Genomic DNA, 72,089 nt, shown 5'->3' on the forward strand with positions numbered 1-72,089 from the left:
ATCCAGTCTAAACTAAAACACCAGCACAGGGTGTAATTAGTTGGTAATTAATTGCAGTAGGATAGTAATCAGCTGATTTCTTTCCATGTAGCTGTACATTTTGAAGATTAAAAGACATCTAGCGTAGGTGTAAAAGGTCGGTGAGGTCGCTGAGTATTTTAATAAAGCTCTGCCACCTTCCTCATGATTAACACATCTGGTTAGGACGTTTTGCCAAGTAATTTCCAGAGGACACGTACAGAGTAACTCATTACGCAAACTTGTTTTCTTTAGCAGAGGAGCTGTTTCATTAGCACTTGTGTGGAGTTCTGTGCTGGAAGAGTGGGAAGCTTCGGGATGATTACTTACCGAAGCAGAAAATTAGTCTGTTTGTCCTGTAATCCCAAAATCCCAAATGCGTCTGGATTTGGAGGAGGCATTTATATTCGTGTTTCAGCAGTTTTTAAGGAAAAAAAATTATCTGTTTACAATAATATCACTTAAAGGCCAGCTAAACCCAAAATTAAACCTAAGGCTATGTACACATGTGCAATAATTGTTGTTGGAAAGAATCTTTCTTGATCCTTTCTAACGAAAAAGGACTGCACGATGCATGAACCAGTGCTGTACATACGGCACCAGTTCTGCTCTATGGAGAGGGTAAGGGGGAGAATGACGGAGCGGCACCCAGCTGTGCTCTCTCCCCTTCACTTCCATTACGATCGGTCATCATCCATTGTCCATGGATCCATTGTGACGGTTGTTGAGCACTGTACACACACAAGATTCTCAACTGATATCACCCCTGAGCCGAATATTGGACGAGAACCATTGCACGTGTGTGCCTAGCCTAATAGCAATCAGGCTGATAAGTGAAGACAAAGTGTTTGGTATATAGGAGCATAGTGGTGGACAGTATTTATGTTTATAGTTGAAATATGTTGGCAAACTGCATTACAGTTATTTCTTCTCATCTCTAAATTTAGTCGGTGGAGGGTCAATTCGATGTGACCATGTAACACCCAACTGGAATGGAATAATAAAAGCCGGGCAATATATCCCAGACTCACTGCAAACCAATAGAGTCCATGTGTCTGCATAAAGAGTTAGGACTTGTAGTCACAACAAGTCAGTGGTGAACAATAGAAATCTGTTAATGGGAAACTAAAAGGCACCATTGGTCCTGGCTGTGCAGATAGGTGTACAGCTATAGCCAAGCCCTGCTACACAATGGAGTTTTTGAATCTGAAAAGTTCACTTCCAAAAGTAATATTTCAAATTTACACTAAACAGCATGGTTGCTTTTGCAAGTTTGGGTTTAACTTGGCTTTAAAGCTTTGACTTGGTATTTTTTTTAATCTTGCAGCCTTTGCATGACAGAGCTCAGACTTGGGAAGGGCAAAGCAACTCAAGTGCAGTACAGAATTAGCAAAATCAATTTCAACTTTAGTTAGACCTCTGTTAAAGCTGAATTAAACTTACAAAAATGCAAGCAGGGAAGTTCTTTATTGTGGAAAAGAGAGGAAAGTTCCTTAGGCAAAAAAAAAACAAAAAACAACGGTACCTGCCTGTTCGCAATCTTCTTTATAACATACAATCCTGGCATGCCCGGCTGGTGGGGATGAATTACCTCCCACATATCATTCCGGCCTGGCCAACCAAAGTGGACGAAGATCCCAAAAGAGAAAACAGGTGAGTTTCTAAATATTTGCAATGAGGCAAAAAGGTTTATTTTATTGTAGAAAAGATATTGTCTATCCCTACTGCAATAAAGAACTGGCCTGCGAGCCCTTTTTTTCACATTTGGTTTCACATGCACCAACTGCCCTCTTGAATTTACATTTGCAGAAATATTTGGTAAAATCAGTCTGTGTGTTTAAACATTTTACTTTAATGTAAAGCCCTTAATTTACATAAACGTTTCCCTATACAGTATGCAGCCTGTAATTAGCTTCCTCCACTTTCTATGGGCAGCGTATTAATGAAGATAGATGTCCACTTAAGAAGTAATGACCGGCTTGGGTGCACAGGCTTGGCTGCAGCCTGTCCCCGATGCTGGTTACAAAATGCTGACAGCTATGTAATTACCAAACCTTTTATATAGTTTGATAATGTCTTCCTAAAATATTATCAGTGACACGGCTGGTTTTTATAACACTGGTCAGCATTCCGGAGAACAAAAGAGCAAATGGTGTGCAGACAATTGAGAGAACAAATATTGTTGTCACCACCAGAGCAGCAAATGCTGAGAATTTAACTTCAACTAGAAGATCTCAGCTTGCCCTCGGCCCTTCATATATAATCTGTCTACAACCTTGTATCCAAGGAAACTGGAGCCATTAGTACTTTGTGAGTGAAGTACGGATTCATGGAATTCTTATTTCTATTCGTTTCTGAGAGCATGGAAATCATGGGGGAAGGAGGGCCCTTTGCGCTTCTGTTCGGAAGTCCCTGTCCTGTAAATCTTCAGCATTACACCTCATTGCACACTGGTCATTCACACAAGTTTCCAAGGAGATTGTTTGTATTCTGAGATGGCTAAAGAAAATCAAGAAACAAAATGGGCGATTGGATCTGCTTCTGGGGTGTTAGGTGTCTTTATATTGTGGATCTTCATCATTTGCGTAATGTAACACATGGTTCTTGGCTTGGATGCCACAAGCAAATATAACATGTGAACCTGGGTTAATGTTGATTTTCAGGCACAAAACGCACTCTTGCCATTTAAACCCACTGCAACTAACAAAATGTAGAACTAGTACAACTATACAACTAGTAAAAAATCTAAATGCCATTTTTAATCAGCTTGTCCCTTGATGCTCCAGCTTTGGGTCTTGTTCTTTTTTTGGGTTGTTCTTTCTTGGCTTTTACAAGTGGGGAAGATGAAAAATATCTGAGACTGTCCAACATGACCGAATGTGACAGTGGTCTTCCACTGAGGAAATGGCCCTGTCAAAAGACCTTGATGATAGATTTAGGTAAGTATGTCTTGCAAAGGTACCCCAAAAAACATGTGTAATGGGTTAGAGAAATGTCTGGTCTAATAAGTTTATATTTTTGTTGCAACATTTGAAAGGTAGGGTCAAAATTTAGCATCAACATCATGAAAGCGGGGGGCAATGCACGAATGGTTGGATTTTCATAGAAGAATATTGTTAATAATATTGTTAGTCTGTGCAAAAAGGTTACCCTTGAAATTTAACTCAGTAGGCTACAAATAGAGAAAGAGGAGATTTTTTCTTAAATAACATTTTCAAAAAATTCTTATACCTCTTTCTTTATTATAGGCTTGTTCCGGATTGAATGTGAAGCAAAACCTCTTTGTTTCCATATGAAAAGCTTTTATATTTACTGAGAAGGAAAAACTCAAATCTCAATTATTTCAATAAATTTTAAGGTTGTCCCACAACTTTGTCTAAGTTTTTAATTTTGTGTATTTGAGTTTGACACCCCTGTGTAGAGGATATATTCTTGGAACACTTTAGGCTCTTTAATAACGACTGAGCCAAATTTAAATGCAACAGTCTATTTTAATATTTTTGCTGACCATGTACATCCCTTTGTCGCACAGCCATGTCACAAAGAGTCCATTGCAATCAAATATCCAAATCCTAATCCAATGGAGCACCTTTGGGATGTAGCTGATGATTGGCATCATGGATGTGCAGCTAATAAATCTGTAGCAGTGTGATGCCAACATGTCAATACGCACCAAAAGCCCTGAGGAACGTTTCCAACACCTTGCTGAATTTATATTTGTGAAATCAGTTCTGAAGGCAAAAGGGGGCCCAACCTGGTACTACCAATGTGTGTCTAAACAAGTGGCTGATGAGTAGCTTTTAAATTTCAAACATATTTAAATTTAATGAAACCAAAAGTATTATAATTTTAATTATTACCATAAAATGTAGCACCAATCATAATGTTCTTCTGATAACTGGATTCTGACCTGTCTCTGTGGGTATGCTATTGCATTTATTGGTGTTAATAAATAAGTTTTACTTTTGTTTATGTTGCTTCTAAGATGGCTTATCCTTGCTAAGTTGCTACAGAAAGCTGTCACGTTTCAGTAGGCTGGAAATCTTTGTTTATATAGAGCTGCACACCATCAGCTCCTGGAACTCATCAGGACTTATGTATGCATATTGCAGTGTTTTACTTTTCTGGGATGTGATGCCATTATAAGAATTCCATAGACATATTCCAACTCTGAGCTATTCCTCCTCCAACACATGGGTTAGTTAAGTAATTTGCTCCACCAGTGGCTTATTTTGAAACTAAAACCCACATGAAAGCAAAGCGATAACTTTGCAGTTAAGCTCTATAAGTGGAATTAATTATCATAGCTGTGGTTTCTTGTCATCTGATGCTCATCTTTTTACATATGCCAGTCGGTATCAGCTTTCCGTGCGTTGTTTTATTACTAGGTTGTGTTTATCGTGTAGCACTTGTGAGCCAGTGCCTAGGGCAGGATTTACAATTTACAAACTGTGACAACTGGTTCTTATTTTATATCCCTGTTCTGTCCACATCCACTTGTCGATACATCTAGTAAGAGAAATGAGAAGAGGTAGTGGTGCTTGGATACTGAGAGGAGTCCGAAGGCCATTTATGGTTAAAAATCGTAAAATATCTCTTTATCTTGCTTTTAGGGGTGTAAGAAAAATGATGATGCTGTGTAGTATTGGGATATTAAGACATATGATCCTATAAAAAAAACAACAAAAAAACTCTATAATGATATGTTTTCCTTCTTCCACCACCATAAAATAATCCATTTTTTTTCAAATGTGGTTTGTCCAGCCTATGTTCACTATATTTAATTTGAGAAAAATAACACCAGGATGCCCCTGACTCATTATTTCCAATAAACACATTTGTTTCCTAAGCATCCAGCAGTCTGGTGATGTCACTCTTGCTAAAAACATATTGGGTTATTAGAAGACTTGGCTGACCCAACTTTCCATTAGCTGAAGGAGGAGTGGAAGAAGCCCCAAGCCATCAATATGCATCAATGCACTGAGTGCATTCCAAGCTAGAACATGGCACGAAAACATTAATTCCTGCCTGCTGAAAATGATGCATCTGGTTGGCATAAAAGGAAACAAAGTGGCAACCCATGATTCCCCTGCACATGTACAGTCCTTTGGGTTGGGTTTTGTTCAAGGAGTTGTCTAAGCTGTCCACCATCGATTTGTGCCCAGGTTTCCTTCGCTGCCTATGTGGAGTCCATTGGGTTGGGTTGTGACCAAGGAGTTGTCTCAGCTGTCCAACATCAGTTGTGCCCAGGAATCCTTCCCTGCCCATGTACAGTCTGTTGGGTTAAGTTTTTACCAAGGGGTTGTCTCAACTGTCCAACATCAATTTGTGTCCATGTTTCCTTCCCTGCCTATGTAGAGTCCATTGGGTTGGGTTTCGACCAAGCAGTTGTCTCAGCTGTCCAACATCAAATAGTGCCCAAGACTCCTTATCTACCCATCTACAGTCCGTTGGGTTGGGTTTTTACCAAGAGGTCGTCTCAACTGTCCAACATCAATTTGTTTCCAGGAATCCTTCCCTGCCCCTGTACAGTTCGTTAGTTTGGGTTTGACCAAGAGGTTGTCTCAACTGTCCAACATCATTTTGTGCACAACTTGATCAAATGCATTTTAATGTGGAGTGGTTGTTTAGAGCATTTTGGAGATAATATAATATATTTTATAAACCATAATGGACAGCTGCCCATATGGTTTTCAATTTTTTTTAACTGCTATGTAATAAATGTCTTGATGTTTATGATGCTAAAATAATTCCAAATTATTTACTTTCCACTATTTTATAAAAATGGATGTATGCATTTAAATTAAAAATATATAAGTAAATAAAATGCAAAACAAACAGGAATAAAAAAATGATCTCAACTCTCAAATGAGCATGGAAAAATATTTCTGAATTTTTAGTCTTTAAATTGGGTTGCTCAACTTCTACGAACCACTTTAATTACTACTCTGCCAGCAAATTAAACGATAACTGGAAACTGGAAAGCTTTCATTGGGAAGACATGATTTATTAGTTCAGATTAAACAATCCCAGATTACTGCAATATTTATCTTGCTATGTTAAATTACTGTGTATACACTGTGGTATAACTTCTCATTTTAAACAAGAAATCTAATTTGCATCAAAATATCTAGGGTTTGAATAAACAGTTTACCAGAAACAAAGAACATAATTACAGGTTTCATATAAAAGTTTAATTAAATGTTTAATTAAAACAAAGTCAGGGACACTTCTTTATTTGACACACAACTTCCTCTTTTATTTCATCTCAGCTATAGTCTTGTTTCAGAAGACCTGGCGTGTTGGCATCACAAATAAAGGAACACATATAAAGAGTCTGTATTGTGTACATTTCCTTCCTAATGTTTACATTATCAATATTCTATCCTAATATTTATATCCTGCCCATGTTCACTGATCATTGTCTGCTTCCTCCTATTTCACAACAATCCCGACAGATCCCTTTAGAGCAATGTTTCTCAAGCAGGGTTCCTCAAGACGTTTCTGGGGGTTCCTGGAGCAATGAGCAGTTTGGGTATCACAGGTCAGTTTATTGGACGCCAATGATCTTTTTGGCTGTCTGTAAGGGTGACATTCCTCCCACTGGCCTGCAATGTAAGAGGCATTCTTCCATTTAAGAAAAATGCTAATGTACTGTGAGCTGTGGATACAATAACAATAGAAAGCATAAAAAGGGTTCCTCTATGGTAAAAAGGTAGAGAAAGGATTGCTTTTTCTGTTCTGGCCTACAATGTAAATAAGTGAATTATTTGTATAATAAAATGCTAATGTTCTCTTCTTCCTAGAAATGTTTATATGGACTCTGTCCATTAACCAGGACTTTCACTATTTGGCTAGGTTTGTCACATGCCTACCAGTCTACCAGATAGCTTCAGACAGGGTGAGGTTGTGATGAGGTTAACGATTTCTCGTGCTTGTAAACCGCACCTTGGGTTGAGAAGCTTCATGTAGCATCTCACTTCTGGCTGCCCAAAGAAAATTTATTGGTAATGACCAGTACAGTATTGCCAGTGCCTTCCACTGTCAAATATCGAAACACTGGTTTATTAGGATCCAGCACTGTGGTTGGGACAGCTGAGCAGCTTGCAAGGTGCCAACTGCCTTGGAAGGTCTGTTTCCATGGGCCATCTCAATCTACCCTTACCTTAGTGTCGGCACCATTCCACGTTTCCACCCCTTATCCAGGTTCCCTTTATCCAATATGAAATTTCACCAGACTGTTAGCCTATGTGGAAGGACCTGTTTGTGCTAAGCTTGAACCATTCCCATCAAGATCAGGTCCATTTAATATATGAATCAATATTAAAACGAAAGCGTGACACCCGATGTCCCCACTTTAGATAATCCTGAAAGGCTGGACAATGCAAGAGAAGAAAAGAAACTAACCACACACCATTCTAATTCTACAAATCCAACTGATGCTTTGTATTTTTTGACTATTCTGCCAACCTGCCACCCGAACCTTACAATAAACCATTAGTCTCTGGTATTTGCCTTTAAATCAGTTTGCAGTTCATGTCCTCTTACATTTCTTAACCTTTTACATGAATTAACCCATACCCACCTTCCATGCTCCTCCTCTGAGCTACTAATTACCTGCTCACTCATAACCTCTTCCCATACATGACTTCGAGACTTCTCTAGGGTTGCCCCCACTTTCTGGAAATTCCTTCACTTTTCCTATTAGGCTTATTCCTATCTTTATTACATTTAAACAAGCTTCCAAAACCCACCCATCGTCCATTAATCACTAAGAAGACACTATTAAATGACAAGCACCCTTAATGTAACCTTGATTGGACAGCTTGTTTGTAAGAATAATTGCACAGGCTTCTCTTCTCCTCCTGTGTCATATTGTATTTAATGCAAGCACATGTATGCACGTTTGTCATCTACAGCTCCCTTTTTATTGTACAATGTTGAAATATATGTAGACATCATGTTTGGTAGGTACACCTTAATCATGAGGCCTAGCACAACATTTATCAATTCTGTTGCAACAGGAGCACTGAGAAAGATTTACAACAAGGTTACAGCTTGAGTCATAGGAGATGATTTACCAAAGGAATGTAGGTTGTTCACTTACCAGGGTGAATTATCACCTTGCTAGGGATGAATCACTGAGCTTAGTGAATGCGGTGATTTTTCACTTTGCAAAAAATATCCAATTTTGTGCAAGGAAATCTGAAAAGGGTACATGATTGGATAATTGAAGTCAGCTGAGCTTTATTTTATTACTAAGTTTAGTGAAACATTTCTTGCAAGGGATATTTCACTTTGAACAGCCTATATTCCTTTAGTAAATCAACTTCGTAATGTCTTCCTTAGCTGCTGAATTAGTGCACCGCGACACAATAAAACCTGTATTTGACTACTTCTTAATTGTGTGTCTGTTTAGTATGAAATTCTCTTTCATCTTCACTGTTAAATCTGTTTAAGATCAGTTGCAGTTGGCTGCCCAGTATAATAGGCGCAGGAGATGCAACAGTTGAGTACAGTTTTCATGACTATCTTGATTATTGCCCCCTTGCTATCTAATGATGTTGTAGGGCATTAGAGAATAGATACATAGCAAACTTTTTTTACTGAACTTCTATTGGTATTTTATGGAAGAATAATTTGTAACAACCAGTGAATAAAATTCTTGTTAAAAGAAACTGGATGATGGCTTCTGGTAACTCAACAAAGTGTTATGGTGTGTGACTTACCATTCAACGGCTCTAAATGCATCACGCCTGATTTACAGAATCCATTCAACTCTAAGATCCTAAGAGCTCCTCATCTTCAAGGAAAAAGCTCTGATTAAGTTTGTAGCTGATAGTCCATGTTGTTTTACCACCGCCAGTCTGTAGCCATCTCTACATGTGTGTCAGAAGGCTCAGGAACAAAGTTTGGTTCTTGTTCTATAACTCTATATCCTTAAAGAGTACCTAAACTAAAAAGTGCCAAAAAAAACTTACGGTACCTTTAATCCCACAGGGCAGTCTAATCCATCTGGGTGTCCTACCGCATTGACCCGGCATCCATCCCCCAGCCGGTGTCCTGGGAGCTGCCTCTTCAGCTTTTCTTCCAGGTTCTTCTTCCTACGTCACCCAACACAGGCGCGAGAACAGGTGACGTAGGTTGGAAAAAAAACTTGCCAATCTCACTGCGCATGCATGAGATCGGCAAATGTTTTCTTTGCACAAAAAGGCTCCTTCTGCACATGCCTGAGATGCTCGGACATGCGCCGAAGGTGCACCTGAGAGCCTCCTGAGATGCGTGACGTAGGTATCCCGGAAGGCTTTGCGCTCCCATTCATTCAAAAAGGTGTTGCACTTAAAAAAAAAAACAAACAGAATTTTTACCTTACATAAAGGAGTTGTCTACCCTTTTGTGTAAAGTGAAATTTCAGAGTTTAGGTACGCTTTAAGCTAACAGAAGTTATCTTAAACATTAACTGTTGCATGTTATCCAAAAGGTAAGGCTTTTATCTTGTGACTTACTTCGCTGTATCTTCTCAGAATTCAATATTTGATCTTGCATATATTTTATTTCTATCTATTGCTAGGAAGACACTGGCAAGCACTGAATCAAAATCTGCCAATCTACATCCAATCTTCTGTGTGTTGTAGCATAAGCAAGTCTGATACATTTCTAAATGTAACCTATAAACATTATGGCCTCAATTTAGGATGCTGATAGGGTTGCTGTTATGGAAATGAGTGAATATTGCAAACCATAAATGAAAATGACTTGTCTATAATTGTTTCAATTGAAGATCATTGACAAGGGAGTCATTGGGAAACCATGGAGTGTTTGTGCCGCCATTACAGCATCTTGATGTATAGGAATTATCAGAAGGAATGCTTCTGTTCAGTGGCAGACATAGAGAACAGTGCAAAATTGCCTAGTGTCCCCCCGACAAAACTCTGCCCTAATCTCTAACTTTATCTCTTCCTCTCTTTTCTTCTCTCTTTTTTTTCTTCTTGTTTCTTTAACCCCCCCCACACCACCACCCATTTTTCCCCACTTTTTCTTCAACCTACAGGTGTCACAGTGCCTCAGAAGTTAGCACTTTGGTCTTTGCTAGGTCCCAGGTTCTAATCTCGGCCAGGGACCTTTTGCATGTTTTCTCCTTGTTTGCATGAGTTTCCTCCAGGTTCCCCCGGTTTCCTCCCACATTCCAAAAACATGCAGTTAGGTTAGTTGGCTTCCCCCAAAATTGGCCTTAGACTGTAGTAAAGACATATGACTATGGTAGGGACATTAGATTGTGAGCCCCTTTGAGGGACAGATAGTGATATGATTATGGACTTGGGAAGCGCTGCATAATATGTCGACGCTATATCAAGATAATAATAAATAATAAGCCCCCCAATCTTTATCTTTCCTTCTGTCTTTTTTGCCATTCCTCTTACTCTACCTCTCTCCTACTACCACCCGCATATCACCCCTCTTTTTATCTCTCACTACCTTTTATTCTTCTTTTTACCCTTCCTCGCTCTCATTTGCAGGTTTGCATGTGCAGGGCTTCTAGGGCATGCAGTCTTTAGCCAGCAGGGGCCCCAGCACAGTCCTTGTCTGCAAGCTGTTAACCGAGGACAGGCGGGAAGCGTGGGAGCTGCTGCAAGGGCCCCTGCTGGCTGAGAACTGACTGGGGGCCCTTATGCAGCTGCACCATGTCCACCCCTGCTCATGTTGTTTCATGTTGAGAGCAAGGAGCTAAAAGTACCAAAATGGGAAAAAAAGAGACTTTAATTTTTTCATTCGTTTGCTTATGACTGTTGTAGCCATTAGGACATTTTTTTTTGTTATATTATGTTGAAATTATGCTGTGAGATTATTTTTGGTGTAATAGGGAAATGATACAATACTAAAACCAAGGTTAAAGTAACGTCCACAATATCTAAAAAAAGATTCATGCTCATTCTTGTCCAAATACAAGATAAATCTACCAAATGATATAACTAGTTTCTTTTTCACTCCCGCAAGGCTCCCTGAAACCATGGGAATAATTGCTACTTGATTGTTCTTGATAACATATTTTCTCAATTTTCTGACTTTCCCATAAAAACTGCTATGTCAGCAACATTATTTGTCATAACGACACACATCATTTGCTTGCTAATATCGCACTTAGCAAAAAAGTCAATCAAAGCTGAGAATTGCCATTATCCTTAATAATTTCATGTCTGCAGAATTTTAAGTTTCCATTGAGGTTCCCTTTGCAATTCCCAGACAACCACATCTAATTATCTGCTTACCACATTTGTGTCTCCTATTAGTTGGCACTTACACACAGGCTGATTGGATGAATATGTTTACACCAGCACAACCCAGTGAGTAGTATTTTGCTATATACATACAAACAGATTAACCATAGCTTACAGTCATTCCAATTTTGCCTAAATAATAGCAATTCTTGGAGTGGAGTTGCTCTCACAGCTGCAAGCCCATTGATGTGGAACACAAATATCCCAAATTATATAGCCAAGCTCTGCTTTGTAAACTTCCAAATGGATATTACTGTTTCCAGCCTGGTTGGTAAGGTTTAATTCTCTTTTCTGGATGTCAGTGTACTGGGAGGTATTCATTAAAGGGAATTTTATTCCTTTTCTGTATAAAATTTCTATCGATTTAATAGTAAACCTTAGGCGACCGGCTCAAATTTTAGTACAGATTTGGCTGTTAAAATGAAAGCGGGAAAGACACTGCATGAAGAATACTCTTCTCTACATGGCATATCAGGGAAATAACTGCAGCTTCAGACATTGACGGCTAAAACAGCTGTATGGCTGGGGGGATTCCAAGAAGAAGAATGAGCTAACGGCACAGAAAAAAAGTAGACTGTGGTCATTTTAAGCTTTGTTTCTCTTTGAAGTGTTTAAAAATTACAATATCCGATAGTAAATCAGCCTTAATGTAAAGAATATGTTCAGACTGGTAATAAATGATGTATTACTGCTATGACATATATGTAAGAAATAGGTAAAAGCCTTTTAATGGTTGATGGGTTTGTGCCAAATATAAGGTTTGCTAATGCCCTGAATATACTGAATGATCAGGTTTTTCCATCAATAGATTGTATTTCTTCCTTGATGACACGGGCATATTCCAAGAAGCCAATACAAGGATTTATCAGGCTTAAATTGTGAAAGAGTGGTTTAGGGTGCATGTGAAATCATTTTCACATAGATTGGTCATCACAGAGTCCAGACCTAAATCCCATTGAGAATCTTTGTGCTGGAGAAGACTTTACATAGCTGTCTGACTTTCCCATCATCAATACACAATCTTGGCAAACAATGAATGCAGCTCTGGATTGACATAAATGTGACATTGCATAAGCTTATCAAAACAACACCATGGTGAATACATGCCATATTCAAAGTGCTTCAACAAAATAGTATGTGACTTTTATTTATTTTGTATGTATTATGCATGGACCCAAATTATCCCACTTCTGGTCCCATATCCCTCATTTTTCCCCTAATCAATGTCATTCATTGACACCTAATACGTTTTAATAAAACAAATGTACTATTTTCTTGGTTATAAAGCAAGGGTAATGTGACAACTAGTATACTGTAATCTTCTACAAAGCAAAACCAGACAAAGTTGGAAAGGACCAGCACTCAACTTTGTATTCCAGTGCACAATGTCTAACACTGGGAGAATAAGCAAAATGACAAACTCATCAGGGTGGTAAAGGTTCTTCATTCTCCAGATAACAGCTGGGTAAGGGGGTTGTAAATAGTCCACAAGTAGAGAAAAGTAAGATCTTAGCTCTATACTATGTTGTAGGTGTACCCTATTTCCAGCCACAGTGTTTTTTTTGCTTAGTATAGGAGAATTATTGTCACATTTTTTGGCACATCTATTATAAGTACTGAAATCTGTGTTCACTTTAGTTTATTGTAATCTTCAAAGTAAAACTCAGACTAGCTTGAAAAAAACCAGCACTGAATTTTGTACTTCAATGCACAGTGCTGACAATTTAACAATGGGAACCAAGAAGAAAGAATAGAGCAGGGGTGTCAAACTCAGGCCCGCAGGCCAAATCTGGCCCGCACTGTTATTATATTTGGCCGGCAAAAAAATACCAAATGTCCACTAGAGCTGGCCCACCAGTAGACAGTGCATGCATCAGTAATACTACAAATCCCAGAAGGTTCTTCTGGCGGATCAATCAGGACCTACAAGTGTCCCTCCTCTGTTGACATTTTTCAATAATGGGCCCCTGACTTTGTCAAAATTTTTCACTTTGGCCCACTGTTTGAGTTTGACATCCCTGGAACAGAGTAAGTAGAATGATGAACTTATCAGAATAGTAAAGCTCCTTGATTTCCCAATGTAAACAGCCTGCAAGTGGAAAAAAGTAAAGTCTTGGCTATGCTATATTGTAGAGTTGCCCTAGCTCCAATCACAATTTTTTCGCCATGCAAAACATTTTGCATAGCGTATGGCATGGGGTAGAACCATTGCTGGCTGTATCCTTGTTTGGATAGACTTTTAAATCACAAGAAGCACAATATGGGACTTTAATGGCCATCCGTTAAAGTCCCGATTATGCTTCTTGTGATTCAAACTTTATATTAGGGATGGTGGCAGTGTTATATTTGCTATGAAATCAGGCAATATAAATAAGTTTGGATAGAGTTTTCTTACTTTTTCTTTTGTCACAAGGACAGAAAATTAACCAAAGGAAACACATAAAGCATAGATAAAGCAGAGGTCCACTTCAAGCCCAGAGCAGCATAGTTAGCGGTGTCGTCAGTGCCAGAATTCTCAGTAACTCAGGAGCAGAAACAATAAATGTGCCCCAAAGAAGAACAGCTTACATTCCTACTCTCATTATCCTTTACTGCACTAGAAAACATCAAAGGCTGCATCTGATTGGTTGCTTTGGCTAATAAGAGCTGTTCTTTCTTCAAACATTTGCATGAACCCGAATGTGTCTGTAATAGTTCATTATTTTTTTTTTTCTTCCACAAAGTAATTCTGTTCGCATTGTAAAATTCCTCTGAAGACTTCCAAGCCTTTTTTTCCACTATTCTTCTGAGATAAATGTTCTTGTTAATCCTGAAAATAAGATTATTTTCTGTATCTAGGAGCTAAGAAAGAAACATAAGCTTGAAATAAAAGTTTACAAGAAAACTTTGTGTACGCAGCTCCTGCACTTGGTCTGCACAGAGCTCACTGCAGGAAAGACTTGGAAAGTAAGGTTTGGGATGGTGCCAAACCCCAGAGTGAAAGATAAAGGAATAACAAAGTGCTTGTGCTGGCTGCGATTCAGAGCTGGGACCAGGGATTTCATGGTGAGCGTGCAACAACTAAATTAGGGCCCCTGGGTAATAGAGATTTGAAGTCACAGTCACTTAAGGTCTCCATTCATCCATGAAATGTGAGCAAGGAGGGGGGGGATGTTGTGAGGCCTGAGCGCTGATGGGCTTTACATGTCAACCGGTGGATTAAATAATTGTACATGTACCAGTTATTAAACAGAGTAGAAGATGTTTTATCTTTCAAATTGCAGAGATTAAATAAGGACTAGTTTATAATGTGCTGCCCTTAGATGGCTAGATCAGAGTGAGAATTCTTCCAGAGCTTGGGACCACTGGGACTCCCTCCAATATATCTTCCCATTTTTTTTCGGTTTAAATGCTATGCTTTGAAATGAAGTTTTTTGTTATTTAAATCAACCTGTCATTGGGTCCTTAGGGCAAAGTGACAGGTTCTCTTAGTAGCTAACTCTTGCTGATGAAAGCATGACCAAGGACGTTTGAAAAAAGCACTGGGTGTTAACTGCACACTTTTTTAATTCTTTAAACCATTAAAATGAGTAAAAAAATCAGAAAACACAACATCACTGTGTGATGGCGGTTCCTCCACTTTGCTTTTCTCAGGTGGGCATTTAAGGGGTACAAGATGAAATTTTCTTCACAAAAGCATTTAGATCAGCTCCAACTATTGCATAGTTACATTGCAAATTGAAAGTACATTAAGTTCAAAAACTATGCAAATAACAAACTAGCAAATTCTAGATTCAATTCTTTAGAAATAGTTGATCCAGAGGAAGGCAAAAAACCTTTAAAGCCTGGTTCAATTTGCTCCACCAGGGAAAAAAATGAGCCCTTGGAGGTTCTCGTGATCAACAGTCTAATGTTTTTATTTCAGGTTTACCATCCTAACACTACCTGGAAGGTAACTTTATATAATGATATCTATGTCAGTTGTTTCTAGGTAAAAGACTGCTGTTACCCTGTTTCCCTGTGGACCCCTGAAAATGTTCAATTTGAGGATGTGGGATTCCCCAAAAAAATGATTTTATGTTTGGAAACTTTTATAGTATTGATACAATTATCCTCAAACCTTGCAAAATGTTCCCCTGAAGAAACAAAGGAAAAAAATCTGTGAAACGCGTTGGTACTGAGAATGTAATAGGAAATAACAGAAAAGATTGCCTTGCAATATGAATAGTCAGGAATCAGACTGTTGCAAATGTAAATATAAATTTTGATGCTTTGTTTTTGATAATTTGGTCATTTTAATTGTTTAAAAAGAGTGTGTGCCATTAAAAGCCTGTGCTTTTTTCTATTGGCCCTCGGTCATGAATTATTGTATACTTATGATGGGAATGTGGCACTACATCACTCCTTTTCATATTTGCTTGAATAAAGAGCCTGTGTAAGCTGTATTTTGGTCTTTATCAGAGCTTAGATATATTTAGTTCTGAATGGACACGGTGAATCTGAGCAGGAGTTCCCCATAAAAAGCACCATGCATTGCCTTCCATAGTTTTCTATGGCCAACCTGTAATTGGAGAACCTTTTGGGTCCCCCTATCCTCCCACAGCTCATAATGTTGCTGTTATATTTACAAAGCAATATCTGGGTTTAAAGATGTCAAAAGTTTCTACTAAGTGAAATATTTACATTTACAAAATTGTTTGTACAAAACATACACACAACAAGGTTTTTAAATCAGATACATATTGATAAGATTATCACTATCATGCTGATGATCATAAAAATACAAAGCCTGAATACTACCTTTCCTGGTTAAAAACAATGTTTTGTCAAAGAACTTCTGAAATACTGGCCCAGGTATTCATAGATACTTAGAATATATTGGATAAGTTATTGAACCCACCTGCCTAATATTGTGTAGGTTTCCCTATTAGAGTCTGTTTATTAAAGCTCTCCAAGACTGAGGAAGATAGACTATCATGGGGGAACCTGGGTGATCCAGCAAATTTGCATGGATTTCTTAAAATCCATTCCTATTATTTGTCAAATGTTTTCAATCCTGGACAAAATCTATTCCAGATTCTCCCTTGATACTACTCCAGTCTTGGAGAGCTTTAATAAATCTCGGAATCCACAAGGTCTCTCTATGGTATCCTATGGTTCTTCTCATCGTGCACCCTGCTCGAACCTCAGTCTACACACTTGGCCATCCAAAACAATATTTATCAGATCAGGCCACCTTCTTCCACAGCCTTATGGTCCAGATTTGATGCTCACAAGCCCGTAATGGACACTTTCTTCAGCGGACAGGGTTGACATGGGTAATCAGACTGGCCTGCATCTACGTAATCCAATATGCAATGAGCTCTGGTGCGCCATGTGATCTGGCACCTTCCTACCATGGCCACCTTGACCAATTTCAGCATCATTAGCTGTTCTATAGGATTGGACCAGACTGACCAGCTTCCTTTCTTACACATAGATGTCACCAAACAATGGGTACCCTTCAACCCATTTCTAGTTCACCAGTTGTCCTTCCTTGGGCTACTTTCAGTAGATAATACTCACTGCATCCCAGAAACCCCACAAGACTTGACATTTTTGAAGATGCTATGACCTCCATCATCTACCCATCACAATTTTGCTGTTAAAGTCAATCAGCCCCTTACATTTGTCCATTTTTTCGTTTCCAACTCATTTGCTTAAATGTTTTTTCAATTTTCAATCCCTTGTCATGGCCCATTGTACCCAGATCATCAATGGCATTCACATCACCAATCAATAGTTTTTTAATTTAATATAAATATTTTAGTTTATGGCTGGATGTCCAAATATATAAAATATTTATACCATAAACTGCTAAAAGTTTTTATCAATATTATATATTTCATTGGAGTTATACATTATGTTATTTCATTCTTGAGCACAGATGGTAAAATTCATGGTGCTAATGTATGCAAAAATATGTTATGAACATTGTTTCAGAAATAACTACAGTAACTGCAACTAATTAAAGCACTTGTGTGTAGAAAGTTTAGTAGAATTTAAATTAGGAGCTTCCTCTTTCTTTTATCATTTTATCATTGATAAAAGAAAATTCTAAAATTCATGGTGAATTGTGGAGCCTTTGCGGTTCTACAGAGAGCGTCCTGTATAACATTGCACTGGACAGGAGGAACCAATCACATCTTCTTTTTTTTTTTTTTTTTTTAGGGATTTGCTTGTTTTGTAATCCCCAAGCAAACAATATGTTCATAAACATTTATAATAGACATTGATGAACCAATTTATTTTCCTTGTCCGTTGGGGATGCAGAATTTGCCAGATTTGTTTTTGGTGGCAAATCTTGTTATATACTTGCAGCATACATTTCTATAACATTTATAAACTGATAGATTTAGTATTTTATTTAACTTTTATTTTTCAATCTCTCGTTTTTTATGTGCTAAAATATAAAAGGGACATAAAGTTTCTAGTATTAGATAAAGAAAGTACCTACAAATTCTGATGTGTCAACAAATGTCATAGATGAATATTTATTACAGAGAATTTCCTGGCAAACTGGAATTTCCTTGTCTTTCATCTCCTCTTAATATAAATTTGACTCCACCCTAGGCAACTGAAGAGATTATTTGAATTATTCAAACGGTGTTTAAATATTCAGATTTTCTCACCTTGTACTGCTGTGTGACCACAAAAAAAAAAGTGTGAGTCCCGTTGTTGGGTAAAGGAGGGAGGGACGAGGAATCCCTTGATTATAAAAAAAGGGAAATCCAAAAAATAAAAGAAGAGAAACCTAAAGACTGCCATTGCTGATCTCTTCTTCTGGAAATGCTAGTGACCTGACCTACGACAAGCATATAGCTAAGGATTTCTGGATTTCCACTGGCTTTCTGATTTGTATACTTATTTTGGGTCAGTGGTTGGAACCAATAAGTCAACGTAACACTCAGGCATTTAGCATGTTCGGTATACTGACGTGGCTTCCACAATGTCAATCAACAAAAATAAAGACTGGATCATCAATACACTCACTGGTACCTTTGTATATCACTTCTCAAGTGTTTAACAGCTTATCCAGAGACTGGGAAATCCATTTATTTTTCCCAGGATCTATAGAAAAAAAGATTAGAAATAGTAATCAACTGTTAATTTATAAAGTGATTTTACGCTAAATAAAAATGAAACATTTTATTCTATAATTTGGACAATAAAGTGACGGTAAAAATTATAGAAAAATTTTAAAAAAATTAATAATAAAAAATAATATTAATAAAAAAATTAATAATAAAAAATAATTTAATAAAAAATTAATATTTTTAGTAGCATATTTTATAAAACACTGAAAAAAGTAACAAGGGATAAAATAAAAAAAAAGTAACAGCAGAAAAATTTGCTAGGATGTGAAGCGAATGAAGGAATTACTTGGGGCTATTTAGAGTTAGCTATGAGCAAAAAGGATTAAATAGGAAGAAATGAATTTTCTTTTTTTAGGTAATGTTCTTAACACAATTTATTTCATATTAATACATAACAGTGAAGCAGTAATTCCGGGGAACTAATTTGCAGTATATTCGTAGATTGTTAGCATGCTTCACTTTATGTTTTTATTGGCTTTGCCAGCTGGTGGTATGGATCATTTACTGCTAATTAAGGATATAATAAATACCTAAATGTCTAAAGACAGGCTATATGTTCACTTTAATTAAAGCCCAATTGTACCCCTGCTCTATTATCACCACCAAAAGACTGCAGAGATGGACCTGTCTACTGCAATCCGTATGTAATCTGAGGTCTCTATGCAGCAATCTGACATGCCCCTTGCTGAAGGAAAGCATGCGCATTGAGCTGCACATAAGCGTACAATTCCAGCAAACCTGGCTGCTGTTATGCAAATAATTTCCATGGGCAGCACAGGTGTTATATTATTCTGACCTGACCAATCAAGATAATTGATTGGGGTGACTGGTAGGGATGAGCGAGGGAAATTTTAAAATTCTATATCAAGGCGAATCGGGACGCTCTTGCTTACGGAACATGTAAGCAAGAACGGCCTGTGTAAATTCGGCTGTCGGGATCTAAATGTATGGAACCTGCAAGAGTAATCAGGGGAGCAGAGCAGACAGCTCGGCTCCCCTGATTGCTCTTGCAGCCCTGTAGTATGTGTTCTTGGATACAGATTCTCTATCCAAGAACACAGAAGTTCAGCGGCTGTGCTCATCATGAATGAATGCAGCCGTGGGAATCATCCTGTGATGATTTCCACGGCTGCATTTATTGATGAGCACAGCCGTGGGACTCACACTAACATTCTACTAACATTCATGAATGTAGCCGTGGGAATGCTCCTGTCCACGATCCCCGGGCACTAGAAGTGTCCGCAGTACTCCTCCTGTAATGATTTCCTCGATCTTACGATGGGTCCACAAACTGAGTTCGCCAAAATTTTACGGACCTATCAGAAATTCAAGGAACTTCCGATGGGCCCACTCTTATTTTGCAAATAATTCTTTGGTGGTCCACGGTTCTGGACGGTCTGTCCCCCTGAGAGGTAGGGAGAAGGACCCCGCTGGGGGGGAGCCACCGACCATGTCTCCTGTATGGAATTGCTGGCTCAGGACGGTGGGCGGGTTGTCTCTCTGAACACAACCTGCCCAGACTCAGACCTTCAATAGGAGAGTGGGTTGGTTCTGGTATCATGACGTCACTATGGGGGAAGTTTCTTCCACTTTGAGTGACACATAAGCAGGAGTGTAGTGAGGTGGGTATGGATAGTACCATGCTCCCACTTCTTTTTTTACGACTACACCCCTGGTGTAAATCCTAGGGGTTTTGTGTTGGTGCTAGGACCATTTTTTCAGATACCCAATCATGGGCATACCAGCCCCTTCTCTTCCTTGACACTTATGCTACCTTTGCCTTTAATGGGTAGAACTCCCTCATGTCAACAGATCAGGTAAATAAGAAAAATTCTCCAGGTTCTTCCATATATTAACAAACTTAAGAAGTGTAACAGCTAAATTTTTGTTGGTAAGTTGGTTGGGTTGGAAATTTATATTTATTGTATACATAAATACATTTTTACAGTTCTGTATAATTGCATTGGTTCAACTTTAAGGTTCTGTCCTCCTCCTGTATCACTGTCTGTATCTGTCTATCGTTTGCAAGTCTATTTAATGTACAGCGCTGTGTAATATGTTGGCGCTATATAAATCCTGTTTATTATTAATATTATTATATAATTAATTAATTAATTATATTATAATATTAGTGTTCAAAAAATTTCCCTTATATACAGTAAAATGTAAATCTTCTTTATTGCTTACATAAACTCTTAACACAAGAACAACTTTCCCGAAATACTTAAAAAGATACCAGTAAGAAGATAAACAAACTGTAAAATGATACACTTAGAAGAAAGTAAGAAGAGGGATTTGTAATCCAAACAAGATGAAACTGTCTAAGAGTGGAAAATCCACTTTACTATTCTCTTTAATTAGCGCACCACAAGGAGTCATTGTTTCCGCTCTTTGTTGGGAGTATGATCCCCAAATGAATCGCCCCCACAGTAATGGTCATCGGAATCCTGGCCCAGGTGTAGGACGAGGGAGTTGCAACATTTCCGGAAAGTAAAAGTTTTTAAATGATAAACCCTGACTCAGTGTTGTCAATCTGTACACACCTGATTTTGCTTAGTAGGTGTATTATACTACAGGGAAGGAGCCGTGACGTGGGCAGTGACTCAGCATAGCCTGCAGATTTAGAAGGAAATCATCTGAGAACGTAAAAAGGGATTTCAGATCACATGACGGAGAGTCAGGAAATGACCAGATATGGACTGATGATCATGGTTAGGCAGTAACATATCCCAGCTGACACAGAACACGCAGGTATGGTAAATTCAGATAGACGTTGACACATTAACATTTTCTTGGAAAGTGATTATAGTACAGCTGCTAAAAAACTTGTTCATCAAAGGTTTCTACACCCACCAGTGCAATAGTAAAAGTGCTATGGGCAAAAAAACTAAACAGGTCTAAAATTTTTTTTTTGCAACTAAGAAGATCAATATAAAAAGCCTTCGGGAATAAACACGTCCAAACAGTACAAATATGAATCAGCAAATGCACATTTAAAGGGGAAATAAAAAAATATAATATACGAGCTACTAGAATGATTGTATACACTGACCCTGATTTATTAAAGACCGGAGAATATAAACCAGTAGTGCACCCGCCAGAGCTGTGAACCATATCTCCCATACAGATTGAAGACTCGGTGGGCAGGTTGTGTCTCTGAAATCAGACCTACGATGGGAGAGTGGGCAGGTTCTGGCATCATGACGTATACCTGGCTCATCCAGAGTCCATGCATTTAGTGGTCTGAAGGTCCGAAAAGCGAGCACTGATAAAGACTATCATCTGGTTGATTCAGCAAAGCATACTTACAAACTAATAGCAAATTATTTTTAAGAAATCCATTCTAGGTTTTCTGGATCACCCAGGTTCATCTATTATAGTGTATCTTCTCCATCTGTTTTAAAGATGTTTTTTTTGAGGGCCTCAAACAAGACAAACATTTTAAAAACACAAGTAATTACCTTCATACATTGTACAATATCCATATTCAAATGCACTGATCTCTAGAAAAGGTAATCTAAGAGAGCAAGAACAACATGTATACATATATATCTTGTAATAAAACTCAGTTCCAATTGGTTTAAAAAGTCTGCACCATATATTGTTCATGAAAAAGCCATAAATAACAAGACATGGCTTGACACGTTTCGCAGTAAAAAAAAAATGCTTCATCAGAATTATATTTGAGTTCATATATAAGTAATGCACATGGCAATACATCAAGAACAAGAATGGTGTTGAGGCATTCATAAAGCTAATGGCAGCTACAGGTAAGTATAGATTAGCTGGAAGGTGAATATGAATAAAAAACAAGAAAATTTTAATTCCACATAAGCTTAAGCATTTAAAACTGAACACAGGAGTTAGAAATTGCTGCTTAGTAAATCAGCCCTGTAATGAATTAGAAGGTTGGATTAGGTAAAGTGGGCTGTATATCCAACGTTGTGCATTATTCATCATTTATCATACCACCGCTTTCTTCAGTTAACAACAAAACTTTCACTTTAATTGTTGGAAACACAAAGTGCTAACGTTAGGTTTCTGTGTGTGTGAGCCTTACATTTTAACGTGGCAGAATATATTATTTCCAAGCAGCTTACATAGCACCCCCACCAATCACCGCTTTGTGCCTTTTCTGCTGCATTTATATAATTAGAACGTCTTGTTAGTAAAGTATGGATTATTTTCTTCAGATCTGAAGCAGGTTGAGAGTATGAATGTGGGTCAACCAATATGATAAAATACCTGAAATTACAGTTTTCATCCCACTTTATATTGTAATTTCATTCATCCTGATATACTCATGGCTTTCTGCTGTTTGTGTGTGTTTTGAAAAGTATATGCTGATAATATAAAGGATTGGCATTTATCATTTCATTTTGTGATTAATATTTTCTACTTTTATTTCTAAAGTCATTATCTGAAACTTTTCTAGAGCTGCCCCGACTCTTTGGAATGGTCTTCCTCATTCTATTCGGCTTGCTCCGACTTTCTGCACCTTTAAAAGAGCTCTTAAAACCCATCTTTTCAAACTTGCCTACCCGTCTTCCTCTGTCTCCTAAAACCCTTACTACTTCCCACCATTCCATATCCCCCCTCCTATTGTGTGATACTTCCCCACCTCTTAGATTGTAAGCTCTTCTGGGCAGGGTCCTCTCCTCCTCCTGTGTCACTGTCTGTATCTGTCTGTCATTTGCAACCCTTATTTAATGTACAGCGCTGTGTAGTATGTTGGTGCTATATTATTACTGTTTAATAATAATAAATTAATAAAAATTAAACACTAAATAAACAGTTAAATATATTTTAATAGGAGTTGTACACAGCCCTGCCAAACAGCACAATCAGGTTGGTAACAGAACTGTACAGCAATTAATCAAAACGGCTGGGTCATTTCCTCGCCTCCAGCAAAGACTTGGAAAATAGTAGCACACTAATGAGCTCATCTTTCTTCTCCTGTCATCATGCTGTTCCTTGGCAAATTTTTTATGTCCAAATGGATCAATTTGCAAACACATAATTTAGATTACTGTAATACAGAAAGAAAAAAAAATCTATTGAAAACTTCAGAACCTGTTCAGGGTTCATTCGGGGCCTATTCACATCATTATTATTTTTATTAATATTAATATTATTATTCAATAGGATTTTTATAGCGCCAACATATTACGCAGGGCATCATGTGCATTAGGCAGCCCTGCAAGGTAAAGCAATACATTCTAAAATGTACGCCTGTGTATTTAGCATGATCAATTAATGCTGAATGTTTTAAATATTATTATTAATATCAATAATAATAATGATATTAATAATGATAATAATAATAATAATGAATAGGATTTATATAGCACCAACATATTAGGCAGCTCTGTACATTAAATAGGGGTTGCAAAAGACAGACAGATGCAGACACACAGGAGGAGGAGAGGACCCTGGCCAGAAGAGCTTACAATCTAAGAGCAATATATATTTATATACCTATAGACTAACAATGCCTCAGCTGATGTGGCCGCTTGTATTTACTCCCTACAGCACTATGTTTTTCCCTTTTTAGATATATTGATTAGCTGGACATCTAATGCTTCCATTGTTAGCTTTATATCAGAATGGATTTTCTTTTGGAAAGAAAAGATATTTTCCAGTGTTTTTCCAATGCTTCCCCAGAAACTAAACAATATGTACTTTTATTTACAGCTGCACTATAAAATGGAAATAAATATGTCTAAGGCGAGAATTTTTCATGTAAGAATAGTTGAGTTTAAAGCATTTTATTTGGAAGCAAGAAAGTAACTGGAGGGCAGAGGAAGTTGTTCAGGCACAGTCTCGTATAATCCTAAATATACAACACTATAGTAGTAATAGTTCTGGTGCTTTATAAATCACATTTAATGGTAATAATATTAGTTAAAGAGTACAATGTATAATAAATGAGATGAAGAAGGGGGATAGATATGTTTTAACTTCAGCAAAATACACACCTTTGTTAAACACATTTCTTGCAACTTATTTCATGCACAGAGATTTGCATACAGCATTTATATTAAAAACATCTGCAGCTGAGCTTCATCAATTATTATTATCATATATTTATATAGCTGTAATATATTGCACAGCACTTTCAGTCCATAGCCTTGTAACTTTAGCTGGGTTTAGAGTGGTGATTCTCTTCCTAACATGGGGAACCTTTGACTCTAAGGCCTTCAGAGAACCCCAGCTATAATTCCTATATCCACAGCTCACAGTTTATTACTGGGCTGGTCAGTGGGATTAATATCTCTTACATTGCAGGCCAGTGGGAAGAATGTCTTACAATAGCCAAATCAATCATTGGTGTCACCTAAACTGACCTGAGAGGTGCAAACTGCTCATTGCTCAAGGAACCTCTGGTTGAGAAAAACTGGTTTGGACAAATGTTTTTTGCAAGCTCGTTTTAGTGGTTTTACCACTGAAAATGGTAACATGGGGTGAGAGGAGGTAGGTGGTGTTAGAATGTGTCAGCCTTGCCACATGTTTTTTGAACATTAACCTAATAGTGCCAGCCTATTACTGGCACCAGGCACCAGGTAGTGTTTGATAGATTTCTTAAAATGGAAACTAACCACAAGCAACTTTTTTTCCCTAGAGCAAAACTCCAGCCAAAATGCAAGTCTAGAGCAGTCTTTCTCAATGTTTTTAAAATAGGGGAAACTTAAATACATACATAAATTACATACATATATATAAAATACATACATACATAAATTCCAGTCTTCGTGGAACCCCTTCTATAAATGCTATATCCACAGCTCACTGTATATTAGTGTGGTGGTCTTTGGGAATAATGACTCTTAAGGAGCGACACACTTCCAATTATAGTCGTCTTTCACGATCCTTTCCAACGACTATGCACTGCCTAAAGCATGAACAATGCTGTACATACATCACCATTCTCATCTATGGTGAGGGGAGGGGGAGAACGAGGGAGGCCCACCCCGCTCCTCGTTCCCCCCCTTCCATTACATTACGATCGTTCGTCATTCATCGTCCGTGGATCCGCCAGGACGGTCGTTCAGACGATGAACGACACGCACTGTACACACTCCAGATTCCCCTCTGATATCATCCCTGAGCCGAAAATTGGGCGAGAACCATTTGAAGTATGTACCTAGCTTTACATTGGGAAGAATGTAATCCTTACAGATAGCCAAAAAGATCATTGATGTCACTCGAGAGGCACAAATTGCTCATTTCCCAAGGAACCCCCAGCAACCTCTGGAGGAACCCTGGTTGAGAAACACTGATTTAGATAAAATAACAAACTTCACCTTCAATCCAGAGATCTACTCTACTCTGCCAGTAGATGTTCCTGAGTCTTTATCAAGGCCCATGTTGTTGAAACCCATTACCATTATTATTAGTAACCTCTACAAGGAAATGTTTTTGCATATTACTATACTGAGAACCTTTGTCCCCCATGGGAGGTTAATATACATGCTCTAGTTAAAATTAAAAGAATTTCTGCTTCCACCCATAAGTCATCGTTACAAGATCTTGTTTGTAAAATGAATCACATAAGAAGGGTTTACCTGGTTTATGATAGTAAACCCTGGAATTATCAGGAGTTAACAAACAGACACTTGGCATGGTTGACTGATGTAATAAGGTCAACTGCCATGTCATTAATCTCTGGATATCTGGCACTGGAGCAGAGATGCCTTTTACACCATTGAATACACACTCTCTTAATGTTGTTTGGATCGATATAACTATCAACATAACAATTTATTTCATTTTATCCTTGCAGTTAAGTATTTATTGTACTATTAATTTCTTTGATCATTGACCTAAATTACAATTACTTTTACTTATGCATCTAATCTAAATATCAATTGTAAAACAAAAAAGTGCATACTGGTCAGTTTTGTTCAGCAAAATATTGCAAAGCTGTTTAAAATGTCCTTTTCTGATGAATTTTCATTAATTCAATGTTTTTATTTATTTGTGTATGGATAGCCTAGGTCTGATGTGCTATTATGAAATGGGATATACATACAAATTTACAAAGTGCACAACAATATTGTATATTTCTAAACCAATGTTTATATCTGCTTACCTTACAGACAGGTAGGTTTGGTTTTAGGGTAGGGTAGGACAATCACCCAGAGTCCCACCCATCTTCAGGGCCCTATTTTACATATTAGGCCTGATTTATCAAAGCTCTCCAAAACTGGAGAGGATATATTGGTGAAGCTGAGTGATCCAACAAACCTGAAATGAATTTCTTAAAAGTCATTTGCTATTTTTTAGCACTTGAACCAGATGCATTCAAGGTTTGCCGTGTCACCCAATATCACCAATATAAGTAAACCCTCTCCAGTCTTGGAGCACCTAAACCTCCCTGACGGTATTCCCGAGTGTGGCTTGGGGTAATTTTCGATACCAAAAGCGGTAAACCTGAGCCATACTTAGGGTGGAATTGTAAGGCAATTTTAAAGCTTACCTTATCCCCACGTGCCTGGGGTTTCCTCCAGCGATGCCCGGCATCGGCGTCCTCCAGCAATGCCTGTGTAGTCTGTCGATGCCAGCCCGGCATCTTCATCCCCGGCGTGTGAACGTTGGGGACACAAGGTCAGGGGACACAGATGCCAGCCAGTGTGTGGCAGGGGGGGGAGACGGGAAATTTAAAATATTAAATATTTTTAAATATACCGCTTTGACATTAAAAAATACTTATTATTCAGACCACCAGGGAGGTTAATAAACCAAGTATATTGACAGGGTTGCAGGGCACTTGAATGCAGTGCATTTGGAACCTCTGTTTTATTTTTTCGTAGGGCCATCTTGTCTAAAACTATTCCTAATCTAGTAGGAAATTGCTTTTGGCCATGCGGCTGCTCTTGTAAGAACCACACTGCGGCTGCAAAGGCAGCTGCATGCAAATCTGTAACCTTTGATGCAGTTTAATGCTCCCGAACACATGGCAGCTGTTTTATATGCATCAGGGATTAGCCAACCATACGCTTGATATGAAAGGGTCCCTGCAGGTCAGCGTCTATAGAACATGAGATTTTAAGATTCTGCATGATTACGGTTTGCAGGCCAGACGTATAGACATTTTAGCCCAAGCTGCAGTCCAATGGCAGCCACCAGCATAGGGCAAACTTCCCTCAACCCAGATTGAACAATCAAACAATGCAGAAATTTAACACAGGATCAGCCTTATTTTTTTCCAACATCGAATGCATAAGTTTGAGTTGAAATTTTTGCTTATAATTTGGTCTTTTATTGCATATTCCACAGATTTTCATTTAAAATTCATCCTTAGCTGTATGTGCGGCTCTGAAATCCAATTTTCAATTACACAGTAAATGGGTATTCGCTAGTGTTTTTTCATATGATGGAAGTAATTGCTTTCTTTGGGGGGGGGGGGGGCTGTCACAAAAGAAAAAGTGTTTTATTTCTCACCAGGTTTCTAACGTAACAGCCATTTGTAAATTAGCCCAATTTAAAGAGCCAGAACATTGAAATGAAATGCAACAAGGGCGCGGGGCATCTGCATTTCAGTAGATGTGATAACTGACGGAGAATCTATTATCCAAGGCTGAAAAGCATCAAACAAAAACAGTTTATTGCATGACATTCTGCTGAACTGTGATTCCATGTCCTACATAAACACTCAACTCAAATTGGTATAATCTTCCATCCTAAACAAATAACAACAGAAGTTTTATTATTTCTTCTCTCAATGTGAATGTTTCTGTTATGCAAGCAGGACTTGCCTACTTATCAGAATGTACTGCAAATTAAGCTTATGATGTGTATGACTGGTAGTTGGCCACGTTAGAGTCATTTTGTAAAATATTGGGGTTTGCTCTGCTTTATAGAGAATGTTGGGCACAAATTCCAGACTTTGGAATATGCATTTCTGAAACTTTTACCATGTCCTATCCAAGTTGGTGATAAACAGTGGACATGATGAAGATAAGCCTTGGTGGTCCACGTTTTAATGAAGTGCCAGATCGTGTTTTACTAGCGCTGGGCTTTCCTGTTCTTTGCAGGCAAGTAAACCTTTTAGGTACCCAATTTGTGATAATGCCTCAATTTATCTGGCCCTATCCAAAATATCTCTATAAGCTTTACAGAGACTTTTAGGGTAAACCTCCTCACTCATCGGAAGAGGTAGAAGTCTCTCCTGCTGGATATGGCCATTTGTAATAGTTACACATGGTTTAAAGTTCTCTACCCACACTAGGGGCAATGTCACAGCTTCTGTGCTCTCTTTTCTTTCCTCCCACTATGGCCTTTCAATCCTGTCCTTAAATAAATAGTTTAGTTTTGGAGAAATACAAACCTGGTTTACAACATATTTGGCTCCTTTGGAAGATGGAACATCAAGGCTGTCTAGTAATCCTTAGTGTTAGTGTTCGAATTTGGGTTGTCCTTATATTCGACCCGAATATGGCTGTTGGAATTCGGATAGACTCGACCCAAAAACACGGGAATTGTGTGTAAAAAATAGTGTTAAAAAAAAAATGAATGTTAAAGTAATTTATTGAATGTGTGTGATTTGTGCAACTAACTTTTATTTTTTCACAGGTTATCCCACAATGACACAGTCGTGGGAATCATCCTGTCTGTGTGGGATCCCCGGGCACTAGAGGTAAAATGGTGACAAGTTTCCCCATTGATCACTTCTAGTGCTCTGTGATTGGCTAAGGAAAGCTAAACTCTGATGACAGCTCAAGCGTCATCAGGATTTTCCTTTCCCCAGCCAATCACAGAGCACTAGAGGTGAATGAACGGCAAAAATTTTCCCTATTTAGCTTCTAGTGCCCCGGGGATCTTCTCAATGAATGTTGCCGCGGCCAGCATTCATTAGGACCAGTGTGCGATTTGCGGCACTAGAGGTTAATTAACCTCTAGTGTCGGGGATCTTTCAATGAATGCGGCCGCAGCCAGCATTCATTGAGAACAGTGTTCGATATCCAGCACTGGAGGTTAAATAGGGACAAGTCTCCCCATTCAAAACCTCCAGAGAAGACCTATCCAAGAACACATACAACTAGTAAAGGGCTGCAAGAGCAATCAGAGGAGCAGAGCTGTCAGCTCCACTGCCCTGATGGCTCTTGCAGTTCTTCACAGTCCCTAAAAATAACCCAAATTCTCCCACCATTGACTTTAATGGTGTTCCAATTCGGCATTCGATAACCGAACAATATCTCCCTATTCTATCGAATAGCTGTTGAATCGAATAGTGAGATATTCGACCAACACTAGTAATACTGATGCTGGTGACCAGTGGCAAAATGGTGTAAAGTATATTATGGACTTGGTGTAAAGTATATTATGAGGGGTCAGCCTTCATAGGACTAATGGTCCTCCATTTCCAATTCCCAGGGATCTTCCAGGTTACTCTGGACACTTTACATAGAGTCTTCAATGTTTTTATAAGTGAGGGAACTCACAGTTTCAACCACAAGGGACAGGAAATGCATGTCTAGTAATACTGGTGCTTATGACCAGTGGCAGAACCAGGGTAGCTCAGACATCGCCCCCTTTCCCCCCCAATATTGTTCCCCATATTGGGGGGGGAAACAAACCATAACCATAAACGCAGACAAAGATCCTTTCCTTCCAAGACCCCATGTGCCCCAACTCAATCACCCAGTACTCAAACACTACTTGGAGGGATGGGAGGGTGGTAAAACGTTTCCAGAGCCAAACTTTTCCAGATCCTTCTTCCCCATACTTTTTGTACCTTTCTCTTCTCTTTCTCCAAACATGACCTCTCCCTAACTTTCTTGCTGCAGGCATACCTTGATTGCAAGTGTCATATGCATAAGAATAGTCAGCCTCTGTAGGACTATTTGTCCTCTATTCCCAATTTCCAGGGATCTTCCAGAAAACTCCAAACATATCTCTTACCCTACAAATGCTTGTCCCATACTTTGTGATACTTTTGATTGGCACCTAGATTTAATTCCAGGTTCCCCACATGCAACCATGGTATTCTACATATCTATGAATCCCTGCATGTTCTCATCATCCATTCCAACCAGAAAAATCTGAAAAGGAAGACTGGGCCATGGAAACACAGCAAACTGAGCAAGAGAGAAAAAAGTAAGTGGATTGTCAATCCTCCACTTTGAGCCATTGACCCAAAACAAGCATCCATATAATGCATTCTAACTTTACCTGCTGCCTCCTTGGCATTCAGTGACAAAAAAAGAATTGAGCTTTGGTGATGAGCAGAATAGCCAGATAATAAATATTTCCAGCAATGGCACCCTTAAGTTACTTCTCAGGTCGCATGTTTCCTCTAAATATAAAGGAAAAAATATGAACATGCAGCAAATATGTTTGGTAAACAGCTGACTGCTGCAGCGTTCAGTGATAAGTTTTTCAGGTTAAGCTTTCAGAAATGCACCCTCGCCATCCGGCTACGGCGACACTCAACTGAAACTAATGAGATCTGGTGAGATTAGCACAGGCCAATGCACCTTGCTATTGCCGTGCCGCTTGCACAACTTGGGAATGGGGTCCAAAGTGGATACAGTTGACTTAATCAAAACCACGAAGCCTGAAAATGAAATGGAATTATTATCTAGCCCAGTTTTCCAAGCTGATTCAAGGTCTGCTTTCCGTCAGACTGGCAGTCACGTAACACAGCTATGTGAAGAAGCTAGGAATTTTCATAGGATCTACTGTGTGGAGTGATAACAAACAAGCCCTGCTCTGAAATGTTATCTTAATAAACATCCCTCTATGAAGGTATCATTCCTCAGTGCTGTGTTTATATTGTGCAGGGAAAAGCTGTTGTACATTCCTCCTACTGTAGCAAACACGACCTCTACCAAACAACAGTGTCAAGAGAAGGACTAAAGAAACCATTATTATCCAAACCTGAAATGTGTATTTTGTTTATGATTGGCCCTGGCTGGGTTATCCACAGGCTTCTCATATATATTTCCAGGACCCTAATTCCTTGCTTGAGTGTCTGGTTTGGATCCCACACCATGAAATTTAACTAATGTTACAGCCAGGATAGTCTTACGCCTGCTATTACAGTTTCTTTATTGAATGTACATGAACAATCCAGCAGAACATTTTACTAACTAAGCTAACTAAACTAAGATATCAAGTTTAGGTAGACTGGCCCTTTAAAAAAGTTGTAAGGGTAGTTTGTTTTATTCATCATTTACAAAGCTGCAAAAAAAGTCATGTTATCTAAATGTCTAAATGTATTCTCATTTGAATGTTGGTGCGTTTTGTGTTTTCTTTTTGATCTGTTCAGTAATCCAATGTGATCCTGCAGAAGCTTCCCATAATAAAGACCAGTCAGTGCGGTTTCCTCTTCTTGTGCAGAGTGATTGGTCTTGTATTCGGCCCCTCCTAGTTATCTGCAGGCAGTCTTTAGTGCAGGGTTCCCCAACGCCCAATGGGCCACAGTTATCTAACAGGTGGGTCGGGGCTCAGGAGAAGGACCCCACTGGGGGGCGCACTGGCCAGAGCTGCGGACCATGTCTTCTGGTGGGCACAGATCTGCAGTGGGAGACTGGGCTGGTTCTGGTATCATGACGTCACTCTGGGTCTGGGGGGATGTTTCTTCCCCTTTAAATGATGCATGAGTCCATGCATTTAGTGGTCCGCGAGCCTCAAAAGGTTGGAGACCAATGCTTTAGTGGACGGACATATTGTGTCCCCCCAACGGTTCTTTTCTCTGCACAAGTTACATGCAGCACCATGACTTAACCTAATCTACCAAGGTTGGGTTAGTGTAGGGGGAGAGCAGATTAGTAAAAGTGTTAAAAAGTGTTAAAAATTACAAAGATGACATTCAGTTGGCTATGGCACATTATGAATCTGTATTTCCTTGTGCCATTTTTTTTTTTTTTTTTGCACCTGCACCTTATTGCTACAGGTTTTTTGTGACTTTCTGTACTTGGTCCAATGGCATTTACACAATATTGTTTGGGACAGGTTTCCTAATATAAAAAATAAGTGAACATGGCTATGGCTGCCTTTTTCATGTGCTGTAATGCATAGAAATAAAGTAAACCTAGATTAAGAAAAAAAAACTCTACTGACCTTTGTTCCTGGTTTTGTTGTGTGTAGAAAACATCAATGCTGCGTCCAGGGCACTCAAAATATACAATTTAGTGTTTTTATGGTATTTTATCTAAAATCCGGGACAATAGTTACTATTTTTGTCCATCTAGCCCTGAGACCTATACAACTCAACCCACAGTCTGTTGCTCCGCTTTCAATCGGAAGTTTGTTTTGTGTATATTTTGCCTTTTGCTGGTAATTAAAGTAGAATTGTAACTTATTTCTTTTAAAAATGGCATCACCCGCACGTGTTTATTTGACAGATTAGGAGCTAATCATGCCCTCTCTCTATCAAACGAATAAGCATACATTGACTGCCATGTGTGGCAATTACACCACCATGAAAAGACAAAGTATAAAAAGCAGTCGGTAAGTGGTGTTGGTAGCTTTGGCAGAACTTGCAGAGCAAAGCAGAGGCTAATCCCCCACCTTTTAGATTGTCAGCTCTTCGGGGCAGGGTCCTTTCCTCCTCCTGTGTCACTGTCTGTATCTGTCTGTCATTTGCAACCCCTATTTAATGTGTAATGCTACTTAATATGGTGGTGCTATATAAATCCTGTTTATTAAAAACGAATATAATAATGAGTAGGAATCATTTTATGGTTCATTTTGGACAATGATTTTGTGCTGTTACATTTGGGCTTTGAGGGTTTTTGCATGCTTAGTTTAGCTCCCCTTTATGAACCATTTGAATATGTTGAGCTATAAGCATAACACCAAGTGTATATGAATATTGCACAATTGTAATTTATCATAATTTTCATGAAACTAAATGGGATTTAATGTGATATTTTCTTGTTTTTATAGGATCTGATTGGCACAATCTCTGTTGATGAATTCTTGGACCCAGCTCTTCACATTAAAGTATGTGGCGTCTTTATCTCTTAGTCAACAAATATTTTCTGCTTAGTACTAACTCAAGTCATGGCATGCTATAAAAATGACTAAAAATGTTCTAAAGAAAATGCAGGCACATGCAGGCAAATAATGTTGCAATAAAATCTTATTTGTCTGGGATCTGTTCAGATGATGTGTATATGATGTCCGTTGTTGGTGACCCATTTGTGCAGAACAGCTTTCTCTGTGTCCCTATTTATTGTACAGCGCTGCGTAATATGTTGGTGCCATGTAAATATATATATTTTTTATTATTATTAGTAATATTAATAACCATAATAATAATATTAATAATAATAGAGCACATATAAGGGCTTGAACTGTCTGGTTAAACTACAACAAGTAAACTTTTATTCTCCAAGGGTTGTCTTAACCCCACAGTTGCCACATATCTTTTTTAAGGGTTTGTCCTGGATTTTCTAACATGTAACAAAACAAGGTTATAGTGAGGGGGGGCTAAAAAAACAAAAAAGACTTAAACTAACCCTTTTAAAATTAAACAATGGTATCTGGATGTCACGTGCCTATAACAATTCCAGAAATGATGAAGTTAATTCCTTGCTTTAGGTTGGTAGGCAGAGCCAACTGAATAAGTCATTTCTGTCTCCGGTCTTACACTACACCCGCAACCATTGGTTTATAGGGCAAATTGAACCTACACCACAGAAGCCATGGTTTCCATACACTGCACTGAGTATGGCCAACAAAACTTTAAAGCCCAACCAAACTCCATAATTGTACAAGGCTAATTGTAATAGCAATCTGAATTATATGTGAATACACAGAGTGTATAGAAGTGGTGAACAGAATATTGCATTAAAATGTGATCATCTAAATATTAATAAAGGCCAAACTAGATTTCCTAGCATTTCTGCATTCAATTTGGAGCCAGTGGGCCTGATTTATAAAAAGCTCTCTAAGACTGGAGAAGATAGACTATGATCTGCATGGAAGTTTCCTTCGGGTACTCCGGTTTCTTTCCATGTTCCAAAAACAAGCAGTTAGGTTAATTGGCTTCTCCCCAACATTGACCTTAGACTGCGTCAATGACATATGACTATGGTAGGGACATTAGACTGTGAGCTATTTGAGGGACAGTTAGTGACATGACTATGGACCTTGTACAGCGCTGCGTAATATGTCGGCACTATATAAATACTGTATGATATTTTTATTGGCAGAACCTGGAATGGATTTTTTACAAATGTTTTGCTATTTGTTGGCAAACGTTTTCAGTCCTAAACCAGATCTATTTCACGTTTGTTGGATCACCTAGATCTTCTCCTGTTTTGGAGCGCTTTATTAAATCAGGCCACATGTGTCTACTTGAAAAGATTCAACTAATCACGGAATGTGAGCACTTGTTTGACCCAAACCTGTTACAAATAAACTAAAAGCCATGCGAGGTCAGGCAGCCGTACAGCCAAGCAAACCTACACAATGAGCTTTTGAATTTGCAAAGTTCAGTTCCAAAGGTAATACTTATAATTTACACTAATCAACATGATTGCTTTAACAAGTTGTCTTGTTCAATTTCAGGTTTAGTTGGGCGTTGACAGCTGTATGCAGTTTAAAAAAATGTCTCTATAATATAAGATATTATTATGTTTCTGAATGTATAGCTGGTCCAGGAGTATAAATGGAAAGGCACCGGCCGCTTTCACAAAATGATGAATAAATTCCTTGAATTTTGGATCTGTAATAAAAGTGATAAGTTCAGTTTGACAGTGAAAGTTATACAAGTGTGGAACCAAGATTGAAAACAAAGATTTGTGTTCCGGTATGATATCATCTATCATGGTTATGGGATACAAATCATAATAAAATCATATTACAACATGCTCATGTTTTTTTTGTAATATACTTATTGTCTATAAATGTTTCAAAAAATATTTGTTTCATAAAATTATCCTAATAAAGCTGAACTTTATTGAAGAAAAAATGTTCACTGACCAATACCGATGACAAACCCTCGATCCGTCCACTAACTGAGCCCAGTGAGTCCCGCACTGGCTCGGCTTTCCTCTTCTTTCCAGCTCTTGCCGTTCCATCCAGCACCGCCATCTTCTTTTTTCCGGGTTCTTCTCACATTACCTGAACCAAACTGTGCAGGAGCGAGATCGCATGATGTGCCTTCCTGAAAATGTATAAAAAAGTGCCAATCTCACTACACATGCATGAGATTGACACCTTTTTTTACATTATATATATAAACCTCAATGATGCATGCGCAATCTCAGGCATGTGCAGAAGGTGCAGACCACAGCCTCCTGGACTATGTAACACAAGTATTCCTGGAGGGTGTAGGTTTCCCCATAAGTCTTCACCTCTGTGGCATTAGAGGTGAAAAGGTAGGGGGTCCTCCCCAAAAAATGCATTTTTCCATTAAATAAAAGAGAGAGCCACTCTCCTATATAATGTTAAAATGTTATGAGAGGTCAACTTTAGGCAATGCCTAAGAAGTTGATGATAAATCAAAGCAAAGCGCTGAGATTGAATTTTCATTGATTAACAAAATTACAATGAACTCTACTATATATGGGGTAAGGGTTTGGCCCTTGCAGCGCTGGGTCCCAGGTTTGAATCTCGGCCAGGAAACTATCTGCATGGAGTTTGCAGGTTCTCTCCGTGTTTGCGTGGGTTTCCTCCCACATCCCAAAAAAATGCAGTTAGATTAATTAGCTTCCCCCAAAATTGACTTTGGACTGTATTAAAGACATATGACTGAGGTAGGGACATTAGATTGTGTGCTTCTTTGAGGGACAGCTAGTGACATGACTATGAACTTTGTACAACGCTGCGTAATATGATGGCGCTATATAAATACTGTATATTAATATATATGCTGTTTTTTTCCAGTGCTGCATTACAAAATATAACCTAACATTATCATCTTTTGTTTTATCAAACCTGATGAATAAAAAAAGAACTGGATAGTAAATGAGGAAGCTTTATTTGTGTTACGTATGTGTATATGGATTTATGTGCGTTACCAGCATTTGATGCTTATGGTATATCACAGCAGCCTTTGATGTAAGTTAGTAAAGTTATAAATATACATCAAAAGAGTGGTAAAAGCATACATGTAAACTTTAAAAAGCTTCCTTGGATTAGGTCTAGAGTGTTCTGGTTTCTTTTTAATCCCAGGTAGTAGCTAAATATAGCACATATAAGATAGGTGGGTATAAGATATAAAAGATATAAGATCCACTGCAAAGTGAAAAAGAAACAAACCAACCAACCCGATTTAGTTTTTATCTGAATGCTGATTAGTCATCGTTAATGCTCTTTGAACAGATTTACTGAAACCATATAATTAAACTTCACACCATTTATGTTTTTATGTAAATGCATGCTGCAGTATAATAATTTTTTTTATATATATATGATATATTCTCAGGTTCAGTTAAACACACATTTTTACTTAATTTAGAATAAAAGCTTCCTGTTTTACTGGGATTACAAGTGACAACTTGACTGATGGAGCGTCATCAAAGTGTCAGAAATGTGTAGGTTTTACATCTTTAAAAATTTAAGCTGAGTACAGGCGTTGGATTCATTTTTGGTCATCTTGGGCAAAAATCTAGCGTAAGTACAATTGTCTCCTAATCCATGCAACACCTAAACTCCCCTTCCCTCCCCATAACTCCCAAACTCCCCTACAAGCCCCAAAAATCCCAACCCCCTCTTCCCTCTCGAGGCCATTTAGTGATCTAATGTCCCGCATACTGAAAAATCCAACACAAGCAATTTATGTAGTTTTCTAATAGGAAGGGCCCAGTTGGCACCTCCTTCTTATTTTACCATTCTCTATAGAACAAAAGTACAGGTTCAGGATAAGAGTAGGTCCAAGAAAAGGACAGGTTGTCCACGTTCACTTTTTTAAATTTTAATAATTTTATATTACTAAACTATTCTTCTGCAGTAAAACTGCTTTGCTGGTTGTTTAGGAATACAGCAGGGAGTTCTTTCTTTAGGTCAATGGTTTTCAGGGCCATGTTAAGTATATACCAGAGTGTAAAAATGAATGTCTATGCCAGAAGAATGTAAAAATGAACGTCAAGAATGTTTATCCCTGCCTGTTGATCAAATTCAAAGTTAAACATCCTTCTGCCTGTTCAGTAGATCTAAATGATTCAACCTTTCTCTGCTATTACAAGTAGATATGATTGGTATTCAACCTTTCTTCCATCTGAACACTAGATCTGATTAGTATTTATTTGTACAGCGCTCCGTAATATGTTGGCGCTATATAAATTCTGTTTATTAATAATAATAATAATAATAATAATAATAATAATAATAATAAGTATTATTATTATTGGAGAGTATTTATATAGTGCCAACATATTACTCAGCGCTGTACAATAAAGAGGGCCTGTACACTAGACCCAACTGATACTCCAAATTTCTCCTCCCTGTTCACTAGATCTGATTCATTTTCAACCTGTCCTATGTCTGTACACCCGATCCAATTGATACTCACCCTTTCTTCTGCCTGTACTCTTGATCAATATTCACCTTTCCTCCCCCCTACACTAGATCTAATTGATATTCAACCTTTCCCATACCTTTACACTAAATCTAGTTGATATTCAACTTTCCTCTTTACATTATACATACTTTACTACATGATGTTTGCTAATATGTAATTGATATTGTGTGGTGCCACAATTAAGGGAAGCGATCCATAAAACGGGGATATTGATTGTTCGATGGTTTACCATCTTGCACATATCAACCAATGTGTGGTCAGCTTTGGGCACTCGATCAGAAAACAATATGGAGGCTAGACATGGACATGGAAACATTTGTTGGCTTTCATGACTCATTACTTGTCCACCATGGGCTGTATGTAGGCGTTACATACATCCTTATGTCACCATTGTAAACATGCTATTTTTCTTTCCCTTTGTTCTGTATTTTACAAATGCCTACGAGAAGAGCTAAGTAAATACTAGAACTTAGATTTTGAACGTTTGACGACTGTTGGTGGTTTGAACTTTGCCCTAGAAGTTGTTTGTAATATTTAGTTGTTGCTCCAGTTTTTTTACATGGCTGGATCTATATTGGATGGTACATGGCTCAGAGGTATAAGCTTGTCTCTCTCTGCTAACGCATTCCATTCTCCTAGCCCACCTGCGCTGACTTGCCTGATCACATTCGTCTCACACACCACTTCTCTTTGTGATCGGCTTCCCTGAAGGCCAAATTTCGGTGTGTTTACTCCCCACTTTAGGGCTTGTCATACCTTTTTTTGAAAGAAACGCACAAAGACACCACTTTGAAGAATTAACTCTACTTGGATCTCTTGTGCGAGAAGAAATAGTTCCTTCAGTAAACTCTGAAGGGAGCATTGTTTATACAGGTTTTATTTGACTTAATAATTTCTATTCTGTATGCCAAAATGTTACCGGAGAATATTCTGAGAACTGTGGAGCTATAGGATCGTAGCCCTGACTTTCACACATCTGTCATAACATTTTTACATTATCTTCTTTATTTTAGTATTTATGCTCAGCATTTATATTTTTGCAAGGTCAAACAAAGTTAGTAAAAGTAAAAACACTTCAAAAGGAAAATTGTTTTTTATGACCCAACATACAGCCATTTACCCGAACATGGTGTGCGATAAATGAGTCATAATGCCGAGATTTAGGCCAGATTTTAAAAACTGAACTTCCTTAAAGGGGCATTGACATACGAGATTAATGGAGCTTTTCTGACACTCATTAACAACATGTTTGTCAAGTGTTAACATGCATTAGGTTAAGGCAGCCCATTGATTTTGCAAATCATTTTATTAGGATTTTCAATAAGTAACAAGTAGAAATTAAGTACAGAACACAGAGAATACACAGCAAAGGCAGCTGAAGGCTGGTATATGGGTCTGATTTAAAAAAATTCTTCAAGGCTGGAGAAGATATACTTTTATCAGGGGAGCTGGGTGATCCAGCAAACCTGGAATGGATCTGGTCCAACATTTACTAACAAATAACTTTTAAGAAATTATTTCCAGATTTGCTGGATCACCCAGCTTCACTGATCAAAGTCTACCTTCTCCAGCCTTGGAGAGCTTTAATAAATCATGCCCTATTTGTAGGTCAAACAATAGAATTCCCAAGGATTGTGTCCAAGATTTGCTGGTATTTAAAAGTATAATGTCACAGGGGGCTTCCATATCCCCAAGATGCAAAAACCCACAGCTATGAGTGAACCAATATTAATAGAACAGAGAAGAGAGGGGGGTGTAAAGAATAAGGAAAGAAAAGGAGGGGAGAATCAAGGAAAGTTAGTGGCAATTTAATTTTATCAGTCTTACTTATGGGAACAGTTAAAATACTAAGATGTGATGAAATGAGGGCTTCAGAAAGTACTGGACCCAGGATGGCCATCATTATCAGGTTGAACTTGGCCATGGTGTTCTGTTGTTGGGCTGTGCATTTCTATTATTCAAGAGTCTAAGAAACACAATTTTTTAACTCTCTAAAGCAAAGTATAGGAGACATTCAGACTTGTACTCCTCCTGACGAAGTGGTTTTGACCATGCATCGTGTTAAGGAAAATCTGAACTGTATGAGTGTGCCAAAAAAACACACAAGGAAAAAAACTTGTTGTGTTTAAATATTTTTATTAAAGTGTTTTTTTTATAAAAAAAGAATGGTTAAATGTGTAATGACTTAATCATTTGTTGTAACTATAATGCCTGAAAAGTCCTGCCCTTATGTGCTGTTGACTTCCAAGCTTTTGCTAGGCATTGTTTGGCAGGCAAATCAGGCTTACAATGGAGAAGGAAATACAGAGATCAAAAGATTGAATACTTTGGACCAGAAGGCGGTGACTACTGGGCCTTTTTCATATTGAATGGGCTTCCAGCACATATGAACCAACCCATAAAGTACATGCCACTTTTTTTTTCTGATACAGTGCACCACAATGTATGGTATGTGTTTCTGTGTTTTGTAGTGTGATGTGATGTATCTGTGCCTTAGCACATTGGGGTGCCATTTAAAATGAAAAATACCACCTGGTGCTAGGGCATATAGTTTGTGTTAGGGTAACAAGTTACTCCAATCCACCAAATTGCATAGGATAAGTTAAGTATGCTCCCATAATGCAATACCTTCCTTCCTGCTCTAATACTGCATGAGCTATGCTATCAATCAATAATATATAACATAGACATACAGGTGTGGGTGTTTTTTTTTTTTATTGTAAAGTAAATAACTGGAATGAGTAGGCATTTATTAACTACAGGTCCCCACTGTGTACTGGCCACTAGTAACTAGGCTACATATTGGGTAGTAGGCCCATTGCCAAGGTTAATAGTGGTTATTTTTTTCATTGGCCAATGATAATCAACAGCAGATGCCATATACTAAAACTGTCTCAGTCTCTATTAGAAATTACAGAATTAAAGAGTTTTATTTCCCTGAAATTAAGGAAGATTCCACCAAAATGTTTCTGAAAATAATTAGTTTCTCTAACATCCAAATCAGTAATTTGTATAGTGAAATCAATTTAGCTGAAGGTATCTCTTTTCACTAATAATAGATAATAATAAAATGCATTTGTAGCGTAAAGCAAATTCTAATAACTAGAAAAAAAGAACTTTGTACAAAACTGTGAAGGGAAACCTCTAGTTCTTTCTATAGACTGTTTTGAAAATAGCAAATGAATTAACCTCAGTGACCCAGCTAGTCATTTTCCCACAAAACATTTACTATTCACACTGACAGCTATGAAATATGAAGCATGCGAAGACAGCTTAGACAGCATTAATACTGACATAAATTTATTGCTACTTGTAGCTATTTGTTCAGTATCCATAAAGTGTACAATTGTATGTATCCAGATATGTTTTATATACTTTGATGTATTGTTATATGTTCACCATATACAGCTGCTGACTTGTTAAAGTGATATTTGGAGTCCATTATAAATAAATATCTTTTTATGTTGGCTTACAGACCTAAATTTGGTAAGCAATGTTCTTTTTGTGTAATAATTCTTTTTTTAAAAAGCTACAAAGGTATAACTGCAGTTGGCCATATGGGTACTCTAACTGGTGCCCCTTGGACCACATACGGCCCATTGAGTCCTATTTTGGAGCGCTCCCAATCTCCCAACTTTATTCCATGCAGAGTGGTAGTGGGTTGGCAAGTGCTGGAATGCTTTCTGTATTCTAGGACCTGCTACTGTAATTGGGTCATAACTGCATTTTGAGTGAGGTAACCAACAAGCACGGTATAGTCACACTCCAATGGAACAATATTTATATTTAGGTTTTTGATTTTTGCCTCTGTTTTAAGCTAAATGCCTTGGCTACACAGGTGTATCGGGCATTTAGTTAAAAGCAGTATTAGAGTTCCTGTGCACAGGTGAGTGGAAAGGTTCCTGAGAATGAAGCTTCCCGGAAGGGGCTTATACACTTAATATAAATGTCTTTTCCAAGATTCAATTGATTAGTATTGTCACTGATGGTAATGCATGTATTGGGCCTTTTAAGGTTGGACACCACTCACTGTTCTGGACAGTTTTTACCTGGCCCAGTCCAAAAGAGTTTATAATTGGGTGGTAAGTGAAATAGGCTACTTTTAGTGCTTGAGATTTGTATTTTACATGAGGTTTGTCTTGTACCTATAATGCCCATTCACCTACTTTTTGAATAACCCACCATAATATAGGTAGAATGGGGGCTCAGTGGTTGGAACTCTGGCCTTGCGGTACTAGCGTCCCATGATAACTTCCTGACCAGAACAATATCCGCAAAGGGTTTGTATGTTCTTTGTGTGTTCACAGAGATTTCCATACTGGTAGGTTCATATGGCTTTCCAGAATATTACTTTGGTAGAATAAATTAACTATGGTAGGATAAATAAACTGTGAGAGACAATTGGTGGCATGACTATGGGCTATGGTTATACAAATAAATGGGGGTTTTCGGTTCAATAAGACCCTTTCACATTCACTATTAGAATTTTAGAAGTTGTTTTAATGGATTCCATTAGTGCAAAGTAATCATTACTTGACATCTGAATAAGTGCAACATAAATATGGAGAACCTGGAGGAATTCCCTTGCATTAGTATCCTCGGATTATTACATTGTCATCTCCCACGTTTGCAGAACATAGCTTAGGGAACATGACAGTGATCAGTCCCCGAAAGCTGCCACATCCTCCTGGTTTGCGTATGCTGACATGGTGGTAACCAAATCTCTCTCTTTGTAATATATCTTGACACCTCCAGATAATTTGGGCTCCAAACCACCCTAGCTATTAGTATATACAAGTATATGAAACAAAGAATGGCTTGTAAATGGACAGAGGCAGCAAATGCTCTGAGCATATGGGGATTTTTGTGTGAACATCTACCAACCGGGAAACTTTCTTGCTGCCATTAGCGGCCATTAGGAATCCTTTTTCTTACCTAACCATCTCTGTAGAAATAACATTGAGAGGGTGATTGCTCGTAACGAGCAAAAAGAAAATTTCCTGATCATACAAAGGCATTTCAGTGCATCAAGACAAGACAAAGCTTTGAGCAAAGTGTAATGACCTATAGTAACAATTTAGAATTGGTCCCACTGACGTGATTTAACCAATACATAAGCCATGATAATGTAGAATAGAGCAGAAGCTGCCATTTAAATAGAGAAATATCTATGTATTAAATGGCTGCTTTTAATCATTATTATTATTATCCAGTATTTATAAAGTGCTGACATATTACATAGCCCTATACAAAGTCCATAGTCATATGTCATTAATACAGTCCAAGGTCAATTTTCTCGGGGGAAGTCAATTAATTTAACTATATGTATATGGGAGGAAACCAGAGTACCCATAGGAAAGCTGTGCAAACACGGGAAGACCGTACAAACTCCATGCACATTAATCATGCGTGTTTTCCAGTATCCTATTGATAAATATGAAGCTTTTGCAGGATATTGGTATTGGTTTTCAACCAAATTTTGGTTGAAACACTATTTATAGTGTTCCTACAAACCATCATAAACATCAAGGGCACCTTCTAGTATATAGAATTAATGGATCCAAGCAATTCATGGAAAATAGGTAAATGTCATATTACGTATGCTGCAAGATGCAAACAATTCTCTGGAAGAATTACAATGAAGCAAAAGAATAATCATGAACATTTATCATCTAAACACAGGTACAAATATTGAAGGCTGCAAAGGCCAATATTTATTTCTGTGCTGAAAACTAATATTATTTTTTATAGAACTATATCTTTGAATGTAATGGGGTGACCCAGAAAGTATTAGTGACAGTAAGGAAAATATATCAATATACAAACTGGGTTTTATGGATATACAGATCCAATAACATCCAAATTGAAGGCAACCCTAGAGCTGACAACACACATTTTGGAGGGATACCCCTATTTAATGTACAGCGCTGCGTAATATGTTGGCACTATATAAATCCTGTTAAATAATAATTTTATTAATATAATAATTTACTTCGCCTTGAAGTGTCTTTAAAATATCATGAAAGTTAGTAACAAAATGATTAATAAATCTTAATATTACATTCCTCCTTCTGTTCTAAAAATCTGTGTTTAATTAGTTCCCATAAATACAATATATCATTTGCAGTATGTTTTCATTTGTAGCCACTTCATTCTGCAGCAGACTACAGAGGTAACCACCCACATCCATGATACATAGGCCCTGATTTATGAAAGCTCTCCAAGGCTGGAGAGAATACACTTTCAGACGTGGACTGGGTTATCCAGAAAACATGAAATGGATTTTTATTTGCTAGCAAATGTTTTGAATCCTTGACCAGATCCATTCCAGGTTTGCTGGATCACCCAGCTTCACTGATGAAAGTGTATTCTCTCCAGCATTGGAGAGCTTTCATAAATCAGGGCCATAATGTAAGGAATCATGGTACATGGAGTTTTCTTAGGCTACGTACACACGTCCAATGGTTCTTGTCCGATAATCATCTCAGGGCCAATATTGGACGAGAATCTGGTCTGAACGACCATCCTGGCAGATCCACGGACGATGGACGATGAACTATCGGGGTGCCGCTCCATCGTTCTCCCCCTCCCCTCTCCATAGAACAGTAAGGTGCTGTATGTACAGCACTCATTCATGCATTGTGCAATCCTTAGTCGTTGGAAAGAATCATGAAAAATCCTTTCCAACGACAATTATTGCACGTGTGTACCCAGCCCTATAGCCAGGGACAAGACATTGCAGAATCTTTGCTATCTTCTAGTGTTCAGCTCGAAATTTTGAAACCTATGAACATTTTCTACACCAGTGGTCCCCAACCCCTTCTAGCTTGCAAACTCCAGGCCGCGCATGTGCGGGGAGCAGTGTGTCACTCAAAGGGGAAGAAACTTCCCACCAGAATGACGTCATGATGCCAGAACCCGCCAACTGTTCCATGGCAGGCAATGAGATAGTGGGTGGGTTGTGTCCAGAGACACAACCCGCCCACTGCCCTGAGTCGGCGATCCATACGGGGGACATGGTCCATGGCTCTGGCCAGTGCGTGCCCCCCCAGTGGGGTCCTTGCTCCTGACCCCACTGGAGGGTGCACCTGCCAGCCATGGCCGACTAATGGACTGGGGTTGGGGACCCCTGTTCTACACAGATATATAATTATGAATTTGTTGGTCTTTAAAATTATTGTAAAGACCATTAATTTAGATCATTTTATAATCATTTTAGAATTTAGATAAGTGAACTTAGTGCTTTTCTGTGCATATAAAATCAACTGGCTTACTTCAATCCCTTCTTCAAAGGTTTAATGCCATGCTTTTTAATGCAGCAGCACATACTTACCTTTCTCTGTGTTTAGCTGTCAGAAGAAGGAGCAGCCACCTTGAGTAATCTTCCCATGTGACAGTGTTGATGATTTCCCCTGTACAGTCATGTGATGGGGGTCACCATGCTCCCCCATACCCAACAGTACCGGCTATTTTTTTAAGTATTTGTAGCTGCAACGAGTGCCAGGGGTGCAAAGAAAAAATTAGGTTTGTACTGCTGGTTGGAAAGCACTAAAAAAAACTGATGCTTTTGATTGCATTAACAAAGTGCACATTTCCTTTAAATTCCCCCATAGAAATAAAAGCTCCATTGTCTGTATGGACAAGGAACTGTACTGGTCTGTCTAAAACCCTCATCAGGAGCACCTTAATAAAGAACACCATTGTGCCAGTAATAGGCTGAGCAAAAACGTAACAGTACATCCATGAATTTCTTCTAAAATGTTCTCAAGCTCTTATACCCAGGTAGCTATGTACTAATAGTGTGTGTCAGTTAATATGGTGGATGTGTAGAAAAAAATGACTTCTTCATTCTGTGTTATCTGTACTGCAGCTTCATTTATCCCATGATGTACAAATTCATCATGATTTCAATCAGAAGAAGCGATGTAGCACAGGAGAAAAAAATGTTTAAGTCGGAGTTGGAGGAGCAAGAGTTCGTTTTTCATTATGATGTAGCATGAGGCTATTGTAAAAATTCTGTTCGGCTGGCTTTCTTTCTTTCCTTATATAAAGCGGCATGCCTTCTGCTGCTGGATTGTTTATCACGGGCAAGTAATGTGACAACAAAGATACGAGGCTTTGGCGCCAGTGCTTTGATATATCCGACAATTAAATTGCAGTAGACTATAGGCCTTTCTTTTTGCTTATGAAATTTATGGAAAATGTAAGGATTGTACTGGAAAAGCAGTCAAAGCAATCATTAACACCAGGTAATAATGTATTTAATTTTTATATTTATGATAAATTGGACTATAAAAACATTTTTTTACAGAATATTTCATTCTCTCTGCTGACGTCAGTAGAACAAGAGAGCTCATTTTTTTTTCAAATTCCAGATTCTTCTTTCTCCTTGCTGAGACAAGCATCTGGTTTACAAAGCTCAGTAACGCAAGCTTTGTACAGATGCTAGATTTTCAATGCTCAAGCATTATTTAGTTAATGGGCACTTTATATTCCATCTTTGGAACTGGCCAATGGTGATGACCAAATCTGTCTGAATGTTAAGGTGGCTGTTTTTCAGACACAGGAGAATCAAATTTACTTAGAGATAAAGACTAGAAATGGGCAACCATACTTCAAACGTATTAACTAGAGATTGAAGAACACACTAAAGCCACATACACACTTCTAAATATAGTCACAATCCTTTCCAACAACTATGCACTGCATGATGCATGAACGAGTGCTGTACATACATCACCGTTCTGCGGTATAGAGAGGGGAGGGCGACGGAGCGGCACCCTGCTGCGCCCTATCCCCTTTTCCTTACATTAGGATTGTTTGTCGTTCATCGTCTGTGAATCCGCCAGGACAGTCATTCGGACGATGAACAATGCGCGCTGTACACACTTCAGATTCTCGCCCGATATCGGATATTGACGAGAACCATTGGAAGTGTGTACCTAGCTTAAGTCCTTTAATGTTGTATCATGATTATAATTAAGCCACCAGTGAAGGGTATATGTATAGGCAGGCCAGGTAAAGGTCTTTTTTGAAGTATTATTATATAAGGTACAAGACACCTCTTATTATCCCAAATATTCAAATGGTGAGCCCACCACTAAATCTGTAATCAGGAAGAGTGCCTTAAAAATTAGGGGGTTTTAAAGGCTGCAATAAGGTATAAGCTTGTATTTTTACTTCAAGGATAGAAAAAACATACAGTATACCAATACAAATTATTTGTAAGAAATACAATTGGGTCAGTTTGTCCATGAGTCATTGCAGTACTGGTCTCATCTTCCGACGTGTTTTCTTTAGGAGAGTGTTCAGTGTGGGAGACATCATATGGGAACTCATGTTGGTGGTACTTCTGAGTGGGTAAATGCCAATGTTGTCCATGGGTCACCAGCCAAGAGATGCCACAAGTGAGTATTGGTTTTGGTGAGTAGTTTAGCAGAGGAACTGGGTTTACTGCTCTGCTTGGTAGGAGGCTGTTTCTCCAATCGAGTGTTGCAGCAAGCAGTAAGGAACCTTGATGTTCCTGGTTCTTCTGCTTTCAGGAGTTGTCAGCTCAGTTAATCCAGTAAAAATACAGTAGAACACTGACTTTTAGTTGGATAAACCGAGAATGTACTCCTGTTTTAATGCAAGGCTCTGTCACTTTCACAAGTGCTCTAGAGTTGACCCAGTTCGGTTGGATGCCCCAAGCTGCTCCACAGCTTTCAGCTTCTCCCCCACAGCCACATATGTCCCCATATACTAAATTTTCCCCCTGGAAGGTGCCTGGAGAGAGCCACGGTGCACCACAAGACCCTGTCTGTAGCACGGCAGCATGTTGTCCAGCACTTATGTGGATGCTCAGCACTTATATGATCCAGTCTAAAAGACAATGACCACACTGCTGCCTAAAGTTCAATATACAAGTCAATATACAGCTATTCTACACTTATTTGCTATAACTACGGCTTGCCTTTACAACCAACTCAACACTGTACAGAAACTGCAGCACTGCATCTTCTCTTTAGTGTTCTGGGCTTCATCCTCAGTAATGATTCTCCTTGATCCAGGTCTGCAGGCTGTAAGTGACTAAATAGCTTACTGACCAGATTGTTGGAACGGAACCTGGTCCTGAGGAGTATCTATATCACCCTTTCTTAGCCTGGGTTTCATGGAACTTAACAAAGGTCCCTTGATCTGTTGCTGCCTGATCATCTATATCAGGGGTGTTGAACTCAGGCCCGAGGGCTAAATCTGGCCCCCCAACGTCCTTTTTTTGGCCCCCAAAGGCTGCTGCATTGAAATAGCACCGCTACTACAATTCCTGGCATGACTCGCGTCTATGGACCAGCGGGCTCTCTGCCTATGCGTGGCCCAGCATTGGACTGTTTTATAGATGCAAATAATGCCGGGAATTTTAGTGGTGGCGCTATCTCAATGAAGAGAGAGTTTCAGTGGCGGGCAACTCATAAGATATAGCTCTGCATTAGCCGCGTCGGGCATTTCCAGCACTCCTCAGCTGTACTTTTCAGCTACTCCAAGGCATGGACCTGAATGGTTGGATTTTCATAGAATAATATTGTTATTATTATTGTTAGCTCGTACAAAAAGGTTACCATTGAAATTTAACTCAGAAGGCTACAAATAGGGAAAGAGGCATAAGAATTTTTCTTAAATACGATTAAAAAAAAATTCTGCCTCTTTCTCTATTATAAGCTAGTTCCTGATTGAATGTGAAGCAAAACCTCTTTGTTTCCATATGAAAAGGGCCTATATCTAATGAAAAGGAAACATTTCTCCAATTTTTTCAATAAATTTTATGGTTGGTCTGCGACTTTCTCTATGTTTTTAATTTTGGCCCTCTGTGTATTTGAGTTTGACACCCCTGTTCTATATGATGGTGTCTGCATAGTTCTGGGGCCAATGCCACTTGGTAGAGCCAACTGCATCCAACCAAGGACCTTTATAGCTGTTTGTAAAAGTTTCATTATGACCACTAATGTACGAGGATGACAACCAAAGCAAACAGCATTTTTCCCACTGACTAATTATAACAGGGGTTCCTCAACATCTGATAATTATTTTCCTCAGGGGTAAGGAGATTGAGAATGGCTGATATACAACTTAAATCAGAGGTAATACCCAATGTATCTTCCAGATTTCCTTCTATAGCATTATTAAAAAATGTCCAAGGGAACATTCAAGTTCATTTCACAGGACACATCTTAAATTATATTCAGGTATTGCTTCATCTGTTTTCAACAACTGGAACTCAGGCTTGCACAGCAGGAATTAAAATGAGAATCTGAATCTCTGCAGTCCCTCTTTGCTTCATAAAAGAGCGATGTCTCCAATACATTTTAGCTCTGTCAGCAAGACTCTTCCCTTTGCAGCCTTTCCTTGGTCTCCATGATAAATGCGCATCTGGCTACGTTGTATGGGAGTATGAAATGAATAACTGATTTGGTTTTTACTGTAAAGTTGTCAGGCTTTGATTGATGATGTGCTTGCTCAAATAATCGGGTAGCGTTCATACAGCAATTCATGCGGCAATACAAGGACAGTGGGCTTTAGGCAGAGGAGGCTTCATAGACATTTGGGTAAATTCAACAGATTTATAAATTTTGTTGCCATTTTCTATATGTTTATTCACAGGGGAAATGACAATCATTGATTTATTTCCAAAACAAAAGTAAAAATTAATCCTGCTGCAGTCACTTAAATATATATTTCTGGTTGCAGTTTCATTCATTTCAACCTCTCCACATTCACTGAAAGGTAAAGAAACCCATATTATGGTGCAGAAGGGTAAAGGATTGGGGCACCAATACTCAGGTTCACCATTTGTGATTTTTTTTTTCTTGCAAATTCAACACGGCCTAAAAATTCAGGATCAGAACCAATTTTGTTCAACTTCAATTGTGTAACATGTGGGCAAAGACTCTATGAGCAGCAGTGCCTACAGAAGTGATAGCTTCCTTCAATATGGCAGATGACTTACCAGTGCCAAGTACCTAGAGACAGCAAATCTGGGTGATCTCATGAAATGGACAAGAACAGATACCCTTGTCAAGAGATCTCCGGGAAGTAGCAAAAGCTCATATTGCCATTCTCTCCCCTTTGTAGGACAACTCCAAGATGCCTGGTGGAAGCCCAACTCTTATCAAAGCATAAGTGTGAATGTTCAGAAAAAGCCAAGAGTGCAGGTTTATTGGGCCTTGGTTAAGAGATAATTTCAGAAATGATCTAATGTCTACTGATTTAATACCGCTCATGCACATTAAAATATTTTAAGGCCGTTTGTCATCCATAGGTGCTCATTAATACTGATTTGTGTGACTACACTAACCAGTTACTCCCTAATCACCTGTGAAGCCTTAATCCTTCATTATGATTGGAATGTCCATTTAGGGAGACACTGTTGTTCCTTAAAAAAAGTTAAATTTCATACAGTCTTGCACAGTCATATTACTTACCATTAGTGCCTTAGTTAAATCCAAATTTTATTTCCTTCCAGAGCTAATGGCATCTGTAGAATCTTCTGCCTTCATCTTCCCGGTGCCTGCTGTGACTCCCCTCTGAAAAAGAGACGTGCTAGTGATGAAACGGCTGGGTGGGAGCCACAGTGCACAGCGGGGAGACAATGGCATCCAACATTTATGGGAGTGTCGGAAGCAGAAGCAAGAGAATAAAGATGGGACTCAGCATTGCCTTGAATCGAAATTTTATACCTGTATTTTACAATTTTGTCATTGTTTTAACTTTTTCTAAAGTAACGATTATTTCTGTTTAACCCCCCTAGCACTCCAATTCTGTCCATATTTTCATGCAAAAAGCGTTACATTTTTTTGCATGGAAACTTATTTTACATTGTAGGCATATAATTCTTAGGCATAACTCACCAAAATATGTCCAATATTTAATAAATATATTAAATGTAATAATAAACTTTATATAAATAGAAAACACAAAAATCTGTTAAAAAAATACAGAAACCTGTTATATAACTGTGCAGTAGCATGTATATTATATATATAATATAATAATATATATATATATTATAAAAAGATTTCTTTGTATTGGACTCAATACAGCTTTTTTGTATTGAATCCAATACAAAAGTTTTTTAATTTTCCACCGCTCCACACGCCTGCACCAACGTCACTGGGAAACCCTGGAGAACGCTTCTACATTTCCCGGCTGAAGATTGAAGAAAGCAGACGTGTCCCGAGGACCTGCAGGGACGCTGAGGGACACCGACAGAACAAGGTGTTTTTTTTTTGTTTTAGCGACCCCAAATGTTTTTAGCGACCCCAAGTGTATTACCGCTTTTAGCATGTAAAATCTACCCCGATTCACACTCGGGATTACTGCTAGGAGGGTTATTAGAGAAGTCCTTTATGACCTTGTACATTGATATTTCCAGTGTGTTGGGATGGGGTGCAGTTTTTGGATCTGAAACCTGTCTTCAAACCTTTCCTTAAAACAAAAAAAAAGTGTCACTTACCTTTACAGGTTGAAAGCCGTTGTTTCCTCCACCAGTCTAGTCCAATCGGTTCTACGCTAGCCCGTCTTCCTTCTTCCTGGCGTGAACTGGACATTGGGTGCTACCATTTAATTCCTTCTTCTAGCTTCATTCTATCTCATGCCTTCCTGTTATAGTAAAAAGAGTGCCGATCACAATGTGCATGCTAATGATCAGCACATTTTTGCTTTTGATTTCAGGAAAGCCCTTTTAATGCATGCCTGATATTGCAACCTCCTGGGATACACGATTTATGTATGTGTTTATGTATGTATGTCATGCAGAGCCATTCCTCCAGCATCATCCAGCCAATTCCTATCTAGCCTGATTGTCCTTGTTCTACCCCTTCATTATTTGAATTTCCATTCTCTTATAGACCTCCAGCATCACATGTGAGTGCTACCTAGGTTGCACTGCATGAGACATGATGTTTTGATGAACATATATATAGTATCATGCTGGCCCCTTCCACCAGCCATGAGATTCCGTCATTGCACAGAGAAGACAAAATTGTCTTGGAATAAAGTATGTCATGAAAACTTAGAGGTTTTATTAAAAAAATATCATTAGTATGTTGATGGGGGGAGGGGAAAGGAACCAGAGAAGGTGAAATATTGGCAGATTAAACTATAGCTTAAAGGCATAGAAGTTCGAAAACAGAAATAAAGAAATTGACAAACTTTTAAGTGTAATCCAATTATTTCTTCACAAATTCCCATAATATAATTGTTAATGGTAACCAACTATGATACTTGAAAATATAAAGACTATACCAATTATAACTTTTTGATCATCATTGTCATATTCAGTATATGTACTAGGAAAGTGTGACCATTGTTCCAAGAGCCATAATTCCGGCTGCATTCTAGGATATTAAAACCGCTTTTTGTTAGTCCAATTAATTAGGATCAGACAGATTTTTACAGCTGAGAACAAGGAATTTGGTTTTTAATCTCTTCTCAACCTCTGAGAGAATGCTTTTGGATAAATCTGTTTTTGTGTTATTGAATGAGAATATTTGTTTTCTAGCATTGCGTTTTTCAATGCTGTCCTCGAATGGCCTAAGTAAACTTTTATACTGCTAACTGCACAGAATGAAATGATGTATCTTGTTATTACTGTAAAGGAAATATAGTTTAGAGGATCTATCAATATTTAAAATGGAGTTCAACCCCAACAGTGAATTCTTTTTTTTTTTTTTTTGCTTCCCTATGGTTTGTTCAGTGTGTAATTGAAAAGGTTTTGTTTTATCTGTTCCAAAAGTGCAAAAAAAACTAATAAAGCAGAACTAAATCCTGGAGGAGAGGAAGCCAATCCCGTAGTGATAAGGATAGAAAATACCACTAGAGTGGTTGCCGAGCCAATAGTACATAAGAGAAAAAGTGGAAAGATAGCGTCTCTTTATGGCACTTTGGACAGCTGCCACCAGCTCTTTTACCCCATACCTCCTCACACAACACTTAGGAAGATTCTTCTTTATACCCGGAAGCACCTCTCAATTATTCCATAAGATCTTCTATGGAATACCCTTCCCTATTTTTCATAGTATTCCTTACACTGCTTACAAGATCCAACACATATCTTCTGAGGTTAAAGACACATAAAATAAAACTGCAGCCAGTGTACATATTTAAATTCTAGATACCTCCATCTACTAGAACTGGATTAATTAATAATTATTACATCATTAAGATAGCCATCCAAAATCTCTAATCGTTAATCGACTAATAATTAGTCATTTCCCCCTTTTTGTGACATTTTCTGGGTTGAATGTTTTCCTCCAACTTCTTCTCATGAGGTCAATATACCAAGATCTCAGCAATCCCCTGAGGAAGCCTGTTTAGGGCGAGACACGTCGGGAGAGACCATAAGTACAGTACTGACCCACATCTTGGACTCTTTAGTGAGAGTATTTTATAAAATCATGGTTCAACATTGCCATGGCCTCTTTTACCAATTATGTTTCTAGGAAGTATATCTTTTAGTGACTGAAATAAAAAGATTTTATGTCATGCTAGATTTATTTTCTGCCATAAAGAGACACTAACTTTCCACTTTAGAACTAAATCCTGGTATACCCATCTGTCCCATTCTGTCGTAGGGCAAAGCCACCTTGCTCTCTTTCTTCTTTCAATCTTTGACTAGCTGAGCAAATTTACATAGAAGTTCATTCAGAGGGCCTGATTTATTAAAGCCCTCCAAAGCTGGAGATGATACACTTTCATCAGTGAAGCTGGGAGATCCAGCAAACCTGGAAAAGATTTCCTAGAAGTCATTGCTATTTGTTAGGAATTTTTTTCAATCCTGGCCCAGATCTATTCCAGGTTTGCTGGATCACCCAGCTTCTGTAAAGATGGAAACCTGTGAACTGCAACACTCTAAAAATAAATGAGCAACTCTCAGCATTCCAGCACACCAAACCAAATGTCAACAATTATCAGTATTTATAGACAAATGCACATTAAGACTAAGGTCAAATGGATGGTGAGGTTGCAGTACGGTTACCACTTCCTCAAAGCCAGGAACCATGTCCACAGTTGAAATGCTACATGTAGTATCTGACCCCTGGCCACCCATGGAGAATGAATGGAGGGGGTAGTGAGTGGTTGAACACTGTCTACCGTCAAATGTTGATTCATTAGGAAATGGTAAAACGCTTCCCACCAGTTCCCACCGCCCATATGAACCTAGCCTCTATTCCTTGATTATTCATCAGATTGCACAAAATAATTGATGCCCAATAAATATCCTTGCATTAAGAAGCAGTTCCTATGCTACAATTACTTCAATGTACCCCAATATTACCAAAATCTAACTAATTAGTTACCCCTGCATGGGATGATGTTTTCATGAAGGTATGTACAGTGCCATGCTGGCCCCTTCCACCAGCCATGAGTTGGCTGCACTGCACAGAGAAATACCCCTTATTACAGCGCTGCATAATATGTTGGCACCATATATGATTAATTAAATTAAATTGGTTAGGTATACTTGAACTAAGTAAAACTTTTAAAGCATGGTTGATGGTGAAACCCATGCAGAAGAAATATTTTGCTAAAAACAGCTGGTGTTGTGGGTGATCTTAGAAGTGGAGCTGATCTGTAGCATTTTGTAACTCTTTAATGCCCAAGACAAACTCTGCACTTGTTCCTTTTTGCTTATCAGCTTGCTCAGGAAGTGAATGAATGTCAATCTATAAAGATTGTTTTTGTTTTGTTTGTGATTAACTCACAGCGAGCATTTTATACAGTAGCTGACACCACGCTGCCTAATATTATGTTGAGACAAACATCTGTCCTAATTTCATTTAATAATGTACCTGTTCTGACTTACATACAAATTCAACTTAAGAACAAATCTACAGTCCCTATCTCGTTTGTAACCTGAGGTCTACTGCCAAAAAACTCTCCTATTCCTTTCACTCCTATTAAAACAAACTTTTCCATTATATGAATGCATAAAAAAATCATAGGGTTATGTACAAATCTTCTTGATTTTTTTTGAATAATATTCAGCGCAAATGGTGGATATACATGGGTTGGAGTCTTTACATTCCAGAGCCTGAATACCGACTCTCCTGTAAACAAAATAAACTTATATATAATTATCAGAAAGTACTGCTGCCTCTGTTGACCATGCAGCTATAAACAGTATTTGACTATGAATATAATGCGGAGTTACCATGGAATTGTCACACTGAATTCTTGCTTTCTCACCTCCTGTCCTTTAGGCTTCACTAATTAGTCCGACATAATGGAAAACTATAACGCATGATATCTGCACCAAGGTTTCCATTGTTCACTGCTCCTTGGAGAATGTTGTGTTCACAGAACAATGCAATTATTTTAACCTGTGCTCCTAAATTTAGTTTGTGTGAATGAAGGTTATAAAGCACAGCTTCTCTGTGCCAACCAGGCTAACTACAGGTTATTTAAAGCTAAAATTTAATCTTTTGCCCTCCATTAACATGATAATGAAATTAATATGCAATAAAGTTTTTAATTAAATTCTTTCTGTTTTATTACATACCTTCTGTTAGACTAAGTGATTTCATTACTAGGTCTTTGCGCTTCTCTATAAAGTGATCTCTATAAAGTGATATAGCTTCCAGTGGTGCCATTGTAATGCTAACATGTAATGCTGAGCCTTTATGATTGTAAGAACTGAAATCAATTGAATGAAAGGGATAAACCAGGGACAGTTCCAGACATTTCAGATTTGTGGTTGACTGCAGCTTTCTTCAGCAGGTTCCACTGCACTCCCAAACTTTCCCATTCAATTGAATAGTAGCTGGGAACCACGGGCAGCACGGTTGGCTCAGTGGCTAGCATGCTTTCCTTTGCAACATTCGGCCCCATTTTCAAATTTTGTCCAGGACGCTATCTTCAAGGACTTTATAGGAGAATGTTCTCCCCAAATTTTCATGTTTTTTTTCTTGGAGCTCCAGTTTCCTCCCTTATCCTGAAAACATGGAGTTAGGTAAATTGCATTTACTCCTTTGGATTGCATTGTAACAGTAAGGGAAACACGTGCAAATGTGTTACCTGCAATGCAGTTTAGCAATTCTTTGAGCAAAGCAGCTTTTTGCTATATGCCTGGGAGCATCATTTTTTTCATCTACAAGTGTGAAAGGGGCCTAAGGCTAGGGAAGAAAGCATTGGATGATGTTGGACCTGCTCCAATTGGGAAATGAGACAGGCACAGTACGACTTTCTGAAGGTTTTTTATTTCATTAAATGGATAAAGAAATGTATTCCTGATTCTCAGCTACAAGGTCTCAGCTGGTCACAACCACCTCCTCGATTAAACTACATGAATCAACAAAAAAAGAAGAAAAAGAAAGGACCTCAGCAAAGAAGGAGATGAGTTATGTGGTATGTATTATTTCAAAATACATATTTAAATGTATATTTATTCAAATAAATTATTAAAAAGAAAGTACAGATACAATAAAGGTATATACAGAATCATCAACACTGGACTGTGATGTTTGTATAAGTTCCCACGCGTTTGACGGGATACTGGCTTCTTCAGGGAATATACTATGTATACAAACATAAATATACAACGGTAAATATCCATTTGTTGAAAAATGGTCAGAAAACATTTTGGGTATATTACATAAGACAGACAATCATCACTATCATCAGGGCAGGCAAAGGCATGCACATCCAAAGAGACAGTCCACGATGTCCAGTTTGTCAAAGGTCATTAAAACTTTTCTAGAGTGTTTCTGCTGCTAGATAGTGAAATGATCTGCCTTAATAATTGTCCTTAAGATTTGGCCTCCCTGTCTTTCTTTGCTGAGGTTCTTTCTCTTTTCTTGATTTTTTTTATTTATGCAAGTAATCTTTATTCAAAGAAAAAACAAATTGTAAGGTTATTGGGATAACATACATCAACGGCTCAAAGTAAACAAGTGCACGTAAAAAGCAACATAATTAAAATCACAAAGATTAAAAAAAAAATAAAATAAATGTCTGTATCCCATTGAAGAAGCTTATAATGGAGACTCCGAGAAGCTCACAGTGTGCAGTGAAATCAGAGTAAACAATTTTAATATCAGCGAGGAGCTCGTGCAACCATGCAAGACCAGAATTCAGCTTTACCTATGTTTAATGGCAGCCATGCCACATCCCAGGAAAAACAACCCTATCAATATCTGAATAGTGCAAACAGCAACAAATAAACTTGGTGTTGTTTCCCCTAAGCCTCATCCATTGCCATAGTTAGCCATACAAATCATGTTTTATTGTTTAAGGCCTAAATAGTATAATCAATGTCACTACTCATCTTAATGCACCTTAATGACCCATTTACACTTCCCCATCCCTGTGCATCACGTTAACACACACATGTGTCATATGTTACCATATTTATTGGACTGACAACACACAGGAATGAAGCAAAAATGGACATTCATCATTATTTCCGACATCCCAATGTATGGTAACACACTCCCACGTGTTGTAGTACAGGTGCGTCAGAGCTGCGTTACCTTGATCCCCTTTGGGTGCTATTAATTTAACCTTGCGTTGCACAAAGTCCAGGAGTTCTTCACAACCAATCAGTTTACAGTTTATTCCAAATATATTTCTTCATTTACAAGTGCTGTGTCATGTGAAGGAAATGATGCCCAGCTAAATGTTCCATTTAATGTGTGATCACACCATGTGCGCTATACACAAAGGGTTACTGATGCATAGAGTTCTCTCTTCACATGTGTCACGCTTTTTCCCACCAATATTCCTCTGATAGTAAGTCTATTTTTAAACCAGACAAACAACTAGATTATAATAATGCACACAGAGGAGGAAAATGACACTGATATATTTAGTACTGGGGAGTCAGGGCACAGAGGAATATTACACACGGAATTCATCCCTCACTGCCGCAGGCTGATACAATTTCCGAGCGCTGGCAGCCAGGGATATACCAGGCTCAATTCATTCAGGTTTCCATCTTACCACAATTGGCAAGTCATGTTAAAGTGGCAACGGCATAAAAGAAGTGATATTGGCTCGTCTGTAATTAGATGTCTGCTGTGTGATGTGGTGGAAACCTTTGTCTTTAGAAGTAATATGCTAAAGCTTTTATTTGTCTGGGAAAGCTGCTGTATATAGATCCATGCATGACTGTAATGCAGCAGCCTAAGGCTACGTACACACGTGCAATAATTGTCCCTAGAAAACCAACGATTAACAACCCATCAACGATTATTTTGAAAGATCGTATTGTGCACAATTCTGTACATGCTGTAACGATACGATCGTTCAAATATAATCCACCAATAATGTACACACACTAGATACGATCGTTTGAACGATGCCGGAAGTGATGTGTACAGGAGAAAGTGTATCACAGAAGAATCCACGATCACTGAACAACTGTACACACAATAGATTATGAACGATCGTTGCCCAATCAGATCCGCAGGGGCAGTCGTTCGTTTCCAGCGACATTCCTTGTTCATCGTCGTTGTTGTGAACTTAACGATTATCGGATGGTCGGTCCTTAATCGTTCATTTCCAACGATAATTGATGCACGTGTCTAGGCACTACCGAAACTTGATTTTGGACCCAAGTGAGTGTTTAGACTTGGATGTTTGATTCATTTAATGGACCTGATTTAATAAAGCCCTCCAAAGCTGGAGAAGATACACTTTCATCAGTAAAGCTGGGTGATCCAGCAAACCTGGAATGGATTACCTAAAAGAAGGGGTTTCCGGTTATTGGTGGCTTTTTGTTTTTTATTACGCTCCAAGATGAATGTGCCATGTGATGCAGAAGCCAGGAACCACCAGCTCATCAATGGCTGTAGATGATCATGGCTCCCTTCCTATTGTGTGTTACTTCCCCCACCTCTTAGATTGTAAGCTCTTCGGGGCAGGGTCCTCCCCTCGTCCTGTGTCACTGTCTGTATCTGTCTGTCATTTGCAACCCCTATTTAATGTACAATGCTGCGTAATATGTTGGCGCTATAAAAATCCTTTTTAATAATAATAAAAAAATTATTAATAATAATAAAAATGGTGGACCCAAAAGACTCAGCAGCAAAGGTTGGGTTGCTTAGGCCTGATCAGGGGCACATCATGGGGTTGATGCCTGCTTAAAAAACAATGATGGGGCATAATCTTATGCACACCAATGGGCCCGATTTATTAAAGCTCTTGAAGACTGAAGAGGATATACTTTCATCAATGAAGCTGGGTGACCCAGCAACCCTGGAATGGATTTCCTAAAAATCACTTGCTATTTGTTAGCAAATGTTTTCAATCCTGGACCAGATCCATTCCAGGTTTGTTGGATCAACCAGCTTTACTGATGAAAGTGTATCTTTTCCAGCCTTGAAGAATTATAATAAATCAGGCCCAATGGGAATGACAGACAGATACAAACAATTATATAGGGGATGCAAATGACAGACTAATACAGACAGTGATACAGGAGGAGGAGAGGACCCTGCCCCGAAGAGCTTACAATCACATGTATCCTATAACAAAAAAAAATTATTCTTTGAGTTCTGGTGCTCTAATAATAATATTATTATTGTCATTTTCCCAATTTGTTTTTACATTTTGATAATCCCAATATTGAACACAGGTACAAGGCGCCGTAGCTCACAGTAATTCTCTAAATAACCTCCCCATGATCATTCCTGATGACACGTAGATAAGTAACCTTCTCTCTCCTTTGTTTGGATGCCTTTGAGGAGATGTGACACGTAACACAATGTTTTCCGCTGGAATCAGCTTTTCTGTGAAAGAAACTTCTTCTAAATATAACAGTGGAATGGAATCTCATCTTTCTCTTTATAAAGACACTGATGGATTATTATTTTTAGCAGCCGTATTTAAGTATCAAAGAGCTAATTTCAGCTTAGACAAATGCTGAGCTCACCAAAGCTTCTCTCTATATCAGTTAGGACATACACCAAGTCATGGAAGCTCTAGATGTTAAGGGCTCTTTCGTACCTGTAATTGAAAATGAGCAAAAAGATATGTTTTAGAGTAGACTGTATGTAGGGTTGAAGACTCATCCATCCTTCCCACTGCTCCTCTTCTGTTGCATCTCTTTGTAGTTCTCTTCATTGGCTTCCATTTCACCTGAGAATCAAATTCAAGCTCCTGTGCTTTGCCTTCAAATCCCTCCACAGTTCTTGTCCCACTTATCTTTCTGACCTGATAGAAAAATACTGCCCTAGCCGCTCTCTCCGCTCCTCCAATAATCTACTAATGACTTCCTCACTCATAGCCTCATCACACGCACGGCTCCAAGACTTTTCTAGAGCTGCCCCAATTCTCTGAAATGGTCTTCCTCGTCCTATTTGGCTTGCTCTTACCTTTCATTCAAAAGAGCGCTCAAAATCCGTTTTTTCAAACTCACCTACCCATCTTCTTTTGTCTTTTGAAACCATCACTATTTCCCACCTCTCCATATCTCCCCTTCTATTGTGTGTTAATTCCCCCTCCACCTAGATTGTAAGCTCTTCGGGGCAGGGTCCTCTTCTCCTCCTGTGTCACTGTCTGTATCCGTTTGTCATTTGCATCCCCTATTTAATGTACAGCGCTGCAGAATATGTTGGAGCTATATAAATCCTGTTTAATAATATATTATTGCTAAGTGCTAGTTAAAAGCTGCTCTTGTTCTCAAAACTTTTGCGTGGGAAAATTTAAACAAAAGTCTATATAATATATACATTTATATAGCTCCAACATATTACACAGCGCTATACATTAAATAAGGGTTGCAAATGACAGACAGATTCATACAGTGACACAGGAGGAGGAGAGGACCCTGCCCAGAAGAGCTTACAATCTAAGAGGTGGGGAACGTATCACACAATATGGAATGGTGGGTAAGTAATAAGGATTTAGGAGACAGAAGAAGACGGGTGGGTGAGTTTGAAAATATGTGTTTATAGAGCTCTTTTAAATGAGCAGAAAGTAGGAGCAAGCGGAATATGACAAATAGAATATATTGCAAAAGTGACTTATATCCATGTGTGATATATGATCTATTGATATTTTCCAACATGTCTGATCTGTCCACATGAGATCAACGACCCAACAATGAGTTGCTTGCTGTTGAATCAACGTCAGATCTGATTTTTTTATTGGATCAGTGATCCATATGGACAATACTATTGAGTACCAGGCCGTACAGATTAATAATGTTGGTAACCCCATGCATAGGGTTGAACCCACTCCTAGCATTGCACATTTTATATATATATATTTTATTGTTGTTCTTATTTGTATCAGCAAACTTTCTTCTTCCAGAGGCAAGCTCGATTAAATCTGTTTTCTGAATGAGTAAGCAATTCAGAGTTAGTTCCAGCTTACTGTGGTCAGACTGCAGGCAATGGAAAGATTAATGATTTACCTTCCTTGCTGCAGTTTCATCATCCTGTATGCTGTCCTAGTGATTTTTCCAAGGCTGAATCATTGTATGCTATCTTCAGTAAGCCATTGGCCAGGGTGTCTTTCTGTACAGTGTTATAGAACTTGTCACAGCTGACGGCCTGATATAGAGCAGAACAAACCTTGGGCTGTGTGTTTTTCCTCCCAAGAGCCCGGCTTGTTTTATAAATGGCTATTAATAGCAGGATTGATGAAAACCTAATTAGTGATTAATGTATACTCCATCTTTCACTTTTCCCACTCCAAGAAGCTGAATATATATTACAAACCTAAATCCAGAGCAGGGACGAAAGAGAAGAAATATCACACTTGTGTTCTATTTTTGTCGAGAACTATTTATTGTATGGAGAACCTGTTGGTCACAAATAGCTGGAGCACGTCAACACTTTCACCGTGTTGTAAAAGTCTGGGCTTTCTTGGTGTTCATGTGAATTTCTTTGAATTCTGTTTTTTTGGCACAATCTAAAAAACAGGCTCATTGCCCTGGTATGTGTGTGACGGTTGTAGATTTTAGTAGGGGGTAAAGTACTTCACTATGGTATGTGTCCGGGCATTATGAATACAGGAAATGAAATAGTAAACTTGCTTTGACATTGCATGTCCCTACAATAAAATGACCTGACTGGGCACAATATTTTATATATAAAGGTTTTGTATGGGAACAGCCTTGACCACCCTGGTTTATATTGTCTAAAACAGCGGTCGTCAACCTTTCGGACCTCACGGACCACCAATTTCATAACTTTAAATCCGGTGGACCATTAATTTGAATTTTTAAAAAAAGATAAATACATTTGTAAAATAATGATCTTCCTAATGGTACTGACAAGGACTTTGGAGGTTCTGATTTATTGATCAGCTCATGGTTTAGTGAAGTATTACTATTGTTACTATTATCATTAGTTGCATTATCTTTGGTATTACTAAAGAAATGCAAATTATTTGTTTGCCTTTTCTCACTCATTATGGGTTTATTTAATTCCAATCTAAGACCAAACAAGAAATGATAGTTATCAAACTATTTGATGCCATTAAATAGAACAGGTAAAGATACTTACCTAACAGAGCATCTGAGAAATAAACAAAAAAAAGAAAAAAAAAGGGTTGAGAATCGGTATTTACAGAGCGGGGTGATTGTTGTATCGGTGGAAACAATACTGAAGCGTACGGCTCGGCAATGTTTGCCGCCTAAAACATAAGACTACACTGACGTCACGCTGCGCCTAGAGGTAACCCTGAGTCACACTCGGGGTAGGTAATCCTATGGGAGGTAATAGTAAATACAGCCTTACCTGATCCGCTGGCGTCCCGCGTCGTCCATCGCCGCGAGTTCCCGGCGACGTCGGTGCGTGTGTACGTTGCCGGCGGGGCGGGGCGGGAAATTCAAAATCTTTTTGTATTGCATTCAATACAAAATAACCGTATTGAATGCAATACATTGGATTTTAATATGTAAAAGCAGTACATTTATTTTACAGTATATATAATAGTATTAGTATAATGTGTATTTTTTTTTTTTAAATTAAAACATTTTTAATTTATTCAATTTATTATTTTTACATGATTTTGTGTTTCAAACTTTATTATACTCATACTATTATATTATACTGTAAAATAAATTTACCGCTTGTAGACATAAAAAACCAGAAAGAAATGAACCGCTAGGGAGGTTAATCAAATATTGGCCAAGACTGTCCTAATTTTCATCAGATTTTTATTTAATTTCAAATCCAACATTTTATCTAAAAAAAATATCAACCAGTGCAAGTCCGGCTTCCATCTCTTGTATTTTAGTAAAACGTGTAGCAAGCATTTCACACGTTTTGTAGGTCACATGACTTTTTTCTATTATTATTTACAGGATTAGAAATAAAGAATGTAAATCTTCTGCCGGAGTAAACATAAAATGCCCCTTAGACCAGATCATAACAACTTGCAGTTTTGCAACACAGACCCAGCCTAGGTTGAATCCACACACCCTGCAGGAACTCCCCTGTTTTTCAGGCTGACAATAGATAAGAAATACAGCTCATCAGGGATTGAACCAGAACTTCTACCTGTCAACTGACATGTAGTCACCTTTAGAGGACAGGTGATGGAAATGGGTCAGTAGATTTCATGATATTAAATCTCATTTTTATATATGATGTGCTGTCGGAGAGCTGTGATTTGGAATTTTAGGTTAAATTGTGTGGGGACCATTCTCAGACCAGACAGTGATGTCACGCTCAGGTGTGCAGGAGCTTAGCACTTCAGTAAATCAAGCTCGGTGCTTGTGGAGAGCAATGTAGCGAAACAGTGGAGACAGCTAGCCGGATGCTTTGTGCAGGGGTATTAGCAGCAGGAAGAGATATGTGCTGATCCCACTTTACAGATCACTGATGCCATTTCATTCACATACACTGCACACATGTCAAACACCTTACTGTAGACACAGGGATCAGGGCGATATTAAATATGGGACCGGCTACAAAGAACCTACTGAGACGAGAACAAGGGCCGGAATAATAGGGCAAAGGGAAAAACTAAACATGCAACTAATTTTACAGTAAAAGAAAAGATATTAAATATATTTTCATTTTCATATTTTACATATACATTATATTAATTTTAAAATTTGTATATATATATATATAAATATTTATTATTATAAAACTATAGGTTTGCATGATCACCCAGTTTTACTAATGAAAGTATATCCTTCTCAGCCTACAAATACAGCATGCCTCTAGGTCTGTGGAGAGCTTCCTGTTGATTTCTATGGAGTAGCAGTTATGTATAATTACTATTATTGTTATTATTATTATTATTATTATTATTATTATTAATAAACAAGATTTATATAGTGCCAATTATATAGTGCAAATGACAGATAGACACAGACAGTGACACAGAGGAGAGGACCAGGGGAGTAGTCATCAAAAAAGTAGGGGGGGCACAGTACATGCCCACCCCACTACACCCCCGGCTATATTTCATTTAAAGGGGAAGAAACATCCCCCATAGTGACATCATAATACCAGAACCCGGCCACTCTCCTACTACACCCCTGGAGAGGTCTCTGCCCAGAAGAGCTTACAATCTAAGAGGTAGGGGAAGTATCACACAATAGAAGGGGAGATATGGAACGGTGGGATGTAGTGAGGGTTTAGACAGAAGGAGATGGGTACATGAGTTTGAAAATATGGGTTTTGAGTGCTCTTTTAAATGAGCAGAAGTAGGAGCAAGCCAAATAGAATTAAAGAAATCGGGGCAGCTCTGGAAAAGTCTTGGAGCCGTGCGTGTGATGAGGTTATGAGTGAGGAAGTGATTAGTAGGTCATTGGAGGAGCAGAGAGAGCTGCTAGGGGAGTATTTTTCTATCAGGGCAGAAAGGTAAGTGGGGCAAGAACTGTGGAGGGATTTGAAGTGCAGAGCACAGGAGCCTGAATTTGTTTCTAAGGTGAAATGGAAGTCAATGAAGAGAACTACAAAGAGATGCAGCAGAAGAGGAGCAGAGGGAAGGATGGATGAGTCTGGCTGCAGCATTCATGATAGATTGTAGAGGAGAGAGTCCGGTTAGTGGAATACCAGAGAGGAGGAGGTTACAGTAGTCCAGAAGAGAGATAATAAGAGCGTGTACAAGGAGTTTGGTGGTCTCTGTGGACAGGTAGGGACAGATTTTTATATATATATAATAGCATTAAACACAACATTAACCACTAGAGTTGGAGGCAGTCAGACAAATATTCAGCATTTTAGGAATTATTTTCTGGACCCCTTTACAGATATTTTAGCCTGGGGCTTTTTAAAGACTGCAGCCAAACACATAATTCAGTAATTAACCAAAAATACATTGTTCGCGTATGTTTCTGGTTCATTGACAGGAGAGCTAATGGTCCAGACTGTAATAATTTCCAAAATGTTTTTTCTGTGCAAGCAAAAATCATGGGTCCCCCTATGTCATTCATCAATCCACCCTTGGAGACAACTAAAACCATGGTGTCCTGCAACTGGTTCTGCCAAGTGGAAATGGCCTTGGAACTAGACAGACGCCATCAAATATGTAGTAAATCAACCACAGGTCAAGGAACCCCTAGCAACCTTTTGGAAGAAGCCCAGAGTTCCATAGAATCCTCATTGAGAATGGCTGCTCTATCATCACTTCCTTGCTACTTATCTAATAAGTAAATATTTTATCTCATATCTTGAAGACCCTAACAATTACACCTCCTTTTCCTAATCCCTGGCTGTCCTTGGCTATATTGAAGATTTGAGGGCTTCCATTTTCATTTTTTCCTTCATCATTTGGGTTCCTGTAAGAAATAGGAAACTGTTTTATATCTCCACCATATACCAAAATAGAAATGATCTGGTTTGGGTCAACCAGTTTATTTAAAACTTACTAATAGAACTATGTTGATATCCATAATTATCGATTAGTTTTGTTTTATATATTATTATACAGTATTTATATAGTGCTGACATATTACACAGCGCTGTACAAAGTCATGTCACTAGCTGTCCCTTAAAGGGGCTCACAATCTAATGTCCCTACCATAGTCATATGTCTTTACTACAGTCAGTTTTGGGGGAAAACCAATTAACCTAACTGAATGTTTTTGGAATGTAGGAGGAAACCCACGCAAACACAGGGGGAACCTGCAAACTCCATGCAGATAGTGTCCTGGCCGAGATTCGAACCTGGGATCTAGCGCTCAGTTTTCTTCATGTTACGCTTTTGCTTGAGTGCTAGCATCTTCCATAGTTATTGTATTATATAGTAAGTTTATTTCTGAATAGAAGGGAAATGTTTCTCCAGGCTACTATCTATTTATTTTACCCTCTAGATACCTGCAGCCTTTGTAATAAAATTGATGATGCTGTGTCTCTATTCCTCTGACTAAGTATTTGACATCTCCCCCAGACTGTCTACACGCCGTACCATCCTCCAGCCTTACATTTCTTACCACGTGTCACCTTCAATAACCCTCCCTAGAAAATGACTCACTTCCCTCTGTATTCATGTGCAATGCATGGCTGAGCCTTCCGTCTATTCTATTTTACATGAATGTTTTTATATCAAGATGGGTCATATGAGTTAAATTACAGCTTATCTTTAACGGGCCCTTGGAGTAGGTGCGTGAATTCTCATAGCAGTCATGTAAAATAAAATACTAAAGTTGGTGTACAGAAATGTACAGACTTTTCACACATGGATGATATTATATGTATGGTTGTAGTGTTGTGGTGTTACTGTCCAGTTTTATCAAACCAAAAATGATATATCACAAAGCCAGGACATGGTATAGTACAGGGGTGCACACACTTTTTTGGCTTGTGAGCTACTTTTAAAATGACAAAGTCAAAATCATCTACCAACAATAAAAACGTGGACTTAATATCTCCTGTGTGTGGTAGAGTTTATTTTGAAAGGCAGGGCTCTACTCGCGTTGCCTTTGCGATCCACCTGTTGGGCACCCCAGGTATAGTAAGTAGTGGTGGTGTACATACATCGAAAGATTCTCACCCGATACGAACGATTGTGCTCATCTCAAGTGAGAATTTAACATGTGTACGACAGTCGTCCGACTCCACTCATGGATCTGTCCTGAGGTATCCATAGATGACCAAAGGGGAACAACAGCTATACAAGTCAATAGAGAAGACCATAGCAGGGTGCTGTTCACTTGTCCTCCCCCTATCCATAGAACAAAATGGCGCTGCGTCTATAAAGCTCATTCATTCATCTCTCACTCTTAGGGCCTGATTCGTTAAAGCTCTCCAAGGCTGGAGAGGATACACTTTTCACAGTGAAGCTGGGTGATCCAGAAAACCTGGAAGGGATCCAGTCCAGGATTGAAAACATTTGCTTACAAATAACAATGACTTTGAGGAAATCAATTCCAGGTTTGCTGGATCTCCCAGCTTTACTGTGAAAAGTGTATCCTCCCCAGTCTTGGAGAGCTTTAATAAATCAGTCCCTTTGTCCCTGAAATGAATCAAAAAATATCATTTCCATCGTTGAAAATTGCACATGTGTACGCAGCCTTAGTTGCCATGTAATTGGACATGTTCCGCAGTTTTTTGTTAATTTCACCTCTCATCCACGTGGCCTTCCTAATTCAAATCAGTGGCAGGAATATAACATTTAGCATTTGCAGCCTTATGGGTGACTCAGTCACCTTTATCCAAACACCATGGTGTCATGAATCGTGTCAAGATAGATGCTGATTGCCCAAGAACATGATAGTGATGTGAAAGTTTGTGAAAACATCCTATTGTAGTAAACATAATTTGCTTGTTTGACCTAAAGAAGTAACTTTATTGGGTGGTTTACAATCTTCATAATTACAGTACGAGTCCGGTTGAATGTGACTAAGTTGGAAAGTCTTAAGCTCCGTACGCACATCAGATGATTCTCGCCCCATACAAATGGTCATGCTTGTGTCAGGAAAGAATATGACATGTGTAAATCGGTCACCCAATGTCCCGATGGATCCATGAATCACTGATGGGGAGCGACCGCTATACAAGTCAAGAGAGGAGAGCACAGCGGGGTGCTGCTTGACCATTCTCCCCCTACCCTAGATTGTAAGCTCTTCGGGGCATGGTCCTCTCCTCCTGTATCACTGTCTGTATTAATCAGTCATTTGCAATCCCTATTTAATGTACAGAGCTGCGTAATATGTTGGCGCTATATGAATCCTGTTTATTAATAATAATAATAATACCCTCTCCAAAGAACAGAACAGATGCTGTGTGTGCAGCACTCGTTTGTTCATCTGTCCCTCTTTGTCACTGAAAAAGACCATGAAAGTTTGTTTCCACCACCAATGTAAATTGCACATGTGTACTCAGCTTCAGTATCAAGAAAAGTCAGATTTGTTGCTTACTTCGACCATCGCTGTATAAAACAATAAATTATGGTAAAATGGTGGTGAAAAAGCAGTGTTGCATATGCTTGCATAAAACCTGTGGGGTTGATTTACTAAAGGTTGTTCATATTGCAGGGTGAAATATTACTATGAAATATTTTTTTTTCACATAGCTTAGTTCATGAATTATTACTGAATCACATGCAAGAAAATGGGGAAAAAATGTTTTTGCTGTATGGCTATAATCAGCAGAGCTTCAGCTTATTCATTTTAATTCACTACTAATCAATCCCAATGTAAGCAATCAGTTTAATAATTTAATGATAGTCAATGAAGCTTCATAGATCATTCTATTAGGTCCCAATGGGTCACTCCAATGGCTCCAGTATATAGCACAGATATCACCTGTTTTCAGGCTGAATAAGTGACAATAGTCATGATAGTATTTTAGAAAGCAGTTGTTTCTAAAGTTCTTCCATTGATTCTGCTATTATTGTTGAATGAGTAATAAACACCTGGACTTTTTCCAATAGTGATGAAAGTAATGACACACAAACACATTCTGTCTGAATGTAAACCTGTCACCAACCTTGACATTTCAAACCGAACATCTGAAGTTACAGAGAAAACCACAAGACACATCAATCCCTTTTATCCAAAGATATAGACAGATCAAATTATATGCAGACATTGAGCTTTTTCCTGGAAAAGCCTAATGTAGCCCCATCCTCATCTACAGACATTGGCCATCAAATATATTGGGTGGCCTTGTTTTCCAATAGCAAGCCTCGGGAAGTGAAATAGGTTGGGTAATGCTCAACTTCTTCAATGGCCTGTATCACTAGATGGACTGACCATTTTACCAGGGTCTAATTGGTTCTTATCATTCCTATCATAACCTGATCCCTATTTAATAAACAGTGCTGCATAAGCTACCGGTATTGGTGCTATATAAATACAAGTAGTCCCCGGGTTAAGGACATCCGACATACAGGCGACTTCTAGATACGAACGGGGCTTCTCTGCTCGCTCGTGTGCAGGATGGAGGCTTGATGGGCGGGAGGGGTGCTTTGCATGACTTGCAGAAGAAGTCTTTTGCTAAACACAGCTGAGGTTGTGGGTGATCATAGGGACTGAGCTCTTTCTGCAGCCTCTTGCAACTCTTTAATGCCCAAGACAAACTACAGTGTTTCTTTTTGCATATCAAAGCACAGCTTGCTCCAAAAGTTAATGAATATCTAGGCTCCATAAAGCTTTGTTTTTTGCTTTGTTTGAGATTAACTCAGTGATGATTTTATACAGTAACTGGCACCATGCTGCCTAAAATTATGTTGAGACAACATCTGTCCTAATTGCATTTATTTAAATAATGTACCGACTTACATACAAATTCAATTTAAGAACAAACCTACAGCCGTATGTAACCCAGTGACTACCTGTAGTGTTTATTAAAAATAATAATAGTAACTGGTATATTGTCCCGACTCTCTCCTCTTCAATCTATTATGAATGCTGCAGCCAGACTCATCCATCCTTCCCTCCGCTCCTCTTCTGCTGCATCTCTTTGTAGTTCTTTCCATTGGCTTCCATTGAACCTTAGAATCAAATTCAAGCTCCTGTGCTTTGCCTTCAAATCCCTACACAGTTATTGTCCCACTTACATTTCTGACTTGGTAAAGAAATACTCCCCCTGCCGCTCTCTCCACTCCTCCAATAATACTAATCACTTCCTCACTCATAACCTCATCACACGCACGGATACAAGACTTCTCTAGAACTGCCCCGACTCTCTGGAATGGTCTTCCTCGTCCTATTCGGCTTGCTCCTACTTTCTGCTCATTTAAAAGAGCGCTAAAAACCCATCTTTTCAAACTTGCCTACCCGTCTTCTTATTTTGTTTGAAACCACCACTACTTCCCACCACTACATATCTCCCATCCTATTGTGTGTGAAATTCCCCCACCTACTATATTGTAAGCTCTTCGGGGCAGGGTCCTCTCCTCCTGTATCACTGTCTGTATTAGTCTGTCATTTGCAATCCCTATTTAATGTACAGCGCTGCGTAATATGTTGGCGCTATATAAATCCTGTTTATTAATAATAATAATAATAATAAAAATATGCCATAGAATCCTCCTATTTATTGACCTGTCCAGCCAATTCAAAACAGCTCAATCCAAGTTTTATAAATGGAATTTTATTCTAAATCGAATATCTTTTGAAATCTAAACTGGCCTCGGGGGGTATGATGTGTGCAACTTTACCAACAATCCTTAAATAAATATCTTAGTTGCTGGATTTGTGTAAGTGATAGCATGTAATTTTCTTTGATGAATCAAACATGTTATTAAAATTAATTCTATAGATTACAAGCCAATGCTCAATGCATGTAAAAGCAAAGGAGAAGAATTGCAATCTAAAGTCCCTGAAGGTTTTAGACGAATCATCAACTATCAAGTAACTTAATTCCTGTACATCCTACTGAGTTTATGGGCTTAATTAAGAGTATACATAGCTGCCTATTAAGAAATTGGAGCATCTTCTGTGCCAGGGCGTAAAGTCTACAATAATGTTTTGGGTCAAAAAATATGTATATTTGAACCAATCAATTTCATGAAAAGTACTATGCAAAATAAAAAAATGTTGTGAACCTTATATACCTGCTTGTATAATATCTGAGACCTGATCTTCTGCACGATCTTCAGGAACTCAGGGACGTGAGCAAACTGTAGTCAAGCCAGGCAGCCAGGTCATACAAGGTTAAGTAAGTAATAAAGTTGAATCATAAACATGTCTCGTAATACCCCAGGTGTGAGAAGCTTTGGTTTAAGAATTGATTTCACAAATGCATGGCCAAAGTTCATGGTGTTTACCATTTACCAGGAGATCAAATGTTTCTCCATGTATTGTAGGATAGTGTCAGCTTTTGTAGGCCATTCAACTTATTTAAAAAGGTCAGCAAGCCACAGGCAGATATCATAGCCAAGACATCTGTTTCCAATAGGTAGACAATGGGCCTGATTTATTAAAGCTCTCCAAGGTTGGAGAGGATACACTTTCAACAGTGAAGCTGGGTGATCCAGCAAACCTGGAATGGATCTGATCCAGGATTGAAAACTTTTGCTAACAAAAATCAAATAACTTTTAAGACATCCATTTCAGGTTTGCTGGATCACCCAGCTTCACTGATGAAAGTCTATTCTCTCCAGCCTTGGAGAGCTTTAATAAATCAGGCCCGTTGTCTCTTGGTTTCTATATCTGTTGTACAAGATCTATTTCTATTGTAGTGCTGAGTACAACTAGACATACACTTTGCATTATTTACAATCAAATGGACAAAAATAAATTGAATCATGACTAGGGCTATGTAATATGTCGATGCTATATAGATACTGGATAGTAATAATAAAAATCAGTTAACATTTAATTAAAAATCTAATACAAAGAATTCCATTTGTAATCAATACATGAGCAAAATATTGATCGAAAATTGATCGAGCAAGGCTTTTTCTTGTTGAGTTTTTAACCATCAGAGATCAATTCAAACAATAGTATTTGTAATTATCATTATTTTGTTGATTTTTTTGCTAATTGGCTAACCATCCTATAAAAATAAAATGAAAACCACATTTTGTGTTACAAACAATATTCTAATTTATTTTGTAGTAATATTGAATATTATTCAGGGCAGTTATGCAGCAAGTGCATAATACATTGAATACATAATGTAGATCTCAAGGACTCTTTTAAATTGATCATAATTAGGATTTTAATATCAATTGAAAATAATTCTTTAAAATCACATAGGGCTCATCCTTCCTGGGAATCTACCAGGTCCATGTGTTACATACATAGGTACATAGTAGGTCAGGTTAAAAATAGACATAAGTCCATCAAGTTCAACCACCAGGGAAATA

This window comes from Pyxicephalus adspersus, chromosome 2 (assembly GCF_032062135.1).
Source record: "Pyxicephalus adspersus chromosome 2, UCB_Pads_2.0, whole genome shotgun sequence".
NCBI lineage: Eukaryota > Metazoa > Chordata > Amphibia > Anura > Pyxicephalidae > Pyxicephalus > Pyxicephalus adspersus.